Source organism: Rhipicephalus sanguineus, unplaced genomic scaffold (assembly GCF_013339695.2).
Source record: "Rhipicephalus sanguineus isolate Rsan-2018 unplaced genomic scaffold, BIME_Rsan_1.4 Seq484, whole genome shotgun sequence".
NCBI classification, from domain to species: Eukaryota; Metazoa; Arthropoda; class Arachnida; order Ixodida; family Ixodidae; genus Rhipicephalus; species Rhipicephalus sanguineus.
This window is the reverse complement of record NW_023615352.1, coordinates 334868-402500: the sequence shown is the minus strand read 5'-3', so window position 1 is coordinate 402500 and position 67633 is coordinate 334868. Positions and strand designations below refer to the sequence as shown.

General features: G+C 45.8%; 3 protein-coding genes across 4 annotated transcripts in view; all 3 read right to left on the bottom strand.

The window, feature by feature from the left end:
• Nucleotides 1-9817: 9817 nt before the first annotated feature.
• Nucleotides 9818-15984, bottom strand: LOC119377519 (uncharacterized). Its single transcript, XM_037646954.2, has 2 exons — nucleotides 15421-15984; nucleotides 9818-11413 (listed from the first exon to the last, which is right to left on the bottom strand). The coding sequence occupies exons 1-2, from the start codon at nucleotides 15700-15702 to the stop codon at nucleotides 10766-10768; spliced, it is 930 nt and encodes a 309-aa protein (XP_037502882.1). The 5' UTR covers nucleotides 15703-15984; the 3' UTR covers nucleotides 9818-10765.
• A 6072-nt stretch (nucleotides 15985-22056) lies between these two features.
• On the bottom strand, nucleotides 22057-53020 carry LOC119377508 (uncharacterized). 2 transcript variants are annotated; one of them, XM_037646933.2, is made up of 7 exons: nucleotides 52949-53020; nucleotides 45324-45537; nucleotides 35247-35345; nucleotides 34060-34232; nucleotides 32955-33114; nucleotides 30512-30661; nucleotides 22057-22446 (listed from the first exon to the last, which is right to left on the bottom strand). In XM_037646933.2, the coding sequence occupies exons 2-7, from the start codon at nucleotides 45530-45532 to the stop codon at nucleotides 22287-22289; spliced, it is 951 nt and encodes a 316-aa protein (XP_037502861.1). In that variant the 5' UTR covers nucleotides 45533-45537; nucleotides 52949-53020; the 3' UTR covers nucleotides 22057-22286. The 2 variants fall into 2 exon arrangements, with proteins under 2 accessions (XP_037502861.1, XP_037502863.1); XM_037646935.2 differs by lacking the exon at nucleotides 30512-30661.
• An 11972-nt stretch (nucleotides 53021-64992) lies between these two features.
• Nucleotides 64993-67633, bottom strand: part of LOC119377514 (kunitz-type protease inhibitor 2-like) — a 4114-nt gene continuing 1473 nt past the window's right edge. The window contains exon 5 of the mRNA XM_037646944.2: nucleotides 64993-65539. Coding sequence (XP_037502872.1) covers nucleotides 65325-65539 — 215 coding nt within the window. The 3' untranslated portion in view covers nucleotides 64993-65324. The remainder of the gene's footprint in view (nucleotides 65540-67633) is intronic.

Genomic DNA, 67633 nt, shown 5'->3' with positions numbered 1-67633 from the left:
CGACGAATTGTTTCATTGCTACCAAAGCATATCAGCTTAAAAAAGAACTGCCAAGTATTTAACATTGGTTCACTCTGTTTAGAGGTCGGGTGTTAAAAAAGCATATGAAGCGACACATAGAAGGAGGCCTCAAATATGACGCCTAATTCAAGCTCCTCGATAAAGGATTCGAACAACATCGGTTTTCGAAAATGCGTAGCGTCTGCTGGATCTTCGTTTTAGTGCGGCAAGGTGTACGAATACAAGCAGGAACATTAAACCTGGGTCTACTACCGCGTGATATGTCGGGAGCCGAATGGAGCCGAATATTTCAGGAACTGCAAAGATATGATATAGTGAAAAGCCTGCGTGCAAGTTCTGGTTAGATTGACGGTTTTGACAGTACATCTAAATATTATTTGAGCTCCACGATGAGAAAAGTATGCAACGCGAAAATGCCTTTAGGTCGCTTCATATCTTTTAGACCAACATCTCCCATTTTAAGATAATACACCGAAGGTTCTTGTCGAGGCTGCGAAAAAATCATGTCAGCACAGGGAGAGGCGCGTTGAAGTCAAAGACATACAAGCACGCACGGTAACACGCCGCGTCCATAGCGCCTAGAGCGATCATAGCGTGGTCTTGCAGCTACGCAACGCCGTGGGGCGGCGTTGCGACCGCGTTGTCGTAGCTAATCACAGAGGCCACGAGCTCTCTGGTAGAGCTAAGCGGGAGTTTCATGACGTTTCCTCGATCAACGACTCGCATAACATCGGTTTCCACAATGCGTCGCATCTGCTGGATATTTTTTAGTAAATGAAATTGTCGGACCAGTATTAAATAAAGTTTATTCATTCATTCGTTCATTCATTCTGTGGAGTGTTCAGAAATGCCGGTTTTAATGATATACGTCAGTGTTTTCAATACAGTGCAATAGAAACCATCGTAATTTAAAGGTACATAGTGCAGCCGTAGCCTATAAACAGGCACCAGGTTCATGACCGTGTAGTACAATATGCGGATAACCATGAATCCTGGGAGGACGTGGGCTGAAGCCTAGGGGATAAGCGATGCCGCGGCCCCAACCGGGGCCACCGTGTGCAACATGTTCAGGCGACTGTGCAACATAGATCTCGCTAGAGTATGATATTGATTCCGGTAGGACTGCGGGCCTGTTTGATTTATAACAATAGAGTTGTAGGGCTGCATTATGACGCTAGATTAGATGTCCGGATCAAAGCGCAACAACGTCCCATATTTCGCTTTTTTTGGCTGCACGAAGCGCTTCCTCAGCGCTCTGAGGCGCCAATTTTCCTTCAGTTAAAATCCTAATGGTAACTTTGGTATACTGCGCTTACTTTTTACTGACGTGTGCAAGAGAGCTTATTTTCTGGTATATAACGAAGATTATTCCATTTTTAGTGTCTCCTACCATGATGTTTTACCGATGTTTCTTTACAGTTGAGCTCAGGTAAATGCGACGGAACAAGAAATACTGACTACTTGCGCAATGACTGTTGAATACTACTCAGCAATCTAATGGGGGCTCGTGTTCGCTATTCTGTCTACAGCTCAACGATGTTGGCTATTTGAGACAGTTTACTGCTGTAGGCTATTGTGTGCGAATTTTGGCTGCAGGTCGCCTCCTGGTGACTAACACTGGCTAGTTATCAGCTGATACTAGATACTGCTTGCAGAGTTATGATTCCTCTTTGCTAGCACTCGATGTCTACGATCAGTTAGTGTTCGCTTGTACTAGCTCATAAAAAATACCTTATGAATACTTTTATAAGGTAGTACTTTTATAAGGTATGCTTTCATAGGCATAATATTGATCGCTTATAAATACTAGCTTAAGTCAACAGCCAGTGCAGGGAATTATCCTATGATTTTGCCTACAAACTTTCTTTTATGTTCATACACATTTCGATGGAGGATTGCGATTTCGACGAAACTCTTGATGACACACACGTGAAAAACCCCCAGGTAACCCACAGGACCTCATCAGAGGCAATGTTTTTAGAGCGTTTCGGTGGCGAGCGGAACGGCATATTATCGGGCTCGCAGCTCATGTTCATGAAATGTGCCCTCGAATGTTTGCGCACTGCTGTAAGCGTCATAGGGGACCTGATTTGTTTAGGGGCGAAGCACGTTAGGGTCTCGGGGGGTCGGCGTGGATTGTGCATTGTTGTCTGCTGTCGGGACGGTCCATTTGCTTGAGACCAAGAGAGGGCGCTACGGCCTCAGCGCTCGTCGTGTGGCGAGAGTGAGCGAACGGGGCGCGTTTGCTACGGAAACGCTCTTTCTGCGATGAACGCTGAACTACAAGCTCGCAGCGTGCACGTTAACTAAATATTCGCAGCGTGCACGTTAACTAAAAGCGGTCTGCGGGTGTCTGTGTCTAATCTTTCGTCTACCTCTCATTGCCCATCAGCAGTGATATTGCTTTGGGAAACGCCGGCGCACACTGCATATCTCGCCCGTCCACGGGTTTCACGTTAGCGTTAGTAGAGCTCAAACACCCTTCCCTACGTGCTTCGACCCTCCCAATTTTCTAATCATCCAGTCAAACATATCTTATTTTTGCCTATGCGAGAGGCGAAGCCAGATCACTATCTCCATAATCATTTATTGCACTGTTAATGGGCTTTTACAAGTCATGACATAAGAAGGGGCGTATGAAATAACACAAAGGACATATCATATCAAAAATGTAACATATGATAAGCCCGGTGGACTAATCAAGAATTGTAATTGGGAAGGGGGGATTACTTACGAATACCATGATATGATTACGAAGGACGCCGCAGTAGAGGGCCCGCGAAAATTTCACCTTCTAATGTTGTTTATCGCGCACCTAAGTCTACGTACACAGGCCTCTATTATTTCGCCTCCATCGCAGCATGGCCGCTGCGAACGGGTGAACAAATTAATGTCAAACGAGGCAATGTAGTTGCTCTCTATGGTACTAGGGGTTGAAAAAACGCTTCTAGAAGATATAAAGCAATCATATACGGCCAGGGAGAAAAATAACAATTTTATAAATGCGTCGATGCTACTACAGACCATTAAATGAAATATTAATAATAATAGTATCTGTGGTTTAGCGGCCCAAAACCACGCTATGATTATGAGAGACGCCTTAGTGGAGGGCTCCGGAAATTTCGACCGCGTGGGGTTCTTTAACGTCCACCTAAATCTAAGTACACAGGCCTCACACTTTCGCCACCATCAAAAATGCAGCCGCCGCGGCCGGGATTTATTCCCACGACCTTAGGGTCAGCAGCAGAGCGCCATGACCCCTAGACCACCGTTTCGGGGCACGCCATAAAGGAGGTTTACGATTTACAGTGCTATATTGGGCAGTAAGAGAGAACGGCAGGGTGTGCAAATTCAAGCAGGCACATTAAACCTGAGCCAACTGACATCCGCAGTGCTGTCCATGGAGCCGAATGTATCAGAAACCGCAAAGATTTGTTATAGTGAAAAGCCTGAGTGCAAATTCTGGTTAGATTGATGGTTTTGTTACTACATCTAAATATTATTTGGGCTCCAAGATATGGTAAACATGGAAACCGAAAATACTTTAAGGTCGCTTCATATCTTCTAGACCAACATCTCTCATTTTAAGGTAATACAACGATTGTTCTTTTGGAGGCGGCGAAAAAATCATGTCACAACAGGGAGAGACGCGTTGACGTGAACGAAACACAAGCACGCACGGTAACGCGCCGCGGAGCTAATCGCAGAAGCCACGAGCTCTCTGAGAGAGCTACAGGGGAGTTTCATAACGCTTCCTCGATGAAGGTTTCGCACAAGATTGGTTTCGACAATGCTTGGTATCTGCTGGATATTTTTGTGTGAAGGAAACTGTCGTACCAGCTTTAAATAAAATTCATTCATTCATTCATTCATTCATTCATTCATTCATTCATTCATTCATTCATTCATTCATTCAATCAATCTGTTGAGTGTTCAGAAATGGTGGTCTTAATGATATATGTAAAAGTGTTTTCAGTACAATGCAATAGAAACTACCGTTACTTGAAGGTACTACATAGTGCAGCCATAGCCTATAAACAAGCACCAGGTTCATGGACATGTAGTACGATATGCTGATTACCATCAATCCTGGGAGAAAGCGGGTTGAAGCCTAGCGAATACACGATCCCGCCTCCCCCAACCGGGGTCACAATATGCAACACGTTCAGGCGACTGTGCAACATAGATATCGCCAGAGTATGATAGTGCTTCCGGTAAGACTGCGGTCCTGTTTGATTCATCACAATAGAATTGTAGGGCTGCATTATGACGCTGGATTAGCTGTCCGGATCAAAGCGCCCCATTTTTTAGCTTTTTTTGGCTGCACGAGGAGCTTCCTCAGCGCTCTGGGGCGCCAGTTTTCCTTCAGTTAAAATCCTAATGGCAGCTGTGGCAACACTGCACACACTTTTTACTGACGTGTGCAAGAGCGCTTATCATCTTCTAAGTAGCGAACGTTATTCCATTTTTAGTGTCTCCTACCATGATGTTTTACCGATGTTTCTTTACAGTTGAGCTCAGGTAAATGCGACGGAGCAAGAAATACTGACTACTTGCTTAATGACTGTTGAATACTACTCAGCAATATTATCTAAAGGGGGCTAGTGTTTGCTAATCTATCTAGAGCTCAACGACGTTACTTATTCGAGACCATTTACTGCTGTAGGCTACTGTGTGCGAATTTCGGCTGCAGGTCTCATTCTGGTGACTAACGCTGGCTAGTTATCAGCTGGTGCTAGATAGTGCTTGCTGAGTTCGGCTTCCTGTTACCATGACAGAGAAAGAGATAGAAGGCGAGAGACCGACTACATTGAGAAACAGATAGGGAAACAAAAATATAGAAAGTGGAAAAAAAGAGAGAATGAAAGGGAATAAAGAGTGGGAAAGACAGAAAGACAGAGAAAGAAGAAGACACAGAGAAAAAGAGATAAACAGAGAAAAGTATAGAAGGTGAGCGAACGACTACAGAGCGATCGACATTGAGAAAAAAAGAAATTGAAGAAGCAGACAAAAAGATATAAGGTGAGAGACCGACTACACAAAGAGAGAGATAGAGACACAGAAACATAGAAAGAAACGGAAATAGAAAAAAAATGAAGAAAAGGAAGAAGGAAAGAAAACGACAGAAAGACAAAAGAAGGAATAGACAGAGAGAGAAAACAATATATACAAAAAAAGAAGGTGGAAATAAAGAGAGTTATCATAGCCATTTATAGTACAATATCAGAATTATATTTTGCCGTGTTGGGTAGAAAAACTATCATCTTTATGAACCGCACGCGCTCTCTTCATTATCTTCTTCATCTTCGTCCTCTTCTGGTTTAATCACGACCGTTCGTTTAAGTCTCTCTCAATTACTGCTTACGTCTGTACAGAAACCTTAATCGGTGTTTGCCACCCGTGTGTTCTCCTGTTAATTTTTAGTGGACCAGTGTGCTGAGTAGTGGCATTTGCCTGATTTCTGCGACACGTACGAGCCATAACAGTTTTCACAAAAGTGCTGTTATGCTCGAGGTTTGCCGTGCGTCGTACATAGAAAATTTTCATCATCATGAACCGGCACGCGCTTTATCGCGTGCCCACGATCCGAAGGCGAGGGTCGTACCCACTCGGCCATCCAGCCACGCTAGCAGAGCATAGCTTAGCATTTTATACTATAGTATAGCAGGAAGGTGGGAAAGGGAGGTGAGGTTTAGGAGGATAGTTGTGAGGGTGAGGAGGAGGGAAAGGAGGAGGAGAGAACGTGTATAGAGAGTGAGAGAGAGAGAGAGAGAAAGAAATGCGTAGAAAGAAGGAGAAATAGAAAACCTGAGAGAAAGAAGGGGACACAAGAAAGATAGAAAAAGAGAGAAAGCACGCACAGCCACGTATAGTATTGTATAGCAAGGGGTGGGCAAAGGAAAGAGGTTATGGATTAAAGTCCTAGTGCCGGTCTATAATAAACACCAGGTGGTAGACTGCTCCTCATTAACGCGAGAGCGTTAAAGAGCTCGTTTCGCCGAAATTCCAGTGTGGGTCGCGGCGTCGTTGATTGTGAGCGGAAAATCTGCGTTTCCAGTTAGCGAAGATACGAGATATATGCAAATGAATATATAATAAAAATATTCGGATCGAATGTGAATCGAACACAGGGCTTCTGCGTGGCAAGCAGGTGTTCTACCACAGAAGCACGCGCGTTTGAAAATATCATGCAGTTCGAAAATGTCATGCAGTTCGAGGGTTTATTAGGTTCGAGACCTAATAAACGCTTTAGGTCTGTAATACTGCGTGGCAGAAGCGTAGGATTGTACCGGGCGTCAACACGTCTCAATTGGGCAACGAGTGGTTGGTTTAAAGGCCCACCAATTACAAAGCGCACAGGCCTAATAGCACAGGCCGATAGCGTAACCGGGGTCCGGTTACGCTATCGCTTTGTGCTCTTAAAGGCAAAACAATCATCCTCTAAGTTCCTACTCAAGGGATTTCTCTGGCGGTGAGCATTTGAGGATTTCACCGCACATGAGGCTTCTGCTAAAGGTAACCATTCTTTCTCTCGCACGGTCACGAAAAGCTGACTTCTTCAATCACACGAGTTGCGGAACTCCCCATAGATCCCATGTAACGAACTTCGGACTCGCCATTGTCCGAAATAGCGGGGGGGGTGCTGATTGTTGGCCAAAAAACAAACTAATAAACGCTTCAGACGACGCCAGCGTTGTGTGCGGCGTTGAACAGCTTGCGAGGAGCGCATATAGGGGCGGCGCCGCGGTGATCTGGTGTTTTGCATTGCTGCTCCCAGATGGTGCGACAATCTGCAGCCCCCCCCCCCCCCCAGAATCAGCCATGGGCATCTCCCAGTTTCGGAACGCAGTTGCGCAACTGGTATGACTGAAGAACAATGTTGTAAAGAGGAGACCATCATCTCTCTTTCAACCATGTTGGTGTTGCCAGGGGTCGCGCTCTGCCAAATGGCGAACCAAGCAATTTAGCAACGCCGCCAGAAAACAGCGTGGCTAATGCGAGCGGTCTGAATGGTTCGAACTATAAAGGTGCTCAGCAGGCGCTCTGGCGCCTTTACGCCATGTGGCGCCTTCCGGCGTGCAATGCAGCCAAGATGCAAGCAGGCAGGGTAAGCCACTCTCACAGCCGTAGTTCTACTTTCCCCCATGTCACGGCCGCTACATAAAAAAAAAAAACAGGTGTTTTTTTTATGTAGCGGCCGTGCCCATGCTTTCAACCTTTGTGTTTTTTACGCGAGTGAACCATCAGCGTTTATTTGCTGACGCGCGTCTCGCGCATAACGGACCGGCCGTTGTCTGATAGTTTGATGGCTCTTTGTACAATTTCTCGTTCCTTGACTGTACCCGCCGTTCTCACCTTAACTTTTCTTCCCACTGCCTAGCGCTGCTGATATATTGGAAATGCAGGGGCAATGCCACAAAATTGCGCATGAAGTTGTGCGGTCGGCAGCGTGTTGTTCCGGTTACGACCGCTGCTGCCCTCTCGGATGCTGTCCTTCTCCACTTGTCTGTATTTCGAACATTAAGTGCGAGTGTTTATCGCAGATTTGACCTATACATTAGGTGGGTGGCCCAAAGACCTATCACAGTAAGCCGCGTAATTGCTTGTGATTTAAATGATTTTTCATTTGACATTTATTCGCGAATCATCTGGTGCCGGAGTGAGGGGATGCTGAATGTAGCACATGTGTACAAATCACTTAGGGACGAAATAATCGAGCTGTGCTTTACAATATCGAGCCACAAAATACTATAATTGCATTGCATGTCGCAGCTTTCTTCGAAACAAAATAAATCAGACTTTCAAAGCGGTTAGGTCTCCGTATGATTGTAGCCGAAAACGAGAGTACCGATCCGACGCGACCGGTCAGGTTTCAGAATATGTGGTATATTAGAATCCGTCTTGCGAGCAACCACACCCGCGCTGCCGCTGAAATATGCATATTTCGGCACTTCGAGCAACAAACGCCCGCTCCATATGCACAGCTCGTGGATAGTATAAGCGTAGTTCACCACGTTGCTCATCATAATTTACTGCGCAAAGGTTACATGGCGCAACTTGTGACGGCAATCAATAGTTTATTCGTATTTTGGTTGTCGTAAACTTTGGACACGACAAAAATAGGCAGAACATGATAGTAAACAACTCGGAACCTTCATCTCTAAAATTACTCACGCCGAAAAGTTACATAATTATAATTTACGGCATTTAGAGTGTAGGCTCGCGATTGTCAAGAACAAAAAAAAAAGAAAAAAAAAACCTCACAAGGTTTTTAATGCATTCGCCTAAGATAACTCGAAAGCCAAAGCCATATCCTTTTTCCTTTTATTTTCAGTCGATTGTATTGATTCACCCGCCGCCGAAAGCTTTCTGCAACTAGCGTGGTTTCGCACTGTGACAGAGATGGTAGGCGCGCAAGCTTTCTGCACCTGGCGTGCCTCTGGGATCGTCCCATTTCTGACCAAGCTACGATGTCACGTGATCACGTCATAATGCATCGTCACGTGATGTGACGTCAGCAGGACATGCAACCGAGAGCCTCTGACGTAACCACCACCCACCGCGTATAGATGAACGACCTGAAATTACGCTTCAGCAGTCTTTTTGTGATGACTAACCGTGCTGCCGCTGCTCCTCGCAGGCGCAAAAAACGGCTCTGCGATATCTCATCCTCCACGTGTAACAACACTAAGAACTTGGACTTGGTTTTCTGCAAAGCGTACAAACCATGCCCTGAGCGACGACGCACTTGGTAATTAACAATGTGTCTCTATCAGATAAATACTTTATGGCAAACGGGAGTACAGAGCTACAACTACAACTACGGCGGGCTAAAAAAGCTTTGCTGTTAAAAATACAGTCGTTATAAAGCCTATATACTTTCTTGGTCGAAAATGCAGCCGAAATCAGCTTTACGAAGCAGCGACAACACATCATAATATTACAACAATTCGAGATTTCCAGAGGCTCTAAGCATCTTTTTCCGGTAAAAAATATTTGCGGCTTAAACCCAGCGTTGATGTCTGCTGTGCTGAAACAACTGTCACTGGTCTTTCCAGCAGTATTCTTGCGTTCAGAAGCAGTGAACCTCCTAGCATTCCAAAGCCCGAGTCTGTCATTCCCATACTAAGGTCCGGATCAAACCTAGTCGATGTGTTGACATTCTGAGAGCGCTAAAGCGTAGTATGCAACAGGCAGCGAAAGGATACCAGCCACACAGAGTGCTACTTCCAAGTAAGATTCATTTTCAAAGAAAAACGTTATATATGCAGATTCTCGAGGATCGTGCAGGTCAACAGTGTTTTATGATTCGAGCAGGCGTCTCTCAGAAGCGCTTTGTAGGAATTGGACACTCAAGTTCAGTTTTATACGTGTTTGTATACTGGGTGGCATTGCTTTGTCGATTTGTATTGAACAAGAACTTTGTATTAATGTATTGATGGCCGTGAGTCTCGAGTCACAGCCAACGCACCAGATAAGCGTTGTGGTAAAGCAGTCGGAAATCCTCTCTCCTGACAATCGGACGGGAATATTGCGACCACGCTGTCACACTGTCAGCACACATAAAGAACATGATTGGAATATTATGCAGTTACCATGAGAGTGGTTCCAGGGTAACGCAAACAGTATAGGAGACAGCGCAGAGCCCATCCACTCAGCCTGCTTCAAATTTGATCCTAGACCGCGCTCTATAATCACCGAGCCGTAACTCAACGCTTGTGCAAATAAGATGCCGCAGAGTTGACTGCCCTGTCCTGAGTCTGCTGAAGGACTACGGCGACGGTCCGTAGGCAGTGCACACAAATCTTTTATTGGAAATAATCGCATGGGGAGGCTTATACCGGTTTCTGGTATTGATGGCTGCAGCTTCTCGATGGTAAAGGAACGTAATTAAAAAGAAATATGAGAAACGCAGGAACGCTAACAAAGTAGCCTGGAAGAAACAGTAAGTGAATGGAGCACAAATGAATAAACACGCTGGTCTTCTCCCAAAAAAGACAAGCCGCTTCAACGTAGGCAGCGGTATTCAATGTCACCGAATAGTAACGAACCGCAGTTTCAATAAATCTGTTGCGAATTCTATGGCACAATCAGCAAAGCACAAGGGGCATCAGGATTTTGAAGCTGTTATCACAGAATTGCTTCATTGCGTTCAACACTCTCTAATACCCTACCTTCATCATCTCGAGTTGCGCAGTTTAGCGACTAATAGAAAAATGTGAAGCCCAAGTTTAGCTTGTCATGCCGTATGCTTCCGCTGGCTTCCAGATCCTCAGCACCACAATCACCTGACAAAAATTCCCACGATCTTTGGTCTCCTAGCCCAGCATCACTGGCGTTAATCTCGCGTTCCACACAGCAAGCTCTTGCATTGAGGAAGTTCAACTTCATCTTCTTAGGTGATGCTGCGAGAGTAGTGCCATTTGTCTCGTACACTTGTGCCTGAAATTCGAACCATCTTCCGGTATGAACTTTCATGCTCAGGCGTATTCTGTATCGATTGTCAACAGCGATATCTGTGTAGCACAGCAAGAACTCATACGCTTTAATCGCGTGTGTGAGTTTGGACCAGTTATTGACGGACCACACGACTTCAATGGGAAGTTTCAGTACATTTTCGAAGACGTGTGCGGTCGCACCAACTGCAAACCCTCCGCCAGGGACTTCCACCCGTCCAATGGAGACGTGGCATCTTAGGGCCTCTGACAAGTCTTTTACGATCACGCTCTTCGCTATAAGGGCTTCAGTATCTGTTCAGTTGTTCCAGTTTGCTTGACACACTTCGTAGATCCCTCTGTAACAGCTGCAAGTTCTCGACATGTTCCTCCCTCTCCGTCCTTACACAATGGGCTGCGGTGGTTTCGCAAGACGCCCACTCAACTGCAGCCCTTTTCATTTCATCCAACTCAGCGCTGAGACATGCACCGAAGGCCTTCAAAGCTGCTATCTGATCCAAGCGTGTTTGACTTCTCTCTTCCATCGCACTGGATGCCTGCTCCATCATCTGTGATATCTGCTTGACTTCAACTTCCATCTTCAAAAGGGGTTGGAGATTTGCTTCGTCGTTTGCAGTAATGCTGGGAGGACTTGACAGCAGACACGCAGTGTTCGGGGATGCGTTTCTAAATGTCCATTCTAAACAGCGAAGTCCTTCCCGAATGTCTTCAACCTCCTTGAAGACTCCTTCCCTAGGTGGGGTACTGGACTCTCTATTCAAAACGTGCTTGACGCAGTGTGATTCAAGGTGCGCGATGATGTCTCGCCTAAGCACTGTCGACGAACACTCTGGGCAGCATGTGGTGTGGTACTCGCAGTCCCGGTGAAAGTGATCCGCTATCCTTGACACATCAGTGATGGTCTCGCACCCGTTCGCTCTGTTCCAGCAGCTGACCTGTTAATTGATAAAAAACATGAAAGTTGGCAATCATTTTGAGAAAAAGACATGAAATTAGAAGGGCTCACAACCGCAGGATTTACAAGCAATCGGGAGCGACCCATTACGTACATTTTTGACGTTGTTATTCTGTTCTCTAAGTCTATCATTATTAGAAGTGCTTATCGGAACGATGTACTCCTTCCCACTAGAACGGCTGATCCTGTAAATGCCATTGCTAGTGCAGAGAGCGAAGGTGATTTTTTTAGTTACTTTTCACTGTCATTTCGTCATTTCTCGATGTCCTTGCAATAGCAGAGTTCTAGAATTCTTTTCCCGACAATTATTATTATTATTATTATTATTATTATTATTATTATTATTATTATTATTATTATTATTATTATTATTATTATTATTATTATATTATTGGATTTTTCTCGATCAATTAGTCAATAAGGAAATCAATGCAGCTTTATTTTCATGAAAAAAATTGCATATACAGGGATTATTTGGACCGATGGGCTAATGTGGCTTGTGGCCAGTCCAATACATTATGCAACTAAGTATATACAGGTAAGCTAAGAGGAGAGGAAATAAAAAGAAAAGATCTATGCATTCATGCACAACCTTTATACGTTTACTCTTGTAATGGCCATTACAAGAGTAAACGTATACCGGTTTACAAGTACCTGTACTTGTAGATCTTATCAGAAAAAGATAACACTAAGCATCAACTCCAACAAGTTGTTGCAATTAATGTACAGATATGTTCACATGTTTTTAATTGACAGAGAAAATTACTTGCATGCTAGGATGGAATTACGTTTACTTTAATCTCAAGAAGGACCCGGTTCTACATCTTAGTTCCACTAAATTCTATCTGTCTTTCGCCATAAACGCTATGAGATTTGGGCAGATTAAAGCTACCGTTTGAAGCATGTCGCGTGTTGCGCATTGGAATGGAAAAAAGATCAACATGGAGAGGTGTGTTTTACTTAGCTATGTTATTCATTGAATGAGTAATTTTGTAGTCGAGCAACATGGGAGCTGAAAGAACGCGTTATGGTCGGAAAATATTTACTGTTGCTTCGTCTTGGCTTATGACACGTTGTAATGTCAATCAACAGTGTTTACCTAGCATTTGTACGTCCCGTGCCATGATTCCAGACAGTAACTTATGCGATAGTGACATAATGAAAACCAGAATGTACGAAGTATAGCTTGTAGGAAGTCTTGTCGAGCTTTTATGCACAAAAGCAGCCATAGGCAACATTCGAGCATAAATTCTGTACTTGCTTATTAAAGCATACATTCTCATCAAATATGATTCCTAGGCTCCAAAAAACTCATTTTAATTTAGATCGTTGTGCTACACTTCTTTAGAGTATGAGATACCTTGTGGTAATCTGGTACCTCTGTAGGAGAGCTGCCTTGTAAGGTGTATCCGCACAAGCCCTCTCTTCAATTGGCGAATGACGAAGTTTCTCAGCAAGATGTCGACAACTGAGGTTTCTAGATGCAAAGAATAGCCAGCCGCTGAAAGTCTGTTTGACTGGCTTTTAAAGCTAGCTAGTAATTCATGTTCACCTAATTTAGCCGAATTATGACAACCGAGGTTCTCAAATTCTTTCGCTTTGGTTATCACTATTAAAACATGACCATTTTTCTCATTGAGAATGTACTAAATTTTAAGGTAGGACAGATTTATTCAAAGTGCTTGATAGCGCCAGGAAAGACCATAAGTTTGAGAGAGACAGAGACTCTATATACAGAAAGGCAGAGAGGTCGGCCTGAGCTACAGTTTGCTCTGGCTGCTACTCTACACTGGGGAAGGGTGACAGGCGAGCAAAAGAGCTATTAATGAAGATGATAAGTTAGGCAGGTGAGTATATTATGGATCTTGCATAGTCACCACTATAGGAGAATTATAGGGAAAGCTTTCTTAGCGAATATTGACAGAGCTGCAGCGGGATCCTTGGTCAACCTTAACACACGAATGCTTCATGATTTTTCGATTACTCTTTTCGACAATGACTCGAAAGCGAACCATTCGCGCCCACTTAATACACAGCTTCAAACTTCTACATTCACTAGCGGTCTCTCATGCTACCAAGCTACTCGCAGTTCTAATCTTTATCGCAAATTTGCAGCCTGTCTGCGTGTTTTCGTATTTTTTGCATGTCCACTAGTCCTCTCAGCGCTCTTGAAGCAAGCCTGACGTTGTTTTGCCGTGACGGAAATATAGAAATTTATTAGTTTACTGTTCTCTCCTAGCGATATCGATGATTGTCGCGTCCCTCCCCTGTCCACTCCGTGAGTGATACTGGCGAAACAAGTGGGACTCTTCTCTATCTATGTATCTCGCACCGAAGACTGGTGCCGTAAAAAATCAATGAGGACCCATCTTCCTATTTATTCCCCTGCTCATGTGAAACAGTTACTGCGGTTTTTTTTTTCTTTACGTACACCTTCCCGCGTCGCCTTTTACTGCCGCTGATGTGCCCCTGTCTGCAATGCATCAGGCGTTCATAAAATGCTGGGAATGACTGCATATGGCTAAAGTTGACCCCGGATAGGCGCTATAGACTGCTCTAAAAAAAGTGACGACCGGGACACTCGAGGTGTGTGTCGACCGGTATAGCAAAGTCACACAGTCCATCATGACGATTCGAAGGCAAAAGCCAACTGCTTTTTTTTTCTTTCCTCTAAGTTGATTGTATTCATCCCCCCTCTCCCCGAAACCTTTGTGCACTCACCGTGTTTTCAAAGTGCATGCGCGATCGGCCCACCTTTGGCCAAGCAACGATTTCATCTGATGACCTCATCATGTGACGCCAGGTTATGTCGACGTCAGAGTGACGGCACTTAATTTGGCACCCTGTGACGTCAAGATGACGTCATCGCACGAAGATCATTGTTGCACCTTTTGTGTTGACGCAACCGACGGTCACGTTTCGCTTTTTATGAGGCATCTAAGGCTTTCGCCTTATAATATTCAAGCATTCCTGTATCGTGTCGAGGCTACATGTCAGTATTTTTGATAGTGCAGAAACTGTGCTACCGTGAGCAATATGAGTAGGAACACTGGAGGGCTTGACAAATTGCCTCAAACCCGACTCTGGGTGATTCGCGGCGCCCGCTGTCAGAAACAAAGAGGGAAGGGCGACGCGATCCCGCTAGCTCTTGACACTCCCGCCTCGCTATCGCTGATACAAAACGGCAGCTGATTGCGTGTCACCAGCCGCTCGCAGTGATAAGACGGTTACCCCACGCAGAGCGCGGCGGTGTGCTATATATAGGTCCACGCAAGAAACCGCTCCTTTGATCGCTTGTGTGCCCACACACTATCAAGATACAGCAAATAGGATTTAAAAAAAACGGTGCTGCTTTTGCTGCGTGTGATCCCTACAAGACGCGGCGCGGTACAACATCAAGCTCTTTTCCTAGTCATATATCAAGCGTGGCGTAAAAACAGACGCCTGTTGGCCGTGACAGTAGTTCGCGGAGAAGCTGCACCCTTTCTACTATATTTTTCGCGGCGCCATCAGAGGTATCAATTAGTGTTTTAAGCTATTTGCAACGCACTCGAGTGTTCCCGCCCATATTGCTCACGATAGTACTTTTTTACGCTTCCCATGTGCAAGGTAGCCGACTGGAGGTCGCCTCATATTGACCTTCCCATCTTTCCTTCGGATGGCTCTCTTTTTATGTTACCGCCGAGTAAGAACACCAAGAGAAGTACTCATAGAGAAGTATGCGTAAGGCGCCTCCTACCTCAGACTTGTACAAATTATGCTAACTGGTCATTCTTCCCACAACCCATCACGTCTCGCTGCCATAGTTTTATACTCTATAGATATCTTTTACGCTTTTATATAGCGCATGATCTTAGGCATCTTTAGAGCCATGACACATCCTTTCATGATCATTGGTCATCGCTAACACCACATGAATAGACATGGCGCTATTTGACCAATCCTGGCCCAAGCACCACAGAAATACACTAATCATCAGCATCATACCTCAGATTTCATCATTCTCTCCACTGGAAACACCCTCCAATGGACTTCACTTTCTGGACACAGGTCGCCATCGAGGAAGCACACTTTCACCCTTGGCTTCCACTGCTCGTAGCAAGGCTCGCGTAGAACATGGCGACAGGGTAGAAAGGCAGCCTTTCTAGCCACGACTCTGCAAGCACTGCACACTCGGATGTCATCAATGGGTTTGACGAAGTGCAGGGTACTCCAGTCGAGGTTTTCGGAGAATCCAAACACAGCATACGAATGAATCTCTGGAGGCATGGCAACAGGTAATTACAAGTGCACCGCCCCTCTGCAAGGTCCCGGGAGAAGCACCTGCGAGTGTCTACATGCGGAGACCGTGGTCGGATGGTTTATCTGCGTGCCTGGATTAGCCCGAACAGCTATCGCGTAGCCATGGCAAGTACTCGACCGTTCTTTTACTCCTCCGATAACGCTGCGCTTTTGATCGCCAGGCAATGCGTATCGGCGGAGGTACTATTGAAAGGCGCTGAAGAAAACGGCCGAGAAAGTCGTCGTTTATGTTAGCGGAAATCGCGAATGAGCAGAGGTTCCTCAGTTTAAGGAATGATTTATAATCTGAATTCCAATTGGTGGACATCCTAATGGGAACAACGATATTGCCCCAGTCAAGCTCACCCATACCATTCCCCAAACTCAAACTAACACTCCCTTTTGAACAGTTTTGAAAAGGACCAAAGTAAGTTCACGATCGCATCGCGGTAGTGGATCACTTAACCGGATCAAGGTCGTCCTGTACTGTTTCGACGATTTTGTATAAACGCACTGAACCGCTAAAGCAAGTCCTGACGATCACTTGCAGACCAACTTAGGTTTTCTGCACCAACTGTGTAATGTATTACACGACTCTAAACATGCGAACCGCTACAGATCGCAGCTGCGCAGACAAACGAGTTTTCAACTTCTCGCTTCCATTCTACGCAGGATTTTTCCACAATACGCAGCACTGATGACCAATATGATTTTATATGTCCAGCCCATGTCAGTGAACCTGCGGCGGCAATCGAACGTAGTCTGCCTATGTTACAACGTGCTCCGTGTTGACGTGAGCTCCGCGACAGTGTTTATCTCGAGGTGTCTTTTCTTGAACATCATCAATTTCCCTAGCTGTGTTGTGTGCTGCAAATCTAGGGATTGGCGACTTGTAAAGCTGTGACATCGTGTAATGCATGTAAGGCGACTGGCGAGCAGAGTCGTTTCAGCTAGTCGCTGCAGTGAGCGACGAGCAACGGCTATCCGATCAACGCCAACATCTACGCGTCTGTGTCTGTAGGTTCACCCCTGAAGACACAACCCCATTGCCAGAGTTTACGCTTATCGGTAATCGTTCTTAAACACTTTTGTAGCGTTAGCTACACTGACCTAGCCTAGCCAGTTTCGCGTGCCTCCTCAAGAGCCGTGCTGCGCATGCGCGAGGATCAATGATGTCACGCACCGGAGCCGACACCTCCGCGCACTCCGCCGCCGGTCTGCGCTTTCCATAGGAGTGACGTCGTAGTCGTGGCAGACATATTGGCGCCGGCGCGCGCGCAGCTATTTGCCTTCGCTGTGTCGCCGTATGACACTGCGCTGGAGCCGCCTGATAGCGCCTCTGACTAGCGTTTGCCAGCGTGATATAGTCATGGAGAAGGAGAGCGCAAATGCTGCTCAACGATGCAGATGAGCGGAGAAGCTTAACTCATAGGATCCCGAAGTAGTTGCCTGGCAAAATCAATATACATGTGCCACATAATACATATACCGTGGGTGTTATTGGAGCAGCAGTAACCATGATAATTATGCTAATCCTAGACAATCAGGTAAGCTAAGAATAATCAGCTGAACCTTTGCTAACGCTACGTTATCCTGGCATAGCCGAGCTAAGCCACTGCAACATTTTTTGTTTGTCCGCATGCTTGGCATTTGCAGATTGTAGGCGTACAGAAAATTAAAATAAGAACGACTGGTAGTGTTGCGGCACCTGGCGGAGTGGATAACCACTGCGAGCACTTCGTTGCCTTTGCCCGACAGCTCGCCAGACGCACTGGTGGTGTTCATTGCGGAGGCCATAGAGAGGGTAGCGCAACTCAACACGTTGGCTGCGTTGCCGCTGTCAGCGACGGCGGAGCGTTCGACAAGTTGAGGAGGCTAGGCAGAGGTGAGAAGGAGGGTATCATATAATTGCTCATAGCTGCCATGATACAAGGCTTAAATTAATTTATGGCGCGAATGATTTCATGATGCTCTGTCCTAAACCCTGAACAAATATTAAAAAAAGCCATTTCAGGGTCCCTTTAAATATGAATCTTAAGCGTCCGTCCTACAACTTCTGTCATTTGCGCGCGGGATATTTTAAAAATTTGCGCATATTCTAATGTTATATATACCATGAATATGTTACATCCGGTGTCCCTTCTATACACGGAGGGCTTAAGACCACGTGATTGGTATCGTTGATAAGCAACGTGGAATTGAAAATTAACGCCTGCGTCGTGTCTTGTTTTCTTAAATCCGGGTAATGTTGCGCAGTTGCAGCTGTGAACAACTTGCCAGTCCTTGGGTCTTTCAATCCACAGCACGTCCACCAACAGTGTCTTAAAGCTAACCGAGATGGCAGGAAAGATTTCGCTGGGCTCTTTGACTATCCGAAAGCTCAGACTGCGACATTGTTCTCTGCACCGCCATTTCATACTGCAATGTAGGCAGACCACACAAAGATCCTGGTGCTGTGATTTAAAGAGGGCGAAGACCTTACGAGTGATGTGAGCGTAAAGTGTAAAGCTTGTTCATAATTCCAGTGTCCGCCAACGACCACGAAATTCGAGTTTTAGCCGTTGCGGGAGAACGTTTTCAAATATGCTTTTATTACAGCCACTATGTTGTTGTCGTTATTATTATTATCACGGCGGTCATTATTATTATTATCACGGCGGTCACGGCGGTCACGCCGTGACCGCCGTGACCGAGATTTCAGTGAAACCAAACAGAAAGGCGGTGGCGTGCTGATTGCCATTGACAATTCACTGAAATCCGTTAGACGGAAAGACCGAGAAACTATCGAAGAATCGATCTGGCTAGAAATCAACCTTGAGCGCCGTGAAAAATTGTTGATTGGATGCTTCTATTTACCGCCCAGCATTTCCCCTGCCTTGTTTCACGATGCCATGTCTTCTATTGAACTTGTGATATCTTCTCATAGTGGGCACAGAATTATTGTTCTTGGGGATTTCAATGCACCTGGAATTGACTGGAGCACGCTTACCTTTTCTCATTACAATCATTTCACAGAGAAAAAGTGCAGCCTGCTCTTGGACTTTCTGGCGTTTAATTCCCTAGTGCAACATAATTCAGTCGTCAATTCCAGTGGCAAGTCTTAGACCTGTGTGTGTCAAACGATCAACCCCTTGAAGTTCCCGCTCCAACATCTCTCTTGTACGTCCGGACAAATTCCCACCACTTAACATAAGATTATCTGCATCAGCCGAAACAACGAGCTACAGCAGTTACGTAAACAAATCTCCAAGATTTGCGTTCAAGCGAGGTGATTACACGGGCCTCTATCATCACTTGTCCACCGTTGAGTGGACACAGGTTACTGACAAACCTAATGTTGATGACCAGGTTGATCGGTTTACGGAGCTTGTACTGAGCAGCATGCTTAATTTTATTCCTCAGATACACTAAACAACGTAAATACCCCACTGGTTCTGATCTGAACTTATCAGTGCACTGAAGCATAAAGATCACGCACACAGGAAATCTAAATGTTCTCCATCCAGCGAGTGGAAGGAAGAGTTCAGCTTTTTTCGAACTCTCTCTAAACGCCTATATAAACGGGATCATAGTTCGTACATTGAATTCTTAGAAAAAGCGCCTCTGACAGGCCGGCTGAGTTTTGGAAGTATGTACGTAAACGCTCTAGCAAAAGCGGAGAGTCCTTCAGATACTAGACTCAAATGGGGTAGAAGTGCATGCCGTCGCTGACTGTTTTGCCACCACATTTCTCATCCGTTTATAAGGCCTCAGACTCCAGCACTGATATCAGACAACAGCCCAAGGCATTGCTCATCCAGTCTTGTCGCTGGATGAAAAATCTATCAGCGAATGCATTAGCGCTAAACCCCTTATCATGTGGCCCAGATGGCATCCCCTCCGCCATACTAAAAGCATATGGTACTATATTTGTCCCAGTACTGACTACGATATTTAATAACTGCCTGGACACTTCCACATTTCCTAGCATGTGGAAAACTGCTCGTGTTTTCCCAGTTTAAGTCGGGCTCTAAGACAGATGTTTCTAATTATCGCCCGATCTCTACTATGTGCCACATCAAAGATCTTCGAACTGGCTCTTCACAAAATATTGTCTCTTAGTGTGAAAAACTCATTGATTCCAAATCAACATGGTTTTTTGCTGGCCGCTCACTACCACAAATCTTGCTAGTTTCATGACGCGATCTCCACACCTATTTCTCAGAGAGGACAGGTGACGCAATCTACTGTGACCTGAGCAAGGCTTTTGACGTAGTCAGCCACACACTGATTATGGTTAAACTTGCGAACTTTGACGTTGACTTGTCGATTGTGAATCTCTTGCACAGCTATCTGCTCATAGATCTTGTTATGTTGCCGTGAATGGCCAAACCTCTTCTGTATAAAGTGACTAGTGGGGTCCCTCAAGGGTCGGTATTAGGCCCATTCCTATTTTTAATTTACGTTAATGATGTTTCTTTTGCCATCCGTAATTCTTCTTTCCTCTTGTATGCCGATGACATCAGATATTTAAGGAAATTCATTCAGTTTACGACTGTCGCTTGCTGCAGTCGGATTTGTGTTCTTTTTCCGAATGGTGCAACGGCAATAACCTTTCTCTAAATACCTCAAAGACAAAATTCATGTCTATCACTCGCAAAACGTCTAGCGTGTCATTTCAATACTTTGTCAATTCTGTGCCGTTATGCAAGGTTTATGAAATCAGTGATCTTGGTGTTATTGTTGACAGCGCGTTAAACTTTTCTTCTCACGTTAAGCGTGCTGCTATGCGGGGCCTTCGTTCTCTCGGATGTGTTGTAGAATATCTCGAGAATTCAGGTCTCCCATGGCCCTACACAAATTGTACACGGCAATATGTCTTCCGCAACTTGAGTATGCGTCCGTGATATGGAATGGCATTGCTCAATCCAGCGGTAACACCATTGAACGAGTCCAGAAAAATTCCTCAGCATATATAATCATCGCTTTGCTAAAAATGACTCTGCATCTCGTTCAAGTACTCCTGAGTCATTATCACTGCCATCACTTCACTGCCGACGAAATCGTTCTGATCTCTTATTTCTCTACAAGCTAGTCCACGGTATCATATCCTGCCCTGTACTTCTCAATTGTGTTAATTTTCGAATTCCGCGTAAGTTAACCAGAGAGAACAGACCGTTTCATGTACCCGCCTGCTTCTTCCAACACTCTACCGTTCACAGAATACAAAGTCTTTATAATAATAATTTTCTTGATCTTGACGTCTTTCATAGTCCACAATCATTGTTTTTATCCGAGCTTTGCACTGTTTTGACATAGTATGGCACAATGTACAAAGTCTTCCCTTCTCCGTCTTTCCGCATAGTTGTATATGTGCAATCTAATTTTTTATTCCCCTTCAATATTTCTCATATTGTCTTATTTTACTCCTCCCCTTTTGTGTTCATTTCTCTTTGTCTACGTGTTTTTGCTCTTTTTATTTCTGAAGACTGTCTGTATTGTATTGTTTATTTTTATTTATTTTTTTGGCGTGTGCCTGCACAAAGACCTCACGGTTGTTCCTGGGCACGTTAAATAAATGATTGATTGATTGATTGATTGATTGATTATTATTATTATTATTATTATTATAAGAGGTGTAGCTCCTCTTAGTCTAACCTTGTCCCGTCTCCGTTGTCCGGCGTAAACGGCAGTATCTCCCATATAATGCAATAGATGGCGCTGTCTCATAGAAGTACATACAAACTGCAGTTCAGGGACGATATTCTAGATGGCGCTGTACATAGTTTGTGTCGTCGTCACCATTTCTCGTCTCATTTTCTAGATGGCGTTGGTAAAATAGAATTGTGTGCAATATGGCGCTTGTGTGAATTGACACTAGATGTCGCTGGAAGTGCCGCTGCTCTCCGATTGGCGGCTGCGCGGGGATGCGCGGGGAGCGAGCGCCTCTCTCATTCTCCTGGATCGTCGCCGTACGTGTCGGATCGTTGGTGGAGCATGGACGATGCGCAGCGGCGGGCGCTCGCTTGGCGGCAGCCAGGCGGATCCTGAGACGGTGCACGCCAAGGACGCCGCTGTGAAACGGGCTCAACGAGAAGCGGATCCCGAGACCACGATTGCTTCAGGAGCTTCGCCCAAGCTCTTCATCATTCACTCGTGGATATGCTGTAATTATTATTATTATATTATTATTATTATTATTATTATTATTATTATTATTATTATTATTATTATTATTATTATTATTATTATGGTGACTCCATAGTTATAAATCCGACTTTGATTGCACATTACCACTTCACAGTGATGTGTTTCTTTACTGGTTGAAAGACGCACCTTACGTACACGGATTGGTTGGTGAACCTGAGTGGCAGAAACGCGCATCATGAAATGAAGAAAAACGAAACTGTATAACCAACGCCACACGTCAGAAGGATCAGCAATACAGTTCTTTTGCGTCTTACAGTTCAAGTACAGGTGTTCACAAAGAATGCAGGTGTGATAATTGGCGCAGTTTTATACATTTCCACATATTGTCGCGTCTATAGGCTTCATATTTTTCTAAATTACAATGTTGTTTTCCTTTTACTTTGTCATTCAGAAGTCCATAACTCATTCATAATATTGCCTTTTCCTTTCGCTTGAAAGTAGGCCGTGAAAAAGTTGGGCGGGTCGTAAACGCGCCACCTCTTGGGCTTTGATATGTCCTTCTTGAACTTTCTGCACAGATTCTTCGGTTGTTTCGCTCGCAAACTGAAAAATGAATCATAATTATTAGTATTCTCTTTTTTCCAACTCTGACCACCTCTTTGCTATCCGCCTGTTCCAGGTGGCTTTTTTTACCATCTCTCAACAGCATTTTTGCAAGAGGCGGCCATCCATGTCGAACTGCAGTGAAGTACAATTTACGGTGAACAAACAGTGACTGGCACCAACTATGAGGAGGGTATTTTAAACATTCTACTAAAGCAGTTGTTCCTTCGACTCAACCAAAAAGTCACAGTTTCGCTACAAGAGCGAAGCAATGAATGCAATATACAAGAAATTGTAATGTCACACGAAGAAGGACAAGCAGCTCGAAACTTGCAGCGCGCCGCTGAAGCACAAAGAAAGACGCTCGAAAAGAACGCACAGGTATACACAGGGCAAGCGCGAATCGACAACTGTCGCAGTTGTTACGTTCTTGTGTTTGAGCAGCGCGCTGCCAGCGTCGACTATGCAAAAGCCGACGCTCTTAGATCTTTCTTTTTGTTTTAAAGTGCGGCGCATGGGGTGACCCCTCTGTATCACCTGCCACGCGGTGGCGTCTGACGCAAGGTGTACTCGCCTTTCTTTTTTTTTTCCTTCCACATCGCGAGTGGGTACAGAAAGGGGCCACTTTTTCGTGCGCTTCTCAAGGGCAGTTTTCAAATTGAAATACAATGTAGGAGCGTTGCGTGATAGAGCACATGCTCAACCTCCTCTAAGATCAGCGTACCGCCAGCGGTAAATGCTGTATATAAATAGCTCGCCGTTATTGTGCCGGCGGATGCATGGCGCGTGGTAGAGTTGCCTAACGCGGCGCGCTGCGGAGGGGGGTCGCTGGTTAGATATTTTTAGATGCCAAGCATCTCTTGCTCGGGTGTATGTAACGCGGCGTGGTCATCCGTACGCAGCGTTGTGGTCCGCACTGACACTACGCATGCGCGACTCTCCTCCTTCCCTCTCTCCAACAGCTGCGCGTTACTCTCTCCACTTCTCTACCAGCACCTGCTTGCGCTTCTCCTGCGTTCTCGCTTCTGCTCTCACGGCGCATACGCTACTCTCCTCCTCTAGTCTCCTCTCCTTGAAATGGCAGAGCGCTGCGCGCGTTCAGTCCAGCGCTTGCCTCGGTTGGCTCCTCTGAAATGCGGGCTCGACATGCCAAAATTCTCTCCTGCGCAGCGCCGCGACGAGGGCCAGCGCATGCGCGTCCCCTCCCCCTCTCTCTCCTCTCCTACGCTGCAACTCTCTCGCGCGCCTGTCGACGTTCCCCGCATGCCCTGTGAGAATTAACGGCCAGGCTAGAGGGAAGACACGACGCGCGTAGCGTTCCTCTTGGCGTTCCACGACGCGAGGTCGGTAGCATGCCCAGCGAACGCCAACGGAACGCGATCGTGCAAGTGCTCCGGCTTCGCATCGCCTCATGGTCCCCTTTAGCGGGAGATGGTGTAATTTTTTATTCTGATTTATGTTTCTTTGTGCCTTTGTTATATATATACATACATATACATATACTGGACATGACGGCGACGCAACGGCGACTGCGATGGCAAAAATTCGCCGAGAGTGTTCATATAATTGCAATAAAAAGCGTTGGTCGACAACAATGGGAGGGTCATGACAGCGTTGCACCTTGTGACGAATTCCTATGACGAACGCACTTAAAATTTTCATAGGTTTTCCTAGAAGACATGACCCCAGGGCTGGGCAAAGATACTTTGAAATTGTATCGCGATACAATACAAGATACTCAGGCAAGAAGTATTTGAGATACAGATACAAGATACTATCGCGATAATTGTATCCGATACGATACTTACCAATTGTATCTTAAGATACTTCGATACATTCGCAAGTTAGTTATTATATATCCATATGACGCAGTAGCAAACGCCAATGCACAAAAATGTCTGCTTGAAGTCCCTTAACTCTGACCAATTTTGTTTCATTTGAATGAAATGTCTTTAGTATCTTAAAAGTGTTGTCTGTCTTGCTCAAAGTGCATTAGTTCAATTCCTAAACAACTTACCGGGGTTCAATTCCGAAACAACTTACCGGGAAGAACTTGGATAAGAAGCCTTCGCACGATGGTGCAAATACCGGCGTGGAGTTTAACCTTGTCTGTAAACGACCACTACGCAATACCTGATCACCGGACAGGTGTACAGCAGTAACAAAGCTGGAAGCGACTTTTGTGACGAATGGTGTATACGTAGGGGACATAAAACCGCAATGGCTGTTCATATTCTACGTATCTGCTGGTGTAAAGCGTTCGTTATCAATATACTCACTAACGTGCGATCTTTGAACAATTTTCTTAAACAAAAGAACATCTGCAACCCGGAAACGTCTCAGACGTATTGTATTGTCACGTGGTATAGCGACGATTAATATGGCGGCAGTCAAATCGTAGAAACGAAACTCTTTACTGAACTAACTTAAGGTAAGGCAATAGAAAATTCATTGCCTATGGAAAATTGCCTGAAACGGCCAAACTAGTTTGTTCCAGTAACGTTGCCCCAAGCAACGTCTTTAAGATGGCTCCTAATAATTTCCATTATTATAACGCAAACTCAACTTCGCTGTTTCATTAAGCGGTAAGCAGAATGTTTGGTACTGTGTACTCAAGACCCGCCACGGTGGTCTAGTGGTTATGGTGCTCAACTGCTGTCCCGAAGGTCACGGGATCGAATCCTGGCCGCGGCGGCCGCATTTTCCATGGAGGGAAAAATGCTTGAGGCCCGTGTACTTAGATTTAGGTGCACGTTAAAGAACCCTAGGTGGTCAAAATTTCCGGAGCCCTCCGCGGCATCTCTCATAATCGTAACTTGGTTTTGGGACGTTGAACCTCAGATATTAATTTTACTGTATAGTACCAAAGGCACGCCCATATAATTATATATTTTTTTTTCAAAATCACCTTGGCAGAACAGTAAACTCAAGTGAAGTATAAATGTGTAAACAGTAGGAGAAATAACGCAGACATTTAAAAGTAACTATAAAACAGAGAGCTTATTTTGGCAGCCCGTTACAAAAGAGATATTGCAGCGACCACATCGGAAAAAACAATAAAGAGACCTAGGTACGGAATGCAACAGAACAGGTAAGAAAGCGTTAGTGCTAATAATCAAATTATGATTTCAAAAGTTCTTTGGATATATATAATTAGCACGAAAAGAAATAATATAGTACACCGAGATATCTTTATTATGTAAAGGCTTGTTCTATTAGATCGAGCACCGGTATCGGCGGATCTATTGCCCTTAGAACGTTATTTACATATAGGTCAATGTCATCGCATGTAAGGCAAACTTACATCCACGAGATCCTTCAAATCGCTGATGTGTGAAAGACATGAGACGCAAGGCCACTTCGTTCTTGCATACTTCAGATTTCGTTACGAAGCACCACGCAAGAGAATCTTCAAATACGACACGAAAGCGGCATAATAATTTGCGTACTAGGCGCTGCACTCATTAGAGTACGCGACGCAGGGCCGTGGCTAAGAGCAAGTGTCATGGAACTGACGCAACTAAAAAGAACAAAAAAACGAGAAAACAAAAGCTACGTGGGCTGGACGTAGACGCTCGCACGCTTGTTTGTGTGGAGACTGCGCGAGCTGCCACATGACTCCACTCCACCAATAGGGACGCGCAGACCTCGTCGCCTGCCTTCAGTAGGAGACTCTGGCGGAAAAATAAAATTATGTTGCCGCCCTTAGTTTTATTCAGGTGGCTTAGTGGCGCCAGTACCAGCTTGAGAAGCAGAGTTCAGCCAGCGATAATTGCTTCACATAGTGGTGTTGCGATAGCGGTATCTTGTATCTTAAGATACACGATACATTATTGAATGTATCGGAAATACAGATACAGATACTCTTTTGCGCGACGTATCGGATACAGTACAAGTACCCGATGAGTATCTAAGATAGTATCTAAGATACATGTATCTTCGATACTGCCCAGCACTGCATGACCCTAATGCTGGCTCGGTTTCCCTTTCACCATCCGGACATGGGTTACAAACTGAATATTCTAAGCGTGAAATGATGTATGCGCAGCAAGGCCACACCTTGTTCGGCCTACATGGTGTGCCAAACCACTCACCAGAACAGGAACCTGCCTCGCCGATGCATCATCAGGCCACCCACTCCTCTAACATGGTGCCCACCACCACATCCTGACCTCCAGACTACAGAAGCTACGGAACACCTGGTCACGGCAGCGGTTAGAATCGTAACGCAACGAACGGCAAAGAAAACCTATTGACCTGGACAGGCCGCTACTGAAATGGAGCCTGGCAACGGTAAACATGCGCGTCGTTTCTAGTGAGGCTGGGCCAGCAGACCTACTTCATGAGTAAGGAGCCGTTAACTGGGATATAACTGACCTTAGTGAAGTTAGAACTTGTGAAGCATACAGAATGCTGACTAATGGGAACTTACTCTGTTTCGGAGGGCTGCCTGAGGAGCGAGAGGGTGGCATGGGTCTTTTATATCATAGATATATTGCGGGCGACGTTGCAAAATTCTACAGCATGAATAGAAGGGCAGCAGGCGTAGTATTAACACGAATTATAAATGAAAGATATAAATGAAAAAATACAAGGGTAGCCTCCAACGTTGGGTAGCCTCCAAAGTTAAACAATTCTTTCACGATGTTCAAGTAGCTAGGCAAAAGGCAGCACAAGGGACGTACACTATGGTGATGGGCCACTTCAATGCGAGAGCACCAAGATTAAAATTCAGCAGATCTAACGTACCGCGGGAGTCGATGCTATGCGAAACATGCGGTGGGAAGGTGACTGTGGAAGTGGCGCTCCGGGGCTCAGGTAGATGGTGGTGAGCGCAATGCTTCGGTTATTGTGATTGGTGTGCGCAACGCAGACGTCGCCGATTCCGCTGCTTGCCAGTGTGTGTTCGGTGTCTGGTGGCCGGCGAAGTATCATGTGGCCTAAGCTGAAGCTTCGCATCGCCGTGTTCACATACTATATCGCTACGCCTCCGCCTTTTGCAATTCATCCGCTTGCAGTCGACGACAAATTGGAATCGCATGATTGCAGTGGTCTCGTCGCTTCAGGTTTCAGCAAGTGCTAACACGTCAGTCCCTGTGAGCACAGCGTCTGTTTGAAATTGTGCGCGTGCGCGTGCACACACTGTACTTACTGTGGATCCCCGTTCGCGGTGAGCGTGAAGTGATTGTTATGGTTATGGCCCCGAACAAAGGCGGTAGCCCGGTCCAAGACAGTGTCTAGAGGCCTGTTTGCTAGCCAGGTCATTTCGTCGACAAATTGTCTGTTGGCAGAGCGGGTGACGTGTACGAACCTGAAGTCACCTTTGCGTTGGTGAGGTACAGGCTGTCAAAACTGGCAGCCCTAGAAAAGGGCTACGTGGACCAATTTCAAGAGATGGCACTTACCATATTCGTAAACTACGTGGGCGTATGTGATTCCTTTTGACTTATGTATAGCTATTGCTGTTACTTCCGCGACGGGAAACTGTGTCCTCTTACACGAGATATTTTGTCTGCCGTATCGTGGTTGTGGTGATATGCAGTCCCACGGGCACCCATTTCAATCGTATTGAGAGGTGTGCACTAGTGACGTGCTTCGTCCTGGCTCGGCCACAATGCGTACCTTGGACGCCGGAAATTCAAGCGACAGTCGCACGAGGTTTGCCGTTATTCAACACAGTCCACGTACCTCAACGTGTCCATGTTTACATTAACGAGGTCGTCACTTACGTCGATGTTGGCCGTGATCATGTAGGGCTTGCCGACGCTCATGCAAATTAAAGCCGCAGGCCACACATGTCGCTTCCAGATAGCTAATTATGAATTGCTGTAAGAGCGGACAGCCAGCGCTACAAACACAACTGACGTTACACCATGCACAGCAGCTGTTGTATTCAATGAGTGATCATCATATCGATTCTCACAATGCGTGGGATCTCCCGGAATTTTCAATGCGTATGTTCACTATTACCATGTTGATTGAGACTGTGAATCACCCGTGGAGCATACCCGCATAACATGAACTCTGGTATGCGGTTATTTGCCACAAGTGACTGAGAGAGAGAGAGAGAGAGAAAAACTTTATTTGCAAGTGTGTTTGGACCTCCCGGGTCCCTGGACCACTGCGCGGTCCTACGCCACGTCTACACGGTCATGCCTCTCACCGCGATGACATCGGCAGCCCGAGTCACCGCAGCAAGTTGCAACGCCGGGTCCCCAGACGAGAGCAGGACCTCCCAGTCCTCCCAGCTGGAGATGGCAGGCTGTCCCTGCGGGGGATGATCAGCAGGGCAGCCGAAAAGAATATGGGAAAGGGTGGCGTGAGGTTCGCCACACAGGGAACATTCAGGGAAGTGCCACAGTATGGGACAACAGTTGAGGGGAAGGAAGAGTGCGGGTCTGGAGACGTCTCCATAGGATTTGTTGGGAGTGGGTAAGGGAGGGATTTGGGGGAGGGTATGTCCGACGGTTCAAACGGGGTATTTGCGTGAGCTCGGCAAAAGTGTGCGCCCGCTCCTTCGAGAAGCCCGAATCGAGGCTGTCCTGAGCCCGGCGTAGTAATCCTCGGGCCAATTTATCGGCAGCCTCGTTTCCGGGGTTCCCTGAATGAGCCGGCACCCACTGGAGTTCTACCATGCGTGGTAAATTTTGCGTGGGGGTGTTCAGCAACTGCCAGGCGGGCGGGTGTATCCTGCCCCTGGCGTAGTTGTACAGAGCAGTTTTTGAGTCAGTGAGATGTACTGTGCGTCTGATTGGGCAAGGGCTAGGGCGATGGCAGCCTCCTCTGCCTCCTCAGCTGTAGAGCCTGAAGGAAGGCGGTGAATCAGAGGATGAGGCAGAGTAGGTTGTAGGCAACTGCTACAGCTTCTTGTGCTGTACAAGCAGCGTCTACCCAAATGGCATCCTGAGCTTGTCCATAACTCTGGTGAAGGGCATTTGCGCGAGCTACGCGGCGAGCGATGTGATGCTGAGGATGCACATTGCGGGGCAGGGGTTTAACTATTATAGAGGCATGAATGTGTCGAGGAATGGGTATAAAGGTTGGCTGATTAGCGGGTATGTTTATGCGAATGGAAGCGAGAATATGGCGGCCAGTGGCGCTCACGGAAAGTCTTAAATACTGCGCCTGAAGATGTGCTTCAACTAGCTCAGAAAGGGTATTATGCATGCCCAGTTCAAGGAGTTTGGCTGTGCTTGTGCTGCGAGGAAGAGATGTCATGCCCAGCGAATCGTGTTCATCATACACTGATCTCCTGTGATGATAATTTTGGTATACTGCAAATTATGGAGACGACCAAGATAGATAGATAGATAGATAGATAGATAGATAGAGATAGATAGATAGATAGATAGATAGTAGATAGATATAGATAGATAGATAGATAGATATATAGATAGATAGATAGATAGATAGATAGATAGATAGATAGATAGATAGATAGAGATAGATAGATAGAAAGAACGGCCAAAATACCTTAGGTTCGCTAAGAAATGCTTCGCATTTACAGAGAGAACATGGAGCAATCGGTAACTATGGTATATTTTCTAGTAATAATAGAGCAGAGATGGTAGTGGAATTCACAGAACAAAACGACACCTGACAGGTGCCAGGTGTCGTTTTGTTCACAGTGGAGTCTGTGAAGTGAGTTTAATGAGAGAACAAAGAGGAGCGTTCGTTTTTTAATACATATATACTATAGAAGCACGTCTCGACAGTGCCTCATCGGGGTAATTCTTCTCCTAGCCGAAAGTACTTGATTTTTGAAACTTATCAGTAATTTATGCCTACTCACCTCCCACATAGTTTGCAAGTTTCTCACCAAACATATGTCGACATAATACAATTAAAGCATAGATGTGAGCTTAAAATGATGATTAATCCTTGCGCAGAGCATGTCGCAGTAGTCGAAAAATAGTTCAACGAAGAGGGTCGCTGCAGTCTGCAGCGAAATGTTCTGCTCAACGATTTCTCCTCATGCCTACTTTTCATAGGACGGCTCTCACTGCACCATGTATTCAACTGTTTAACAAAGGTGGTCCCAGTACAATATCAGAGCCAATCTTACCTATCTTTGTCGGCGCATTTTGTTGGTCGATCAAAGGCGTAGCATTTAGTTCTTAGTATGTCGAAAAAGCTGACGCCGACAGAAAGAGCCGCAAGACTCGTCGCTTTTGTGAGACACTTGAAAAACTTTTTGTCGTACTTGCAGCTCGTCCTGTAAGGGCAGAAAAGAAAGATGCCCTGCCGGGTAAATGTCAAAGCTCTTGTATAGGAGCGCTGCTTTTTTTTTTCATTCATTATTACACATGTTGGGAAATAAATGTCCACATTAAAACACTCACGATGTACAACTACCGTCTACACCTGTCTCCAGAGAGAATCCATTTTATTTGAATTTGAATGACATTGGTCGCAAGAGCTTTCATTTCATTATCTTCTTTCTTCGTGTGGTTACTTTCTTCGTTATTAAAAATCTAAATTTTTACTTATTTCTTTGTGGGAATACATTTCCATGCCCTCCAACGACACGGCACCAGACAGTCCAATGTCGTGGACCTTTGATGTTGGGTAACCCATGTGTACACGGTGTTTTACCTAAATAGAACCAAATATTCAGAAAAAGCGGTTAACCGCAACTGCATGAAGCCAAGGACATATTGTTTGGTGTCATGTGGCGCTCGTTACCATATTTTTTTATATTGTGCTTAATTAGTTTGCTAAGTAATATCATTTAAGCAAAACTTCTTATTATTCACTGTAGGGTCAAGTGCGTTTCCTTATACTTCAAAGGGCGTTTAAACTTTTTCTTCCAGTCTAACGACCGGTCTAACTTTTGTGGCAACGTACATGCTGCGTGGGGATTTTTCGGCCGTTTAAAAGAAAGCCCGCGAAATATGAAATAAAACAACGCGGCTGCGCTCATGCGCTATCGTACTGCAGCGCTTTCAACCGTGCTTCGTGCAAAGCAATCCACACAGTGATGTCCGAGAAAGCAATGGTAGTCCTGGAAATAGTATGTGTAAGCTTTATCGATGACCGGAACGCGTTGAAGTCCCATTTAAACCGAAGAAGGCTCCCGCCATCATTGTTCCTTACAAAAATATGTCGTCCAAGAATACCCTGGTGGTAAATCGGGCTAGTTGGTTGCTCATGATCGTAAAATAACAGCGCAAAAGACGACGGACGAACACACAAAGACAAACGAGCGCTGTTTGTCTCTGTGTGTTCGTCCGTCGTCTTTTGCGCCATTATTTTAGGATCATGAGTAACCAACTAGCCTGATTTACCGCCATTGTGAAGTTCACCTCTAGTTTTGCGGGCTCTTGCAACTATGTTCATTCTGACCCTTCTCGAACAGTATCGCTCATTGCGGTGGCTGTGTGTCGACAGCCCTAGTTTGTCTCTGTGTGTTCGTCTGTCGTCTTTTGGGCTGTTATTTTACAATACCCCGGTGTATAAAGGTTTCCTCATGCTGTCCCTAGTGTGGAGCGAAGCTCACAATGTATCGCTACTCCTGGAAATGTCCACAGACGCCTGGGCGCACTTTATTCTTTCACCCTCACACTCCTCCTGGAACACCGCGCTGACCAGCTCAGAGCCGCAGGAGCAGCGTCAGCTGATACAGCAGGCACGTGCAGTCGCAAGAGCCAATCGGGCCTTGAATTCAGGGCTCCATCCTACGAAGCATATCTCTGGACCTTCTACTAATAAACGTTTGCATTTTCTCTCTCTCTCTCTCTCTCGGGCCGCGTTTCTGAATAAATGGGATCCCAAGAGATTCTACGAAGGTGCTCGCAAAGCTAGGGGCCATTTTTGTGCCCGTTGCAGTGCCGCTAACCTGATGGAAGTGCTTGCCATTATACTCAATGTGGTTATGGTTTGTTACGAGTTCCAAGACAGTAGACAGTATCCCGCCACTTACACCGGTCGATGGGTCCAATTTCTCATACTCAGATACCTTAGCCTAGATTTCCTCACGGTGAAGTATGTTAATGTACAGTGGCCGGATGTCCATGATCACCAGAAAGCTATCGCCTAAAATGCAGATATAGACGTTTCGCGGATAGTGTGGTTTGTCTCTTTCATATAAGAGGAAAATTTTGGTGGTAAGTTCTTTTTCAGGTAATTAAGCAATTTCGATATAATTCTGATGGTCAATCAACTCTTTTGATATATTAGCAAATGGGTTCCCCCAAAATTGATTTACCATATTCACAGCCCATGTGCTTCGAGTTGACAATTATTACACCTTCGTGCTACGGATTGCTGGCATCCTGGTTAGCTCTATAGGTATCGCGACCGCCCTGGATAGGTGTTGGTCCCGTGTTCGATCACCGGACCAAGACTGATTTTTCATCAACTAAGAAACTCTTTCCGAGAAAGCCGTATGGATTTCCCGTTTGTCGCAGACAGGTGGTTGTCGATTCTTGCTTTCGCTATACTTGCACCGCCTTGCGGGCTTCTGCAGAACTGAGTTGCAAAGAAAATACACAAAAAAATGTGCTCACATTGTATAGGTAAGCTTGTTTTCCAATCCGTGCCGCGACTTGTTGGGTGGTATGCTATCCATGGCGAAGTCATGTTCGCGGCAGCACATGTCCGCATCTCGGGCCTCCCCCAGGTCTTCGTTGTTTCTCGCCACGTTACCGCTACCGCACCATTTGGTTCCTGTGACAGGGCATCGTCGGACACTGTAATGCTCATGTCAATGCCGCGCAACCACACCCGCAGCTAAAGAGCGCTTTAGCTTGCCGCCGACTCCATTTTCTATACTGTAACGCATGCGACGTACATAAATATCGCGAGTTATACAAAACTGTATCTTGGTGCACGTCAAGAACACCACCAACCTACCATAATATAACCTATCTCTATGTATTTACGTGTTTTGTTGCTTGTAAAGCAATCAGTTGAAACCATGACGCGTGTAGACCTACATGTATTGATTTTGGTCGAACTATTCCTTTTACTGTGCCTTCGCAAAAACAGATTTTATTAAAGCGAAAGCCTTAGATCGTGAAACGTGAAAATTGACCGTCGGCGTCGGCGTCCCGCGGCGTCGGGGACAACAGGAGAGATGCAAAAAAATAATCACTTGACGACGTCATCATATGACGTCATCATTACGTTACAGGTTGTCAGAATTTGTGACGTCGCTATGACGCCGTGATGACGCCATGTGAAGTTACGTCACATGACGATGCCATAACACGACATCTTAGCTTGGTCAAAGGTGGGCCGATCACGGAGGCAGTGCAAAACCACGTTAGGTGCAGAAAGCTTTCAGAGGGTGGCGGGGCAAGATCAGCATATCGACTGAGAAGAAAAATAAGATGGCTTTCGCCATCGAGTCGTCTTAGTTGAATACGTAAGGGACCCTGTGAGTTTTTTAACTTCGTTGACGTGAACAAATGTTAATAATAACTGTTTATTGTAGGGAGAGTAGAAAAACGCCGAGATTAACCTGATTCAGGTAAAATATGTATGTTTTATATCTTTGTTCCATATAGGTTTGTAATGCGCGTCGCCCTGGACAATGAAAAATGGCCTTTATACACCGAATTCTGCTGTTACGTAACAGCGGCGCTATCTGTACGCTCAGACTGTGATTACCTGGAAACGCTGCAATTCCTTGATATTTCTTGTCCAGGAGCTGAGCGAAAAAGGAGGCCTCGAAGTTTTGAGGCCGTCTTGAGCACTGGTGCAATACTTGGTCCATATCATTCTTGCTTACACGATCCATGATATAAAGAGGAATGAATGAAAGGACTCGTTTGATCAGCTTACTGTGAAAAAAAGCAGAAATTATGTATCACTGGCGTATCGGGAAAATAGACAAGGAATTGAAATGGGAACGCTGTTAGCGCACATCGTTATATCAAGATGCAATGATGTGGCGAACATCCACTCGATGGTACTGTCGCCGCCCGAAGTATTACGTGGTGCAACCCTGGCCGACCACTGCACTGAGTCCCCGCACATGCATTAAATATTTGTAGCAACATTCACGCCAGCGAGGGAAGGCTGACCTCACAGTCTGTAATAACCTACTACTCAGCGCTAGAACTCACGTGATTTTTCCCCTGAGAGGTTTGCTCGTTCTATACCGGAAATAAATGCGGAAATAGTTCCTTCGTGCGCGCTTTAACGGTGGCAATGCCACATTATGAACAATTGGTAGCTGACAAGTGCATGCAAGCTTCCATCTCTTAGAGTTTAGAGAATTTGCTGAAATATTTGGTGGGGTTTTACGCGCAAAAACCACCCTCTGGTTATGAGGGACGCCGTAGCGGAGAACTCATGATTAATTTCGATCACTTGGTGTTCTTTAACGTGCACCAAATTATACATCACTTTTTACGGCAATTATTAGCATCAATGAACATCTACTTGCTGCTACTGAGCAGCTTTGGAAAAAGACCTTTCGTGAGCATAATGTTAGGCTGGCCTTTTTAGTTATACTTGAAATGAGGTTCCGGTGTGGCATCTTTAATCACAAAGGTGATGTTTTTCTTTCTCCTGTAATGTACAGTTATGCAATGTGACAATGTAAAACCGGAGCGACGCAAAGCTATCTTTTCAAGGAATCGGTTGTTGGGGCGCTTCATTTTCAGCACAATGTAGGATATAAAATAGCCTGGTAGCCCTTTTCCACTTCGCGTCCTCGTCTTAGCGTGACCTGGCGTGACCACCACGCGGAAGTGATTACTTAGTTTTCCACCCCTTGCTGCATGCCGAAACTACAGTTTTGCGCAATATTTATGAAGAGCGCATTGCTTACGGTGCTAAGGAGCACTCACCTGTCGCCGACCATGTTGCAGGACAGGATAACGCCAGCGCTGTTCCTGAAAACTTCTGCAAGCCGGTGGCCTCCGGAATAGACGTCTGTACAAATGAAACTACGTAGAATGCGCTTGAGTTGCGTGAGGAATAGTTATTGTTGTTGTTGTTGTTGTTATTATTATTATTATTATTATTATTATTAGTAGTAGTAGTAGTAGTAGTAGTAGTAGAGTAGTAGTAGTAGTAGTAGTAGTAGTAGTAGTAGTAGTAGTAGTAGTAGTAGTAGTAGTAGTAGTAGTACAGATACTGCTGTCAGTTTCTGAGACACCAGAGGAGTGAGCAGAGCTGTTCAACGCAACGAACAAATACAATTCAGCAAAACGCATGATCATTATTACATCATTGGTGACAGCATACTCTTACGGTGGCTAGGGCGGATAAATTGCAACACTCCTGTTTAAATACTTCATTCGCCTCCCAGCTTTCTTACTGCACGAAGTGACGCTCCGCCTCCGTCTTCACCACAAGTGAGTTCTCACGAAAGACGAATGACAAGAAAGAATAGATGCCAGTGAGCGAGATCGCTATCGTTGCACCACGGCAATTAGGTTTTCGAAAATTCCACGGTGATTCTTCTGCATCTGGCGATTGCAGATAATTCTAGCCATTCTTTCCTTCAGGAAGGAAAACAATGACTGAAATGCACGAGTGCCGTGATACATGGAGCGCAGCCTATGGCCCCGAAACGTGCAGGGATGACGCTGGAAAAATGGTGAGATCGCTGAAGCCGCCGAAAGAAGCGGCATACCTTCTGATACGTGCGCCCCAGTGACAGGTCACCCAGTGAATACGCAAAGAAAGAAAGGCGTGCTTTATAAGTGCACTGTCTATTTTCTGCATCTTTTTCTTAATTTTGCGGAAATAATAAGGAAAATGTAACAATTACCTTGGCAATTACACCCACTACGGGGCGTGAAATGAGCGGTTGCGCTGAAGATGGGGGCGCATCCTCAGTATCGGCGAATCTGTGGGCCAACTGGTGGGGCTTCCACCATTTCTACCAGCCATACTCTGTCATGAGAGGCGTAAACGTGTTTGCCCAATTTATACCTGACAAAATTGACACGAAATAATTTTTTTCCGGGCGTGATCTCCGTCCTGGTTCTGACCTTTGGGCAAGCGAGCGAATTGGATTACCTTCCTGCTAACTTCTAACTCCGACAATCCTGTCACTGCATTACCAAGATGCGTTACGTTACAGTGGTACTGGTATCACTACTCCTACACAACTTCTTTACGCTGCTTCGCATTCAATCCTGGGTAATCTGCGTTTTAATGTTACTGCATTCCGGTTGCGTTTCACCAGATCATCACCATGAATGTTTGACTGCCGACCGGTACTGGCAAGCCTCCTTTTTCTCTCCGCTCTGGTTTAGCGCCCTCCTTTCCCCCTTTACATTCTAATAATGCACAGCAGCAAACCAGAAGTTTCAATTCCGGCTACCTTCCTTGCCTTTGCCTCAACTGTATCTTTGTCTTGCCTTCTTCTGCAGCTTCAACCGCAGCAAGTATCCCGGTCGCATTGATCATCGACAAGTACTTTTCTCGCCATACAAGAGAAGGGCTTTTTAAAAATAAATGTTGCCTGGCACGTCACATAAACGGACCGAATTTCCGTTGATACTATCCCCGATAAAGATAGCCACAAATTTAGCGTTGTATTAGCGATACCATTGCATAATCAGGAGTTTTTGTTCTGTGGATTAAGTTTCATTCATCAATATTCATCGTCAGCCTGACTACGCCCACTGCAGGACAAAGGCCTCTCAAGTTTACTGACTATTGTTTTATTGAATTACCTTGTACAGAAACACCACTCTCTGCAATGCCATTGGACACTGACGAAAAAAAAACATCAGTGAACAAAAAGCACTTTCCTATCGTTTATTGCGATAACGATCGTATGGACACTCCAGGCGCGTTTTTGCCGTCGCCGTGAGGTTTCGCATAAAGTCCAATGGCGATAACATCGCCCCGCGCTTCGTATGTTTATGTGCGAGGGCGTCCGACGATCGCGTCTAAAGTAGTTCCTCCTCCCTCCTCCGATATACATATCACTTTTGTGTCTAACCTTGCAGTTTCAGAGAAAAATTATGCAAATTATGCAGAATGTGAAACGTGATAGCTCACTGTGCAAATAATGTTCGTGATGATGGACGGAAATTGAGATTATTCTTGTGAGAAAACGTGTAACACTGTGGGACTTGAATTAAGAGTGAGTGTAAAATATTTGTTGGAGTAGGAAGTTGCATGCATGAGACCGGTGTACGCGCTAGCGCAGGCCTACGAGTATGGCCAACCTTATGAGAACGTGCTAAGCTTTAACACTCGCCATCTTGCAATAACAGAACCATCAGCGCTGAGGAAAACGCATTAACCCTTTGGGACGCTTTGTACACTATTGTGTAGACCACTTATTTTTGCTCGTTGTGTTGACTACTGACTCAGGTAGAGGAGCATACAGTGAGCTTTGAATGAATTGAGCCTCCTGCGAAATAAGCGTGCCTTCATCTACCTTTATTTTGCACTACCAAGTTCGACGAGTCGTTCGACGAGCCGCTTCCCATGAGCCAAGTCACAGGCATAATTTTTCTGCGCTGAAAATCTAGATAAGCGAAGACAAGCTTGAACTATATTTCTAGCCTGAGATTTGACTTGATTTATGCAAAAATGGAGCATGAATGACTTCAGTATTAAAAGATATTACATTGCAATTTTATTTGAACTATTTACTGTAACATAAATAAATCAACATATTATGGCAATGTTTTGGTTGCAGTAGAATATCGAGTGCCTTGACATAATGTTATGTCAATTTGATGCATTTACAGGCAGCTCTTCATAGGTTCCATCTAGTAGGGTTAAGGGCCTAACGCGCTTAATTGCGCTTTGGACATTCTTAATGGTGTTCTAAATCGCATGACAAGGCATGCACCTTTTGTGTAGTGGTCTCCTGTAGTGATAGCTCCACCGTTGAAAAATATTCATTCACTTAGTTACAAACTTAACATCGACACCGCAGTCTATTTTCGTCTACCCCTCATTCCTTGTAGCGCACAGCCCGTCGGTTTTGAACGACCTGTGGGCGACTTCTTGGGGTTGTGGAAGCGATACTGTGAAAATGGAGCTTGCCATCACATAGCCAATCCCAATTTAAAGCTATGAGAGATCATTCGTCGCAGCGATGACGCTTACCGACTGCGATGTTTCGAATGTCTGGCACTGGAACAGAAGGAAATTGAATAGACCAGGCTGCACTCCCGTTCAAATCACGAAATTCTTATGCAAAGCGTAATGTAATCGATCAATCTACCAATCAATTCTTGACGGGTGTTGCTACTGATAACTCAATAAAAAAAATAGCTGGCTCTCCGGTAATCAAGAGCAGATGCAAGCATGAAATGACTACCAGCAAAGCAGATTCGCTGGAGGTGATAGCAGAAACAATCTTAACGTCTGACTACTACGCGACGCAAGCCTGAAAGCTTGCTGAGCCGGAATGAACCTGTTTTGAAGTAAAGCTCGTTGCAAGTCTCGCCTCTGCCAAACGCCATCTGCGCCGCACCGTAGGCTGCCGGCGTGGTCACGCAGTGTGGCGCCATCTCTCGAGGGATGCACGCAAAACTCACATAGCGATGCTCATGGAAAGAGCAAAGACAAGCCTTTCTGAGGGCCAAAAGATGAAAATGGATTGTGTGGTGCCCTGCAACTACCTTTGGAACGTTGCTGCGGGCAATGGCGACAAAAAAGCGAGAAATGGGACGTTGTTGCGCTTTCCGCCGGACAGCTAATCCAGTGTCTTGCTGCAGCCCTACAATTCCCTTAGGATGAATGAAACAGACCCGCAGTCCCACCGGCAGTGGTATTCAATTCCAGCGAGATGTATGCGGCACAATCACTTGGACGGGCTGTACATCGCGACCCACGTTAGGGTCATGGCGTCGTATATCAGCTGGGTTTCAACCCACTTCCTCCCAGAGTTAATGGTAATCCGTGTATTGTAATTCACCGCCATGAACCTAGTGTATATATACGGAATATGGCTGCGCCATATACTTGCATATTGCTTGCCGTTACGTTGTATTAACAACCGTGCTACGTCCCAAATCAATACAGGTATATCTGAAAAAAATTGTCGCAGATCGCACGCATTGTGCGAATCGATATCATGCAAAGCAGTAAGTGAGTAGCTGCCTATTCCGGATTTCTCGGCTTTTAGCCAAGCGTTACGAGGTGGACATAGGTAATTGTGTAAACTGAGCTGTATGACTGTTGTGGGCTCGCCAAACACGTCGAATACACTGGCGCATAAAAGACAGCTCATGCTTCGAAGTATACATCGGCATTCAGTTCATAGCACAGACGTCAGTTTTATCGAAGCGAAGTGCGTCCTACGGTGCGATGATGGACATAGCGTAAGTAGCTTTCGTTGGATTATAACACCGGGGTCCAGCCACGCTTGACTTTAGCTTACCGAGTCATTGGAGTACATATTAAATGTTTGTTGCACGGTTAAAGCGGGTAGCCACCCCTGCAACCAAAACTGACGTTAGAGAAGCATGGCCGTTTACAATGTTGTTAGGAAATGCTCACCGTATCTATTTATGTAACACATTGACTTTTAATACATCGCGTGGTTGCCGTAGAGGGTCGCTGCAGCACCTTTGTCAGCGCGTGCCTGCTACATTAAAAATGACAATCCTAACAAACCATATTTTTCTTTTGTTTAACCGTCTTAGTGTCATGAAATTTTCAGCCTATTCTCGCCGTTCCCGGGTTGATTTACACTTTGAATCATACGTAGCGCGTACCCGCATTCCACGAGCCGTGGTTTGCAGGCATTCGCCACACGTGACTGGGGAAAGGGTTTCATGACGTAGGCGACAGGCAGGTCACGTTATCCATGTTTTTGCCGTTTAATCGTGTTCGTCGGACCTTCATGTTTTCCTATTAAATGCGAAGCATTTCTTAGCGAACCTCAGGCACTTTGGCCGTTTCAATCTACGTATCTATCTATCTATCTATCTATCTATCTATCTATCTATCTATCTATCTAGCCGCCTACGTCTGAGCTCTCTCCTGGTCGTCTCCATGACTTGTAATATACCAAAATTGGCATAGCAGGGAATCAGTGCATGACGAACACGATTCATTGGTTATGACATGAATAACGCAAAATACATGTCGCGTACATCATGAAACCCTTTCTCTCAGTCACGTGTGGCACATACCCACATACCAGAGTTAATATTATGCGGGTATGTGCCACAGGTGATACATAGTCTCAACCAACACTGTAACGGCGAATACACACACTTACACGCAAGGAAAGTAATAATAATAATTGTTGGGGTTTTATGTCCCAAAACCACGAATGATTATCAAATACGCCATAGCGAAGGGCTCCGGAAATTTTCACCATCTGGTATTCTTTAACGTGCATCGAGCTCGCACAGTACACTGGCATCTAGCATTTTGCCTTCATCGAAATGCCATCACCGCGGCCGGGATCGAACCCGCGACCTTCAGGTCAGCAGCCGAGCACCGTAAACGCTACAACGCCGCGGCGGACGCAAGGAAAGTAAGGTAGCTGTAGACAGAACACCCCTGGAAGACGCTCAATTATCATGCACTCGTTCACGTGGTCCGCAACGTGGACCACATCGATTACGCAAAAACCGGGGTCAATGCTTCCTACAATAAATCTGCCGAGAGAACCAGGCCGCTCATCGTTATCGGTGAGCGATAACGATAACATTGAATTATCAAGACCCAACAACGACTGGTCTTTATACTGGGTGAAAGACGGCTGGAATGTGGACAGGGCATCAAAAGACCTCGCTGCCACGTCCAGGACAGGAGGCATCGTAGATCATTTCATCGTAAGAGGAATTAAGGATTTACGCCAGCTGCACTATACCTCGCACATCACTATACACTTAGACCCCTCGTAACCGCAAAAACGAACGGATCCGATTAACAAATCCGGTACATCTGCTGGTGCTCACTGATAACGGTGATGATGTCCTTGTTCAAGAACTGTCAAGAACCCCTTCCACACATGCGCATGGGTTGGTGAACGTGCGTGCGTTCTCCATCATAACAGACAAATGCAAGCATAACTGTGACAACTGCAACTGTGACTGTAACGTACGTGCAGTGCGCGTTCGCGTGCCACTCGGCTGTGTGTATATTGCCACACCCACTTCTTGTCTTGTTTTGATGTATTCGGGTTTGACCGGCAGGGACGGTTATCAACGCTCGACGCTGTCCGCGAAGCAATGTTCGAGAAGCTTCACGATTGTAGTAGATCGTTTTGTTAAGATTGCGACCCGCACGCGAATGTTCCAGCTTTGTCTAGAGATAATGCCGCCACCAGCGATATTGCTGGAAAGTTCGATAGCGCCTGTAAAAAAGCCGACGCGCTTGACCGCTTGTCAGTTGATCGACGGACGACGCCCTGTTCGCCGCTATCTTTGTACAGCGTGTATTGCGGTAGTACTAGTTCTCATTTTCCGGCCACAAGTTCGGCCAAATAAACAGTTTCATCTTGCAAACGCCGACTGCTGTCTTCGTCGACGTCACGACCACGTGACAATATCTAGGGAAACTTTCCTGAATGAAGCTTAGTTGCTAGTAACGTCTGTCCGGTGCATCCGTATTACTTCTTTGACCTGTTCGGATTAGCGCTATCCAGTATTGAAGAATATAAGCATTACATATCAGCATACCGCGTCTGGTGTTGGTAACACGCATGTTGCTGTTGGCATCGTTACGCAACTGTAAACAGCTGGTTACATAATGCATATGCGACTCTTCAACATGAGTATGGGCATACCACTTCCACATTTCTCTAGCGTCATTCCGTAACGTTTCGCTCGATTGAAAAATTACGCCACATTCACCATCCCGCGCATGCTTCGCATAGCATCGATTCCCACAGTTTGTGGGATCTTTCGAATTTCCAGAGTGTGGGTAAGATTCCCACAATTTAAACCTCAGTGCCCCATCGAACCTCCACTTCCAGTTGCAAGTAAAAAGCTAAAAAAGTGGGACATTGTTGAGCTTTTTACCGGACAGCTAATCCATTGTATAGCTGCAGCCTTACAATTCTCTTATAATGAATGAAACAGGCCCGCAGTCCCACCGGAAGGAGTATCAGACACTAGCGATATCTATGTGGCACAGTCAGTTGTATGTCATGCACATCGTGACCCCGGTTGGAGCCACGGCGTCGTATATCCACTAGGTTTCAACCCACTTCCTCCCTGAATTCATGGTGATCCACGTATTGTCCAACATGGCCATGAACCTGGTGCTTATTAGTAGCTTGTGGCTATTTGTATACTTGCAAAAAGCCGGTGCTTGTCATTGCGTTCTATTGACCAGAGTGTTACGTCCCTAATCAACATAGGCATTTCTGAACTCTCCACTTAAAAGAAAGGTCAAAGTTCCGCAGCAAAGGTGCTTCAATGAAAGCAATAGTAAAAACTAGCAGTTGTTCCGTGTACGAATACAACCGATGAGCAAAGCTCCTTAGAAATGGGACGGAAACAACTATGCGCCTGATCTCGCTGCTGGCTTTCATGGAAGTGGTAGGGTGGGGAGCGGGTGGGGAGAGCGTCTGCTGCGCTCGGTGGCGGGAACGACTGAGCGAGTGAGTGTGCGGCGCGCGCAGCGCATGGAGAGAGAGATAGGTGGGAGAGGGGTGCGAGAGGGAGCCATACGTGGTCCGCATAATATAGCGCAATAATCCTCTGTGGCGCCTTTCGCCCACAACAAATTTCATATACATAAACTGACAATTCTCAACTCGTCTTTTTACACCCTCGTAAGTTAAACGGTAATGACCGGTTCATCGCCTATGATGAACCGAACGCGTATGCCGTCTTTTTTTCTTTGTAGTCTGTCGTGTTTGTCCTTCCCTCCTCCCATCCCAAAGCCTCCTGCACCTCGCGTGGTGTTGCAATGCCTCCAGTATCGACTCACCTTTTTCCAAGCGGCGATGTGAAGTGAAGACGTCGTCATATGAAGTCATACCATGTATCTTCATAGATGACGCCATCATGGCATCGTTTGTGATCACGTAGTACTTTTTGGACCGTTTTGTAATCACGCCAACGTCTCCGCCGGTCACTTTTAACAGCGACGCTGGCAGCCGTAATTTGTGTGGCCTACACCGTGTGGCCTACCAGGTACGTGCCACAGGAATTGGGTAAATCCCACTACTCACCCCTGGTCAACTTAAATTGAAGAAGACGACAGTTAGCCCAACAAACGGATATGTGCCACAGAAATTTGTTCGGCCTATCAGAAAACTACCATCGTCATAAACGAGTATGTGCCACAGAAATTGAGGAACTCCCACTGATCACCACTAGTCCACTAAAAAATTGGCCGCATATCTGCGTGCTTCGCTGCAAATGTCGTCTAAAGACGATAGAAGAGGCGCTGCGTGAGATATGGACGCCATCTGGCAATACGTCGGGAAACATGAGTGCTGTGTTGCGGACTGGAAGTCCCGGCGCAGCAGCAGGCGAAGACCGGCGGTGACCAACGCGACCGGCGGGGACGCCAGCCAGCCCGAACACGCGGTTTGGCGCGAAGCGCTGAAGCAGAAGAAACGTCGGCACTCAACGAGTACTCTCCACACACTCTTTTATTTACACGTCGCCTGGGTAAAACAGGAATGCCAGAGCGGCGCCCCATGGCATTCGTACAGTGCAATACAGAACCGAAACCGAAACACAACAATGAGCTCGTGCAGAGGGCACGAAGGCAGGCAAGTTTCAGCGCAGTCGCATTTTCAGCGCAGCTTAAGAAACTAGGGTCTTTAGAATTACGCATGTATGCATTTTCTATTAAAGGAACACACTACCTAATACTTACCTAGTGATGTTGCGCCTCAGATATGCGTAATGGTTTCTTTTTGATCGACAATGTACACAAGTATAAACCTAGTCAGCCGTTCAAGATGGCTGGCCCTTGGGCAAGTGGTTCAACTTTGGCCGAGTGGCTGAATCGAGTGACGTGCCGACAAACAGAAAGACAGAAAGACCAAAATTTTTCCGTTTAAGTATCTCAAGAAAGACTATCGTCTTTAAAAGGAAGAAGGCGACAGCGCAACACGGGGGAACGGGAAAGGCAACGGTTGCTGCGAGAAGACCCCGAAGCGATGGAAGGCATACGCCAAAGACGACATGCCGGTAGATCTATCAGAGCGGCGAACGCTTGGTTTCAGCTTGAGTTTCTGTCTCTGGAGTTTAGACATCCGTGTCGTGACTGTAACTGTCTGAGAGATGCGAAAGATTGGTTTCAGCGCGAGTTTCTTTCTATAGAGTTAGCACATGCGTGTGATGTGTGTGAAAGACTGTGGTTTAACTCGAACCTCTCTGCGCTGGGAATCAACGTAGACACAACCTAGCGTCACCTAGGTAAAGCCTAGCAACGAGCGAAAAGCAACCTAAAAAGAACCCTCATCACCTAGTTAAGGGCTAGAAACAACCTAGACGCAACCAGATTAGCCTTCAGAATCGCCCAGTTTTGTTGGGTCAAGCCTTCCGCGGCTTATTGCAAGCCTCGCTTTTTTTTTTCGCGTTTCATAAGGCTTCTAAGGATGCGCCTTAAACTAATGCAATTGAATCGTGTAGGGGCAGCGACAGAGTAGGACTCACATGCTTTACGTGGCTAAGCCTTTTTAATAAATACTAACTCCTTCAACGTATCACGACTCTGCTACGTTGCCTCTCTCACTGCAATCACCACAGCAATCTTCATCACAGTCATGAGGACATAAATCTGATCGCCAAATGTGGACCCATCATTAATATGTTCCGAGTCGCAACAGCCTTACAGATCATCGTAATTGGGTGAGCCAGTGGGCTTATTTGTTTATTTCCCTAAATAAGCATCATCGTACATGCCAAATATACGCGCCGATATTGAAGTTTCGCAGGTATAACACGTGAAATAAAATTCCTTACTTTTGATTCATTAGCATTATTTTCTAGTAATATGAATGAGAGAAGACTTACTGAATTTTACCAACAAACGCTGTCTTCGTAACGTTGCCCTCGGCCCCAACACCTCGGATCTTTCCGGTCTCTCCAACGTTTCTTGACTTTCCAGGCACTGTCCTAGGCCTCTCCGAGTTTTTCGGAATATTTGGGATGCTGCTTATACCCTCGAACATGTGAGACATGACGCACAGGCACAATATGAAAGGAGCTGCGAAAGCAGGCATCAGTGCTGAAAAGAAAAAAGCGAGCGTGTTGCCACAGTTGACGCAAACTTACGACAAACAGTTTGCATAGATACTGCCAGTACTAGTGATGTCAGAGTGTGCTGATACCATGCCATACGGGAAACCATGTTTCATCTTTTAAGGAACAGTGCTGCTTAGTGAACTCATGCAGAGATTACGCTTTTTCAGACTCATGCAGTAGGTTAGTGTTACCGCTGCGTGCGTGCATTAAACGTATTAGCAGGGACGTAATATCACATACTGGTTTTTCTTAACGGTTCGAGCTTGTTAGCTAACAATACGGCACCTGAGCCGAATAAAAATAATCACTCCCAGAGTTAGTTCAGCCCGCTGTTTAATCTTTTTGGCTCTTTTTTTATTTCGAAAGCCTGCCCTTAGGCGTAGTAATTAGTGGTATCAAAAATACACATGCAAATTTGCTTCATGTACAAAGGCTAATAATAATCGGTGGTGAGGTCCATGGATTCAGCGGTTTATGTGCGGCTTTTGTGCAGTGTAAGAAGCGTTGTTTGCAATTTCTGAAAAAAAAAACTGTTTTTGTGGTGTCCGGGCATTCATCATTGTACACATAGAACTTTCCTTGATAATACCGAGGACGTGTGTTCGTACACGTCATAGCCGCTCACTTCATAATGTCTGAAGCTTTGTAAACTGAATTGCGAGGTCTAGTTGGATGAAGATCGGCCTTCGGTGTTGTGTTTGAATTCAGGTAATCAACGTAGTTTCTTTGATTCATTTGTTCCATTGGGTTAATTCTACAACGGATGTTGAAAAGAGAGCCAACGTGAATATAAAATTATATAAAGTATATTACAATATTATATAAAGTATATATATTATATTATATAAAGTATGTAAAATTCAAATAAAAAAGATGGAGTAATAACATGATAAGACGCGTACGTGGAAACGCGCTTGTATATACTGTCGCGATTTGAATTGATGATCACTGTAGAAGCTGCGGCAAATCACTTCTTGCTACATACACCAAATATAAGCCGCTGAGCTATCGTCGCTGAGCTATCTTTTAAACCTGTATGTCTAAACCCTGTAAATTATTTTGTGTGCGATAGTGTTCATTATTATTTGCCTCGCTTATGCTGGTGTTAACAAGTGTATATCTATTCAAAGGTAACCTCACCCCTACCCCGTTTACTGTAAACCCCCCTATGTAATGCCCGGCAAGGGCCTTTAGGGTATGTGAATAAAAAAACATATGGATGGATGCTATGAGCGAGGCCGAGGCTTGGCCTAAGGTCACCACCTAGCGGTGTCTTAAGGCATTGATAAAATTGCACTTCTCCAATTAGAAACGTGCCGAATGGGACGCACGCGTAGCAACGACACGTCACAGAAGCTAATCGCGGAGGCCAGAGTCATAATGTATACTTCGCTTTACCGCTCCCAGACGGCGAAACCACCCTGCCGACCAAACGCACTGTGAACGGAAAGTATGCAATATAAAAGGCGCGCTTGTAAAGCCTCCAGAGTTTGTGACCATGGCGCAGTGGATAGCGTGCCCGGCATCTGTTGTCGCTTTCCGAAAGGTCTTGCGTTCCACTTCCGTTGATGTAACCTTTCTTCTTTGCCGTCTGATCGTGTGGACTTTTTCGACGTCATTTCCGTGACAGAAATACGTCACTGAAGTCTTGGTGGACCCCGGCATGAAACACTTTCGTGTTAAAATTACTGTTTTTAACGCTGTTAGAGCATGTTTTTCGAGCCCCAGCTCGGTTTCGCTTGCCTTTGAAAAGGCCGAGACCATTGGTTTGCACCGGTTCAACTTTCTCTTATGTCTTGGTTTAGGCAAGGGCGACGAGAAGTCTCCTCACTTCGACTACACGCCATGACAAATAAATCAGGGGGTTTCACGAGACAGCGCACAGACGCTGATTGGCTCCGTCGGCGCGAACGCGCAATGAATTGGGATGCAAATATCGCATCTGGCGGTGGATGCACGGAATACTCACTTAGAGCCGCAGTTCGTATTCGCGAACGCGCCGTACTAGTGTTGCATGAAGGCTTTTCGTTGGCGTTCAGCTTCGCAGAGCTTAAAGGTCAAGCGCATGCATGCAGGCATTTTCCGGGTTTGTACCGGGAGAAGTAGATCTATAGCTCCAAAAATCTATACAGACTTTACATCCTTGAATACTTGCTTAATGCTTACTACTGCCAGTTACGTAATGTATAACACAGTTATTATCTACGTAATGCGAAAGGATAGCGTCATTGTCACGTACGTGTTGGTTCTTGAAACACGCACTGACTCAAGTTGGCATTACAAAGCGACATTACAAATGCTAAGCAATAACACCATCTTCTAAGCAAGAACCACTGTAGCTGTCGTATTTTCAGTGAACATTGATTAAGGCAGAGGGTATGCGAAAAGAATTATGGTAGGCGGCGTCTTCTCCCTATTTCTGTGGCGGCAGTTGGCAGCTTGTTGAACTTAGCAGTGCGTTGGAAAGCTAGTCAGCTACTTATTAATAGGACATGGTTAAGGTCGTTTGAAGAAAGCAACCACGCCACCTCCCAGTTTTCGCCTTGTCAGCATACGAACCTTTTAAATCCACAAATTCATAAAATGAGTGTGAGACATCGTGATCTAACGGATGCTCTCTCAGCGATAACATTTAAAGAGACGCGAAGTTCAGTGCTATATTTAGAGGTAGATAATCTTTATTCGTCCGTCTAAATCAGACTGACGATTTCTGTTACAAAAGTCTTTTTTTTCTTTTAGTATGCATTCACTTATCCGCACGTGCAGCCGACACAAGATGGCTTTAGAGAAAGAAAGAGAAAAAAAAAGAAAATTCAGTAGGAGCTTGGTCTTTCTCAGGAGACGCTGTTGGCGACTTTTCATTACCTGGTCCGAAATATGTACACATCCACAGCGGTCTTTGGTATAACTCATTCTTATCTAAATGGCGCCTAGACACCGGTAACCATTTACTATATAGAGCCTGTGCTGACCAATGTATACACGCTAACCTGGAGTTTTACGACAAGCTACCAACCTTCAGCGAAGAGCAATAACGCAACACAGCCCCTGTTGATCCCAGCGAATGGGAAAATAAAGCTTCACAATTGCACAGCGTGTTACGCTTTTTAGCATTGGCGCTCCTCCCCTGCCGCTATTGAAGAACTTTCTCTATAATGCATTATATTCACTGCCGGATTTCACAGTGCCACCTTCCATAACCTACGCTAAGGAGTGCGTGTGAAGCTTGTTCGTCGCACTGCGAATAGATGCGAAGCTCCGTATGCAGCTTATTCTTCGAAATTCTCTTCTCTCTTCTAGTGCATTATCACAATTCTACAAGTGGTTCTACGCGATTGCGCATTGTGCTGACAAAACGCGATTGCACATTGTGCTCACATGAAACACATTTGTGCGAGGACACAGTCCCGGACTTTCAGCCGAGTGTCTCTTCGTGCATTAATGATTGCATTTGCTTTTACACAAATGCTGCAAACAATGAATTTGTTCAAACCTGAACACTACTTTCAGGTCGGGTTTTGCAGTCCACAGATTCGCACTTGCTTCAATGAAGGACTAATTCGTCATAGTTTTTGCTAAGAACAGTGTCATGTTAGCACAAAGCCTCTTTCATTCATCTGCTGAATGGTTTGACACAGCTTTTCCCGCGCGGTAAAGGGATTCTGCACACGACACGCTCCGAACATGGCATGTATCGCTCGCGACGCTTTTTACCTCGTGTCTGTTTTTTACTACTCGGTCGGCGTGGCTCTTGCCGCAAGCTGCGACCACTTTGCGGGAATCGCTAAATGACTCGTGTACATCGACGTGCTTCGCGCCTTCTTTTGATTCATATGGTACGCCGTGAATGCACGGCACAATGGGTTCCTCCCTTACTCAGGGAAGGCAGTTTTCTGCTGAGCCTGGCCTTTGCGGGACTTTCGCAATACGGCCTAGGCCAGGGTTCTGAAACACGCCGATCCGCGCGCCTCTCGCTTGCGGCCCACACATGACTGTCTTCGCCGCACATGTTTTCTTTTCTTAATCATTATGTTCGTGAGCTACAGAGGCATGACTTCTCGTGAAGCACCGCACGTGGTCACCATGTACTGAAACACAACCGTAAAACGGCATTTTGGAGATCGGTATTAGCACGTTCTTGGAATCCTGGCACCAAGTCTTCAGAAATGGCACTTATATGAGATATGGGAAAGGTTTTCTTTCAAAATTTCAAGTGACCACGTTTGCTGACAATTTATTCACTGCCCCGGCCCTTGCGGGACTAAATTGCGTGACTGCGGCCCGCTGGCTCAGGTGAGTTTGAGACTCCTGGGCTAGGCCAAAGAAACAACCGCTCGCTCTGGGTAGCCAGCTTCTCCCAGGCGGTCCACGCGCTGCGTGGACGCTTCGTGCGTTGTACGTACTTGCTACCTTGGAGAACACTTTTAATTCACAGCTTGATTGTACCCCCTTTTGACTAATTTTGAGAGTGCCGAGTGATAACGTGTATAGAGGCTTTCTAGCACTCGATTCGTAAGTCCAGCAAGCATTGTTGTAGCAAAGGTACAGCCCATTGTCAAGAAAACGTATCAACTATTTTTGCTTCTTCCTTCCCGTCGTTGCCCTTGGGAAAATTCTGTGGTGTCGCACCGAAGACCGACAGAGATATAGGACGTGCGAAAGAATCTACACGGTATTAGGTAAATACTACACGTGATTGTATAAGCGAACCTTCGTTGACACTAGCTGATTGTGAGCTGCGGCTTTTAGACGCTACTTTAGGACGGCAGGGTAACGTTGTTTTAGATGACCAATGAGATTGGCTCATTCACTTGTTCTCTGAATATACGTCATCTTTCACCCATTAAACATCCAATTGGGAGTATGCGCACGTCCAGTCTTCTTTATTCTTCTTTTGTCTGTGATTGTTAGCTCAGTTTCGCCTTTACGATGACTGCCAACCAACTAGCCCGACTTGGTGATCTATTTTACGGTAGTAACCCTGAAGCACAAAGTCATGGCATTGCCTGAATTACTTCTCTGCTTACTCCCCACCATGGCGTCACAGCAATTCTACATGCTTTTCTTAACCACCCCTCTCTTCTTGTGTGTTCGAGATCTCTTAACTGTTCCTAATTGAGGCACCGATGTGAGACGAATGTACCACTGCTAAGCGATGACAACACAGCCCATCTCATCATCATCATCATCATCACCCACACCACACACCACACACACACACACACAACACACCCACACCACACCACCCACACACACACACACACACACACACAACACACACACACACACACCCACACCCCACACACACCACACCACACCACACACACACACACCACACACACACACCCACCCACACACCCACACACACACACCACACACACACACACACACAAACACACACACACACACACACACACACACACCACACACACACACACACACACACAACCACACACACCCACACACACACACACACACACACACCCACACACACACACACACACACACCACCCACCACAACCACACACACACACACACACACACACACACACACACACACACACACACACACACACACACACACACACCCACACCACAAACACCCACACCCACCAAACCACACACACACACACAACACACAACACCCACACACACACACACACACACACACCACACACACACAACACACACACACACACACACCACACACACACAACACACACACACACACAAAGGCAGATTTTATGGCAACGCCTCCAGTATTTTTTCGTAATAGAAACTAGAATAAGCCAATTGTGAAAACACGTGCCATGCTCTTAAGTGAGCGCAGGCCCACCGACACAACAATCCTGTTTAATCTCAGTGATCAGCTCGGCTCTCATCTGAACGCCGCAAGAACTGGTCTCGTTTACTAGGATATTGTCTGTACTATTGTCGCCCTTCAGTCGTCGAAAAATCCATTCCTTGCAGCCGTTATGCGCAGGTAGGTAAATCAGGCCTGCTTTGTGAAATCAACAATCGCATGACACTTTCACTACTTTCACACACACTCTTCAATCTCTGCGAAAAGCAGTTACGGAGCGCTTTCTCGCTATTAAATTTCTACCCTCCGCTTTCTCCCGATAGGTTGGACCCCATTAGGTATAGCATTTTCGAAGCAATACGACTCCGCTCTGAGTTGCCCTCCTTCTCGCTTCAGCCTTCTCGATGTCACTGAATTGATGAGTACTCCCCGGCTGCGACTCTTCATATCTCTATCCAAAGTCGAGTGTCTTCACAAGAGGCGCAACGCAGTGAGAGCTAAAACTGCCACAAGCACCTTACATAGCATATCCACGGTATTGCTTTAGGTATTGCTTTATGGTATTACGGCAACGTGCTTTACGGTATTGAGTATTTACGACCTCGCGTGGGCAGCCTTACGGGGGCAGCCTCCCGAAGTCAAGACATCCCCATCATTTGCTTAGGTGAGTGTGAGGTGAGATTGGTATTAAGAAAATTGGTGAGGATGAAGGCGGTGCGGGCGAGGTGAAGGGAGGGCAAGTGACGATGCGGGGACAAATGATCAAGCTCGCTTGATTCATATTGCTAAAGGGCGTGGTGTATATGGTGCCAAGCTTTTCAAGCCATCTGGCACAACGCCACTCGACCCTTACTTGTAACCGACCTGATGCACAAATAAACGTCGACGTCACTTAGAGGCAAACTTACTGAATCTGGGCTGTAGCAGCCAACAAAAGTGGGAATGGTTAAGGTGATCTTTGGCGCCGCTTCGACGTTTCTGCGCTTCCCAATGATTATCGCGGCTTAGCACGCTCTTTAATCCAAAAATGAACATTATGGAATTCACGTTTTCATGCGCTGATTAAAATTGAGTACTCCGCCCTCAACTGATGGGGTTGAAAAAAAGCTCTCGGTCACACTGGCGTGATCGGACGATACAATCATCAGGCTGTTTGTTCTCAGCCACAGCAGCCCAGCAAAACGTGGGCAGGTCACACTAAAAGGGCGATAACGTAGGTCAAGTAGTTGTGCACTGAGAGCTATACCTAAACAGATTTGCATAATCAAGGAGCGAGATATACGGGGAATTAAATGGTAAAATATCAGGAATAGTCAGCTATGCTTGTGCATCATAGTAAAACAGCAAGTGTGTATATTCGATGGGTTTACTCGCGATGGCTTAGGGCCTACTACTGTCGGCTGGAACAGCCATAAATGTTTTGTTTATTGGGGCCTATGTGATCATGAATTATTTTGTTTTATGCGACTTCTTCCCTTACATCTAAAGAAACGGGCAGTTCTATTCCCACCTGTTATCATAACTGCGTTTGACCATATATATGAAAGCAACGTTTTCTGCATCGTGATAAAGATACAACATGTTTACTTACCAAAAGGCTTCGCCGTGGAATAGACTGATGATGCTCTTGTGACTGTATCACTAGACAATGTACATTATTTTTATCTAACGTAGCTGACGTCCTGTGTGCGCAGAGCACGAGGTACCGCAGGTGTAGAATGTAACCATACTAAGCGTACCGGAACAGACAGAATATACTTATATACGTAAAGAATGCTTTGAGTTAATGCACAAAAGGCGTCTAGAATACTTCGTGAAATGCTTGTGGACATACGAGGGTACATCGAGAGCGAGTTATCAAGGTCTTATGCCGGTAGTTCAATTGTCGTGATTCTAGGAACACTTTAGCGTTCTCTGCACCTGTGCAATCCTCTGCGCGCGCACGCTGTGCGCTGGTATTGGATATTTAAAATAGGACATCGGCCAGTTTTCTGTTTTTGTTCGATAGGGCCAACGACACATGCCAGAAGAACTGGGAAAGACAAAAGGATGATGGTCAGCGTGTGCATATTACGACTGTGACGCACGCATTTAGCGCTTGCACTATCTTCCGACTTCACGAAACCTGGCAGCAAGCTAAAAACGCAGATTGTACTGTTGCAATTGAGAGTCGCGTACAATATACAATGTCTGGTGCAGCGGCGGTAGCGTTCAGTAGCAGACCTTGCAGGAGTTACGCGAAACAAACAACTTGTGTCGATGATAACGACAAAACAACACTCGCACTCCTTACTCGTTGTGAGATCAACCTGATGGAAGGCAAATTATACTATTTATAAAGCTATCCCGATGGACAACAAGAAATACGGCAACATTAGGGTTAACGCAGGCCACATAGGTGCCACGCCATGTGACGCGACGACTGTGTACGGTGAAGCATAACGGTAAAATTAGGCGCCCGGTAGACACAGCGCGTGCCCAGTTCAGTATACTCCTATCGGGAATGGCGATGGTAAGATTATATTGCTGGTCTGTTGAAGTGGCGACTTCATGGCGGCCAACAATGCGGTCAAACCCTTCTGTATCGGACGTCGGAAGCTGGCCATAGGAACATTTACTATACAAGGCAAAAGAAGGGACGCGACAGTAGATGACGAAAAAGGGCCTTCTTTTTGTTCTTCTTTGGACCAACGTTGCTTTGGACGGCCTCCAGTTTTACAAGGAAACCTGAGGAAAGGACGGACGGTGGTCCGGTTGGTCTGATTATTGAATATACCTAGCGATCATGTAGGGCAACGCTTGATGAAACAGGATTTCATGGCGGATGGCAAGCTGACGTCGTAATAACAAGTGGCGCTAGAGGTCCACAGGGCTTCAGCCAGAAAGCGGGAAAGGAGCATCTTGCCGGGGTCACTTCGAATGACTCGAGGCTCACCGTCGCGCGAAAAGAATGCCTAGGAAACTCGGCGACTACGGAGGCAGCACCACGAGACGGAGATACAGTGTTAGCGCAGCGTGTCGAAAGTATGATAAAAGTTTATGCCAACAAATTAGAAAGTACCGGACGGATAAGAGAAAACTTCCGCACGACTAGCAGAGAAGGATCTCGCAAGCTTTTCGGTGTTGTGACTGCGCACAGAATCCAAAGCACTTCGCAACATTGGCGGAAAGGCCCTGCCATGTACAACTAGTCTTGATATGGTCGAAGGTCTTCTGAAAAAGTTTAGTGGAAGGTCGTCCCGCGGTCGTGGAATGTTTCTAAAACTCACATCGATTAGTCGATGCAAGCGGGCATTGACCGATACGCAATGATTGCCTGTAGAATGGCTGATTTACTTTACAAAAGTAATGCCCCGCCTTGGAACTTCGGGTTGCAAATTTCTAGTCTTAAGTGGTTGTTTGTAAGGCGGGTTGAACCGGTAATCCTGTTGATGAGTTACGACCGTGCGAGTCTATGTATGTATGCATTCTAGCGAGACGAGACTTGTGGTGATGGTAAAAACTTTATTGCGAACTCCGGCAAATTCGTGGCTTGGGTCTAGGCTGCCCCCTAAATGGTGCGGAGACCCTGTCTCCTTGCCGCCTCACGGGCTTCCTGGATGGCCCATAGTTGCTCTTACAGGTTTTAGCTGCGCAGCGCGGCCGTCCACAGCGCTGCAACTTCATCTGGGGAGACTGCATTTTCTATACCTAGAACCTCACATCCCCTGATAATGTGTCTGAAAGATGCTTGAACCGAGCCGCATAGTTTGCAGTTATCGTCTGAATAGATGTCTAGATATATCCTCCTGAGATGAATGGGGTTGGGGAATGTTGAGGTTGGGGAGGTTTTGGAGCAAGAAAATTTACCGAGACATCTGATAGCGCCGGGCTGCTGGGCGTATGTTTGTCCCTTGGCTGGACGATGTCGAGCAGGCTAAATGTGAATCACGGGCGGTTTGATGAGAGTGGACAGAGGGACAAGGCATCAGCTTCCTGGTGCTACCTGAGTACACATACCAGGTGTCTTAAGTTGCTTGCGCATATATTTAAAAATGCGCCAGTGCGAAGCAGCGAAACCATACCAAAATTAGCTTTGCTGTCGCTTAGGGCAAGTAATACTACTTTTGTATTTCGCATAAATCTATGCCTAGTAATTTGTATTTATTCAACGTCTCAATTAACATATTTAGTACTGAAGTGTTAACGAGAAAATTGATCGCCGTTTTGAAAACTTCAGGTTAGGGAGTCTGTTTCTCCTTACGTCAATACCTAATTCGATGGCACCACATTGATGCTTCGCCTCTCGGGCGCTCCTGGAATTTTTTTTTCAGCAATAAAGAGCACAAAACCAAGAGCTTGCTGAGAGCCTTAAAGACGTGCGCGAAAACGGCGCTTGGCTGAAAGCAAAACTCCAGACATGCCTTGGCAAAGGGAAGTTGAAGAAGTTGAATCTGACGAAGGATGCACAGAGTCAAAAATCATGGACGGCAATCTGGCTGTGTTGTTGTCGCTGTTTCAGTGTGCTAACTATTAAAAAAAGTTAGCATGCACGAGCTCGTACTGTCCTATGTTTATACGCATGCCGCGTTAAAAGTTGGTGCTGTGTTTCTGTCGTACATTTCCATCAAATTCTTTTTGTGTATCACAAATTACTGTGAATAGCCGACACGTCCTAGCACACGCTCTTTAGTCTTCTGGTTTTCATAATGAAATAGGAGAGCCTATAGAACGGTACAGACGCTGCATAATATGTTACTTTCATATATTTAATATCCTCTTTAGTGCCAACATTTTGAATCCCTTCCAGTCTTTCTTCCAGTACAGCGTAGCCCGTGTAAAAAAGAAAGGAAGTGTGTGTTTATGTAGATATATCATTATTCACTTAGTATTCACAAGCGCGAAATACTGAATTGCAGATATTGTGACGTCATTGTTCATGGCTTCTTTCCACCACTTTATCTAGTTATAACTGCGTGCCTTTATAAAACTACCGTTTGGACTAATAATACTGTTCATTTCTTCTTGGGGTAACAACAGAAATTTTTGCCTCATTGGAAGCTAATAAGTACTAGAGAAAGCATGAAGAAAGAAAGCATATTCTTTTTTGTAGTAATTTATTTCAGCAGAAAAAATATAGGGTTTGCCCGCAAGGAGAATGTAATCATTTTGACGAAGTATAAAGAAGCATATAAAGGAACCACAAAAAACAATAAATTCACTGCGCATGACTGCGGAAGAAACAGCAGACATACCTATCAGACATACAACTAGATGCTTCAAAAGCATATTGCCGATAATCATCACTGTAATATATAACAGTGAATGCACCAATGACTCGCACAGTACACTATTCTCAAAGTTACCGCGGTATGGAATTCGAGGTCGTGCATTTAATTTACTGCACCTTCAACATCGCTCACAGTTCGTTGATAATATTAACGTCAAATCTGACTTATCCATTGTAAACTATGGTGTACCTCAGGGGTCCAATTTAGGCCCTACACTTTTTTTTGTTCCTAACACACATGACATAGCTTTATACGCAGACAATATCTCGTCGTCAAACATATCATCGCTGGTTCTAGTAATCTACAGCCGGCTAAATAATCTCTCTCTCTCTCTCTGGCAAATTGAGTAAGTACTTCTAAATAATAAAAAGACAACATTCAAAGTATTTTATCCTCTAATAAGCCAGTTGTTATGGATAATGCATTTATATTCGAGTCCCAGTTGTTGGAAAGGGTTACGGAACATAAGTTTCTTGGCCTTTTCTTTAATGATAACCTACGCTAGACTTTGCCCATGAACATTATCAAAGAAAATGTAGCGGAATCACTTGGCATGTTCGGTAGACGTTACGAATTATTACATCTAAAACTAAAGTGGAAAACTTCTATATTATTCAAAAGAACGCATCCGTTTCATTCATAACCTGTCACTAAGTGTGCACACAGATTCATATTTTAATCAAGACTGTATATTAAACAATAATAACCTGTGCTACCGATGACTCTCTGAAATCGCCTTCCCTGAATACAAAACAAATCGTGGTAATTTCTTTTCTAAATACACTCGTACGGCTACATATCTGTTTAGAACCACATTTTTTGGAATACGAACAAGAATAAATTGCGACACTCATTTACTGAAATGGTAGGTTCCGCACTTGCTGAACATTTATACATTATTGATGGATGCCACTGAGGAAACTACATCTCTTTACGTTTACAAAGCGATCAAAAACGTTCGTTCTGTATTGTTTCAAGCTTCTTTTTTTTTTGCTGTTTTCTCTTTCTTATAATCACGTTACATTTCCGAATTCTTTGCTGTTTATAGTGTAATATATTCATAAATGGGAATATTGTTTGTATTGAGTTTGTTTCTGCACATGTAGCTTTGTTGAATTAGTCTTCTCTCCTTAGTTTCAAATATTATGTCAAGGTGTTCGTCATTACGTTTTCATAAAATTTGATACTTGGTATTCTAAGCATGCAAGTTGCTGCATGCCATTCATTTTGTATTGGTATGGTCTCATGATTACTTAACATCTGTAGTTGTGCTGTAGTGCTTCTAGCGTGCCTATGGCGCTGGGATCCTGGTCGGGCGTATACCTTCGCCTTTTGTTCCAGGGCTATGGCAATCATATAATGTATTGTCAAAATGTTACACCACCATTTAACAGTGAAAGAGACGTCGCCTGAAACTTCAATTAGCGCTCGTTCCTAGCTTCGCAGTTCTCCTCAAACTGCGCTCCTAACTACGACTTTCTGGTGTGTGCTTCTTTCTTTTAAAGGAAGGAGCTCTTTTGCATGGCATAGTCAGCCGCTAGGGACTTTTCTTTTTTCATTCTAGTACATAGAAAGGCGGGTAGCTTAACTTCAATTACTATAAGATATACTCACCGCACGTACATAGGCAAGAATAAAATATAGCCGGGACATCCCGGGTTTAATTCTTTGATTGCATTTCCTTTGTGCTATAAAAGAATACCTCAATTGTTTGCGAAGCAGCACATATTGCATAGGGGTCGGTAGGTGCATTGTTTTTTTTTTTTTCGTTTTTGTGTGTCTTGTTTTTTTCTTCAGCATCTCTTGCTCAAAACAATGACGAGGGTTGTGCTACACCGGTGTCACCGAATAAAATGAAAATTGCGCTTTACAATAGCAAGAAGAGGGAACGAAACAATGAGAAAATCAATAGCCATCTCTGAAACCTCGCCACTGATACAGGAAATGCTCGTGACCTCTTGGTCGCGCTGGATTACAATTCACGTGGCCATAAACAGTTCTTTTTCTTTTCCTGCGTGATATTGCAACTCAACAGCACGGTGCGCAGGCAAGCCAATGTGATGTTTATTTAGGCCACTCGGTAAGCTTTTGCGATCACGCCTTCCGTGCATGGGTGATTGAATTCGAAATTTAAATTATTTTAGGTGAACTCGTTAACTCGAAGTACTAAAAAGCGGAAAACATTTCGTGCTATGTAGATTTTCGATATCAGGAAAGTTCCGGAAACTGCAGTCAAAACTGAAGCTCTGTCTAAAAAAATTGGGGGACACTTAAGCTTCGCCTTTAAGAGTTGAACGCGATAGCGATATCCTGCCCCTAGTGCGCACTTCGCACACTACGAGTGTTTAAGAGAATGCGCGCACTACGGTGTGTACCTTATGTAATGGGTAGCATGCTTTCAACCAGGAGAAATTATGCGCGAGAAACGTTTTCGAAGTTGCGATGCACCCACTACGTGGTCTTAAGGGAATACGCGCATAAGTGTGTGCCTTTTGTAATGGGTGGCTGTCTTTAAACCACCAGTCGTTATGGTATTGACATGGTGTGACGCCCGATGGCAATGTACGCTTGTACCACGCAATATTACTGCTATATTACATCTCGTACTGTGACACCTATATACAGGACGCGTATTTTTGGGAAGCATCAAAGTTACTTTCAGTGCAGCTGCAAGCACAGAGTCTGTGGAAAACGCGCATGCAAGACCGTAATGCAGAACCAACCGCTGCTTCAAGTATGCATTTCATGCGTATGGCTCTCCACCTAAAGGACATTTACGAGAACTTGACATAAGACCGGACTGGCACCCCATCTTGATGAGGTGTTCATCCTTACCAGCCTCCACGTGTAACAAGCTTTGAAGAGTGATTTTTCCTGCTTCTCTGGACTAGCACAGTATATATGCATGTAAGCTTTTGAATGCTTGTGCAGTGCTTGTGCGATTATTGTCGCTAAGTGAATGCATCACTACGTCATAGCGTTTGTGATAATTTCAAATACGCATTATAATAAATACCATGAAAGAAAAAAAAAAGAGGCGTGGCTGTGTGGTAGAACACCTGCTTGCCACGCGGACGGCCTGGGTTCGATTCTCACTCAGAGCCAACATTTTTATTATTTATTTTATTTGCAGCTTTTTCGATTTTTCGGTCACGGACAAGATGATGATTTTTCGCTCACAACCAACGGCGCCGACGGCGACGGCGGAATTTCTGCGATACGAGCTTTTTAACGCTGTAGCGTTAGAATTTACCACTACTGACCAGGTTCTTACAAGGAGCGTCTGAATAGGTTTTCGAAAGCTTTTAAGGAAGTCTAAGACTTACCAGTGCTATCGACCAGCTGTGTTTTGCGGCGCTGCTTTTTTGTTTAGCACAGGAATATTGAGTAAGGCTAGTATGCTTCGCGGTAACAACACTTAGACCTAGCGAAGTGTGCAGGTGTTGCTTTACGCATCGCATGTGCCTATCGTCCCCGCCGCGGTAATCAACTTTACTTCGCATGAGGCGAACCGTATTTCTTGTTGCTGCTGATACCGCAACCCGTCGACTAGCTGCGTCGACACTGGTGCGATCACCGTGTGCAGCCTTCGACACCACGTTGTTTCGTGTAACGAATTGGTCAACTCATCCAGTGATGCAGGAGAAATCAATTTAGCCCAACCCTAAAGGCTCATTCACACCTGCAACTAGCACCGGTTCGCGAAGGTCGCGCGCCTGCAGTCGCAAACCTGTAAACCGATCAGATGCGGAGGAACAGGCAGTCCGCTTATTTTGCCGGGCAATGGCAATGCGAGGAGACGTGAATTCACTGTAGCAACGGGTGTAGATCGCACGCAGGTCGCACGCGTTCTATAGTTTTTTAGTCGCGAGACGCAAATGAATAAGCCTTAAGCCATAGCAGTCGTTTCGCGACGAAAGCGGCCGCTTGCGACCTTAGCGGACCGGTGCCAGACGCTTAGGCGCGCTCAGGATCCCCAATAGGGGTGGGAGGGGGGGGGGGGTCATCGCAGCGCCCACCTCCCTACTAAATCAATATATGGGGCAGACTTTTCCCCCCTCCTTTTAGGAGGTGGTTGCCCCCCTGCCCCTCCCCTCCACCCCCCATCCCCCCTGCGAACGCCTATGGGTGTGAACGATTATTTAGCAGTGGACTAACCGATCTCTCCTTCAACATCGGTTGGCTTGACCATTTTGTTAAGCGAAACAACGTGGTATCGAAGCCTGCACACGGTGAACGCGGCAGTGTCGAAATGTCCAAATAAATAACATCGCCCCGCGTTTTGTATGTGTATATGCGAGTGAAAGCATGAAACGCGGTGAAACGCGCCGGCCGCCTCCGTCGCGCCAGTATGCGCCCAAGGGTGGCGCCGCGGTCGCAAGTGGCCGGTGTGATCGCCCGCGGTCTTGCGCGCCGTGTCCATACAGGCAGTACACGGCTCATACTTTTGTACGTATTGTGCGCTCATCGTGAACTTTCCGTCGAAGCAATAGACAACACGCAGGTCGTTTCGCTCGCTCCAACGGCCGCGTTTCCTTACGTCAACGTTATGTTGACTTACGCCTGGTCGTATGCCAAAGGATATGAGCTGCCCTACTTGGTAAAGCATTCGAATTTGGTGCTGTCGCATTCATCGATTCAGCCCTGCTGCGGAACTTTGGAATTTTTTTCTCTGTGGAGAGTTCAGAAATACATCGATTGATTAGAGACGTAAAGCTCTGGTCAATACAACGCAGTGACAGGCGCCTGGTTTTTCGAAGTATATGGAGTAGCCAGAACCTACTAATAAGCACCAGGTTCATGGCCATGTTGTACAATACGTGGATCACCATGAATTCAGGGAGGAAGTTGGTTGAAACATAGTGGCTCCAACCGGGGTCACGATGTGCAGAACATCTAACTGATTTCGCCTCATAGACATCGCTAGTGTCTGATACTACTTCCGGTGGGACTGCGGGCCTGTTTCATTCATTATAAAAGAATTGTAAGGCTGCAGGTATATACTGGATTAGCTGTCCGGCAAAAAACGCAACAACGTCTCACCTTTTACCTTTTAGCGGAGGCGGCGGCAAGAGAACCTCCAAGAGGTACGGGCGCAGGATGCAGCGGCCAAGCGCCGAAAGCGGTCGCTACTTGAAGTTGGTGGCGCCTACGCGTGCATCAAACGCGATTTCCTCGACCACACGTTCGGCCATAGCTGAAAGGTCTACAACCGCGTGTGGTTCGGTAACAACCTGGCGACAATCGCTACTATAACGTGTAACGTCTTTATATGACAGTAGAGCAATTGTACGGAGCATTCACGGTTTACCCGATTATCTCCGAGCCAGCTTCTCAATCATCATTCACTTCTCGGATATGGCGTCATTTTTTTTGCCATCGACAGTTCGATAGTGACTGAACTACTGATAGTACCATCGATAGTTCTGCATCACTAGAGGTTAGACCTTGCCCTTTCTTGGTTACGAGATAATGATCCCTCAAAGAGACGGCACCGCCGCCGCTCGGCGATCCTGTTCTTGTTCGTTAATAAAGCGACAGTCGAATATGTATTCTCAAGCATTTAATGCGTGCAATTCTTGTCTCCACGAAACTGAGCCCCAATAACTGTTTCCTCAAGCTTGACAGCTTGAGGAAACAGGCACTTGAGCAGCACTTGGGAAGCGGACAACTGGCGACAACGATGACTGCGCAACTGTTCGGCTTCGACCTCGCTATTAACCAAGCGACTCGCCGCGACAACTACGCTGGTACCACCGCCACTTTCGCTAGCAAGTCGCCGTACTCAGCCCTGTACGTACACGTGAAACGCACCAGTCAGTCGCTAACGGCGGCATGCGACATTGAACCCTTGTTCTAGCCGCCCCTTCTTCTTTGTCGACCGCATTACACAACACCCGCCTCATGGTCGACACAGGAGGCGGGCCATTTGTCGTTCCCCGGGTATCGCCAACGTCGCAAGTCCACACCCGCGCTCCCTGTGTTGAACAACACAGCCTCTGGGTCCCTGTCAACAACGCCGCATGTCGGACTCAGGTGCCTCCACAAAGAGGTGATCGTGATCGCCGACGTCAACTTTATCATGCATACTGGGGGCTGATTTTCTCAGCCATTTCAAAGTGGATGTGAATATGCTCGATAAGAGCCTAAATAATAAGGTCACATCCCTCACAGTACTTGGCCTACAGTCTAGCCTGACCTAATCTAGCATCTGTACCTTTCGTCTTCAACAACCAGTGCAGAACGAACATGGGACAAGAAAGGGAAGAGACAAGCGCTGTCTGCCAACTGAAAAAGAGTCTGTTCCCTTTCTTGTCTCTTGTCCGTTCTGCGCTGGTTGTTGAAGATGGATTACCAACTAGCCCAACCTCAAACTTTGCTTCAGTGTACGTTTCGGCCCCTCTCGACCAATTACAAGATAATTGCGGACTACCCACAACTCAGGAAGCCTCGAAATGATGAGCTACCGGGGAAACACAAGGTGACGCACCATATCACGACCACTGGCCCACCTGACACCGCCCGTCAACGGCGGCTCAATGGAATGTGATTGGTAGGCGCCCTCCGTGACTACGGATACATGCTTCAGCTCGGCGTTATTCGTCCTTCCTCCAGCAATGGCACTTCGCTTCTCCATCTGGTAACAAAGCAGGACAGTGACGACTGGCCGTTTTTTGGGGGGATTACCCTCACGACTCCGGACCAATGTCATCTTCCCCTCATACATGACTTCGGCGCTTGTCTCGCAGGAGCCAAAATATACAGCAAGATCGATTTTATGACCGCCTACCATCGAATTTCTATCAAACCCAGTGACATTTCGAAGATAGCAATTACTACTCGATTTTGTGTGTTTCATTTCGTCTGTAAGCCTTACGGCTTGAAGATTGCGACGCAAATGTTTCAGCGTTTCATGAACGAGGTTACTCGCGGAATCACGTTCATTTCGTCTACCTTGACGACGTTCACCTAGCGAGCCGCACCGACGAAGATAACAAAGACCACATTCGCTTTTTATTTGAGCGAATTGATCATTTGAGCGAATGCATTGAGCCTGGTCTAATGGCGCAAAAATACATTTTTGGAGTTGAAGTTCTGGATTTTTTCGTTCGTCGCAATAACTCAACATTGGATGTCACTTGAATACATGATATTTTCGGTTGGGCGTTCTTTACTGATGCTTCGTTAAACTGACTGTATCACGGTTTTGTCTCTTGAAGCATGCCTTTGTTCGGATTATCAGTGTTTCCTATATGATTACACAAACGAAGTTATGGACAACATACTTATTGTCCGCTCAGTTGGTGGAGCATCGGACGCGTTGTTCGAGGGTCGCAGGTTCGGTCCCTGCCCGCGGCGGGCTATCTTTTCGTCCACTTTTCTTTCTTCACATTTGCCTTACATTTACTACTAAAAACATCCCCTATACTTTCCTTGGCATTATTGTCTGTTGGTTCTCATTATTATTGTTCTTAGCGTGACATAGACCAAATGCGTGTGCTAAAACTGGAGATGAGTATGCCGAATCAATATTTATCCAATATATGTAGCTGTTGTTAAAAACTTTATTTATTACCATGTACATGACGCGCGAGACGTTCGCCCGGCTACTCTCACGACGGGACCGGGAGGTCAAGCCTGCTCGCCCTATCATAGCCATGCTGGACCGCCAGGGCTTGTTTTTCGTAAGTTGGTGTGGTGATCAATCTTTCAAAGCGGTCTCGCGTGAGACTGGGTCCCAGTTAGTCACAGTACTAGAGTACACGAGCCAATGTACATGTATCGCTCTTACATGCATTATAGACTTTTTCTTAAAGGGACACTAAAGGCAAGTAGTAAGTGGACGTTGATTGCTGAAATAGCGGTCCAGAAACCTCGTGGTGCTACTTTTGTGCCAAGGAAGTGCTTATTTTGAAGTGAAATCATGTTTCAGTGGTCCGCATTGCGTTAGCGCACTTCAAATCACCCGCCTGAAAGCGGCCTTTCTGACGTCATTGTTGCGATGCCCAACGCTGCCCGCCTTTTACTGCGCGGCGGTGTGCACTAGCGTGCACCATTCAGGCATCCGACAACATCACATGCATGCGGCATTTTGTCTAACTTTCTGTCAGAGTGACTTCCACGAGCGTGCAAAACACACGCGGCAGTACTCATTACCAAAACTACCACTGAGACACGACCGCGTGAGCGAAGCCGGACGCCGGGCGAAGCGCAGTTCGGCGAAAACGGAACTTTTGAACCATGCGCGCCATTCCCCATGACAACGCGAAAGAGGTTTTTTTTCATGAATCAAACAGAAACGAACAAGCAACATTTTATTACGTCTCTTGATGCACGGAAGGTTCTTTTTCTATTGTACCTAGTTTGATTACCAGTGAATAATTGTAGTCGGACGCTCGCACGTCATCGGGATCATTTCCAAACTGTGCCACTCGTGGCGCACGTCGTGCGATACATTTAGCTTAATTTCTCGGTAACTAGGGCACTGCTGTTTATAATATTCCCGTTTTAGACGTTGTCGTACACTGAGCTTTCACCTGGCATAAATTATTTGCCTTTAGTGTCCCTTTAGGTTGCACATTACGGTCCCTAATAACCATTACTCTGTAATTGCCTGGTGGAACTGTTAAATAAATTTGATTTGCCGGCTTAACACTCAACTTGACCTGTATCTTGATGTTCACAGAACGCTTGTTCCTATTTTCCTATACTCGTCGAGGCATCGACTTTCTGTCCAGATTTCACAGACCCACAGAAGCGCATGCAATCTTCAACGGACCAGAAGTTGTTGTTGTTGCTCCCGCAACCTCCGTAGCTGAAGGGAAGACACGTCCCGGTCTTCTGGTCGTAGTAGGTGCGACTGAGAATACGCGTGCATGGGCCACGATGGGCTGGTCTGCTGCACACAGAGGCTACGGTGAATGTGAAAATAAACATATGAGTTAGCAAAATCATCTAACTATGATGTAATTACGGTGGAATAGGAGTATTTGTTCTTTGCATATTTCTACATGAAAATAACTTTAGCAGAGAGAGAGAGAGAGAGAGAGAAAGAGAGGGAGGAATAACCAGAGGGAATCTCCAGTTGGCTACCCTGCACTTTGAGAGAGAGAAAAGTTTTAATGAAAAGCTGGAGATGCTAGCCTGGCTATTCGCCTGACAAGCTATGCCAGGTGCTGGGTGATGATTATGATATATACATTGATAACCGCATAGCACATACAACACACACACATACACTACACTGTCTACAAAGTTTCGTTCAGGCTCGTGGCCCGCACGAAAGTCAGCAGCGCTTTCGTGGCGCGTAACGCACCGATGCTGCTTTGCCATGGGCCCAAAATATGTCTGAGTTCTAAGCACTGGTCCCGTTGAAGATGCAAGGCCGCCTTCAGATCGTCTCTCTCATGCGTGTGGCGTACATCACACAGAACGTGTTGCAGGTCTTCTGGGACGCTACATAAACGTACAATGGTGAGTCCGACAGCTTAATTTTCCTCTTGAAGTAATTAGTGTAGGCGACGTTTAATCTGAAATGGGGAGGAGTGTCTGAAAGAATGAAAGAGGAGAAGAGAGCATATAACAGTACAACGGACCCGTAGCAGTAGGGATGTCCGAAAGCAACGCACCAAATAAATCAGATAGCAGTCACAACGACTCGCTCTGCCTGGTTTCCCTAGGGAACCGCATCAACGCCCTGACAGCCGCTCGCGTTGAAGTAAGGGTAGGCCACTACCCTAGAGCTTTGTTTTCTGTAGCAAGGCAAAGATATGCCCTGCCGACTTCATAAATTCATCTCACAGAGCTCACACTAAACGTATAAAACGATCAAAGCCCATGCTATGTCGAAAAACTAAGCACGTACGCACAAGCGGCAGAGAAAGCACCGAAAAATTTTCTCTGCCAATTTTATAACGTTTACTCAGATCGCTGTTATAGGGAAAGAAGGTGTAAGTTCCGTGATACGTCACATTATTTTTTGTATTACGTTATATCTTTACTGGCTCATAGTTCAACTCTCATAGCTCATAGCTCGTAGTTACACGACACACAACGTTAGGGAAGACGCACGTTACGAAGGGCGAAGAAGCGCAATTGTTGGGCTTGTTGTGTCTTTGTCGTACCGTAGAAGCAGCGTCCTCATCCTTCAAATGAGTTAGCTGTATGCTGTAAATACCGCAGTAAGAAGAGCATTATTATCATACTTGTAAATTGGTGTTCGGTCTCATTTCTAAATTCAGCGCATGCTGCTTAAACTTCGATACAAGCACCACGAACAGGGAAACAAAAAACTTGGAGGACGCCTCATCTTCGCCTTCAAGAGTAGAACGCGATAGCGTAGTTGGGCTCCGTGCGCATAGCCTTCCCAATTGCTAGCCTGGCTTCGGTTCTCGGTGCATGCCTCAATCGTTCCGGAAGGAAGCGAACGTCTCTGCGCGTAACATTGGCCGTTTCAAACTATCCTAGAATGCCCCCTGCAATTACAGTTACGCAGTGCCCACCAAGCCATAATTCTTCCTTTTGCGAATCAGCGAATGACCCAACTACGCGTTCGTAAGGCATCACGCGAACTTACGCAGCTGCTCACTTCATTGACGCTTTTGTTGATGAGCATCGTGAAATATGTCTGAGCGCTTTGTAACGGGTTGGCCTATGGAAGATCCACTCGCTGCGCAACTCGCACGTTTTGACGTCTGGCGATTCTACGATCCTACTCTTCTGCCACGCAAATATTACTTGCTGTAGGGAGACCCCTCCCACTACAAGACATTCATATGATGTCTTTTTTTTTTCCAAGCTGTTTCAAGCCATGGCGTGGCTGTGTGGTAGAACACCTGCTTGCCACGCAAGGAGGCCTGGGTTCGATTCTCACTCGAACCAAATATTTTTATTATTTATATTATTTGCATCTTTCGCGATTTCTTGGTCACGAACAACGCTGATTTTTCGCTCACAACCAACGACGCCGACACCGGGATTTCTGCAAAACGAGCTCTTAAACGGTA

Excerpts from the sequence above, each read along its gene's own strand:
- LOC119377519 (XM_037646954.2), bottom strand. The coding sequence starts at position 15,702 with ATGCCTCCAGAGATTCATTCGTATGCTGTGTTTGGATTCTCCGAAAAC. Across the intron at positions 11,414-15,420 it reads AGAGAATGATGAAATCTGAG|GTCAGCTGCTGGAACAGAGC; the intron begins GTATGATGCTGA and ends ATCAATTAACAG.
- LOC119377508 (XM_037646933.2), bottom strand. The coding sequence starts at position 45,532 with ATGCCTGCTTTCGCAGCTCCTTTCATATTGTGCCTGTGCGTCATGTCT. Across the intron at positions 34,233-35,246 it reads TGCAACATGGTCGGCGACAG|TAAGCTGATCAAACGAGTCC; the intron begins GTGAGTGCTCCT and ends TTTTTTTCACAG. Across the intron at positions 30,662-32,954 it reads AACAAGCTTACCTATACAAT|GACGAGCTGCAAGTACGACA; the intron begins GTGAGCACATTT and ends CTGCCCTTACAG.